Below are 72089 nucleotides of genomic sequence, written 5' to 3'. Positions count from 1 at the left end.
TACATCCATGTGCTATACCGTTACGCAGCCATTATAAATCATGAGTATGAACATCATTTAGACAAATGGAAAACGCTTATGATAAGGTGGCCAATGCAGGATACAAAATTTATAAACATCCTGACTATATGTAAAAGGCCAAAGTCAATAAAAAAAAAAAAAAGACATCAAATACAAAAAACTTACCAACTTAAAATCTCCCAGGTTATTTGGTAAGCCCACCTATATCAGACTCAGGAAATCAACATAGTTGTACTAGAGTGGCACTACTTTTTTCTTCTGTGTCAAGATTCCTATGACATTAAGTATAAAGTGAATAATTTTAAAATATATATAAAAATAAGGTGTTGGTGGGGCGCTTGGCTGACTCAGTCAGTAGAGCATACAACATTTAATCTCAGGGTCGTGAGTTCAAGCCCCACATGGGCATGGAGCCTATTTTTTAAAAATTAAAAAATAATAACATTGGTGATGGTTGCACAACTATGAATTTACTAAAAACATTTAACTGTATACCTTAAAAGGGGAATTTTATAGTATGAGAGTTATATCTGAAAAAGCTGTTGTTAAATTAAAAATATAATTTCTAAAGTGAATATTATTTTTAAAAGGTTTTATTTTTAAGTAATCTCTACACCAAACATGGGGCTTGAACTCACAATCCCAAGATCAAGAGTCACATGCTCTACCGACTGAGCCAGGCAGGTGCCCCTAAAGTGTGTATTACTTATGAAATATCCCAGTGTTTGCTTTTTTCGAAGTAAAAAAAAAATCTTAATAAGTGACATACATGAAGAGTCGTGTGGGACAACCAAAGTCTTAGTGTATTCATATTCAAGATACAATGGTGGAAAGCATGGGAATGACAGACTGGACAATGTGACAATATGTGGTATGCATTATGAGGGGAAGGTAGTTGTGCCAGACCTTAGTAGTTGTAGAAAAATTAGCTAAGGTACCTTGCACCTGCTTTAATAACAAAGATTCGTAACTAAAGCAATATATTTTGTTATATAAGAAGGGAGAAAGAAAATGTATAAATATTCAAAATATAGCTAAAACTAAAGAACACTCCAAAACTCAAGCCATCAAGACGTGTGGATTCCTTTGCTTGTAAAGAGACTTCTTGGGAGTTATTTTCTGAATACTTTTATGAGTACTTAGGTAACACCTGGATTTCACAGACAGCTCTAGTTCCTTAACTCAGTTTGTTAAAACACGATTTTGACAAGGCCAGTGTCTTGAGTGTCACAGGTCAGTTAAATGCCTTGTTTCAGAGCTACAGCGTGCACTCCCAACCTCAGTCAATGGGGAAGAGCCTTTATACTATTGTCTTTCTTATCTGAATTTACACTAGGCTGTGGGCTACTTAAGAACAGAAAATATTTCTTTCATCTCTGTATCCCCTGAACCTTGCATAGCTACGGTGGAGGCACTTGATAAATGAGTAAGGAAAAGGCAGTCATGCAACCACCACTTGATAAGGAGCACAAGTTGAGAGATTTTTTCATGTATTTTTCAGCTGAAACCTATGTATGAATATTCTTCACTCAGTACCTGTGCTACATTCTTCCATATGCCAAGGTTGGAGAAAAATATGGCTAATTCATCTGATAGTTGTGGGCATATAGGAAGGGCTATAACAAAAACAATGATGCTGAATATTGCTTTTGAGGGGTGTTGGATTTATCAGAAAAATTAAAAAATGATACAAAAATTGAGGTAAGTTCTCCACCCCTACCGGTTCTCCTTTAGAAGAGAAATAAATTTCAGAAGTTTGCAAACAGATTGGATTTAAAACCATCCATGACCATTTGAAAGGAAAATTTGTTTACCTCATGGAAGATTCTATACCAGTGGATTTACTATTTCCCAAAGCTTTTAAAAGTACAGGTCTTCCTTGACTTATGGGGTTATATACTAATAACCCCCTCATAACTTGAAAGTATCTTAAGTCAAAAATTCATTTAACACACCTAACCTACAGAACATCATAACTTAGCCTAGCCCACCTTGAACCTAACACTTAATTTGCCTACACTTGGACAAAACCATGTAACACAAAGCCTACTTTGTAATAAAGTGCTGAATATCTCAAGTAATGTAAGTGAAAAACAGAATGGTTGTACGGATGTGGAATGTTTGTGTCGACTGTTTACCCTCGTGACTGCGTGGTGACAGGGAGCTGTGGCTCACTGACACCACCCAGCATCACAGGAGAGGATGGTACCACATACATATAGCTGGGGAAAAGATCAAAATTACAAATTCAAAGTATGGTTTCTACCAAATGTATATTGCTTTCACACCATTGTGAAGTCAAAATAACAAAAGTTTAACCATCATTTTATGCTCACATTTTTTTAAATTTTTTAATGTTTATTTATTTTTGAGACAGAGCACGAGCAGGGGAGGGGCAGAGAAAGAGGGAGACAAAGAATCTGAAGCAGGCTCCAGGCTCTGAGCTGTCAGTACAGAACCCGACACAGGGCTCGAACCCACGAGCCGGGACATTAGACATGGGCTGAAGTCAGACGCTCAACCACCTGAGCCACCCAGGTGCCTCTAAACCATCATTTTAAAATTCAACCTTAGGGGATATGCCTGGCTGGCTCAGTCAGTGAAGCATGCAACTCTTGGTCTCGGGGCTGTGGGTTTGAGATCCACAATGGGTGTGGAGATTACTTAAAAATAGTATCTTTTTTAAAAAAATTCAACCTTAAGTTTTCTAATTTCTTTAAATGATTACATCTTTCTATGCTCTTGAGCTTATATGGGTTTATCCACCCTTTTGACTTGTGAGTTTTTTTTTTTTAATTTCATTTCTCCTTTCACAAAAAAAAAAATATTCACCCTCTCAGCTACATGCAAAATAAACTGGACAATCTTGTTACACCATCCACAAAAGTAAACTCAAAATGAACTGAAGACCTAATGGTGAGACCTGAAACCATAAAACTCCTGGATAAAAACACAGGCAATAATCTCTTTGACATCAGCCATAGCAACATTTTTCTGGATGTGTCCCCCCAGGAAAGGAAAACAAAAGCAAAATGTGAACTCTTGGGACTACACCAAAATAAAAAGCCTTTGCACTGCAAAGGAACCATCAAAAAGGCAACACTACTGAATGGGAGAAGATGTTTGCAAATGATATAACCAGTAAGGGGCCAACACCCAAAATATATAAAGAGCTTATACAACTCAATACCAAAAAAAAACCTAAACAATTCGATTTAAAAAATGGGCAGAGGATCTGAACATTGTCCAAAGAAGACATACAGATAGCCAATGGACATATGAAAAGATGCTCAATGACACTACTCATTAGGAAAACGCAAATCAAAGCCACAATGGGATATCACCTTACACCTGTCAAAATGCCTAGTATCAGAAAGACAAGAAATTATAAGTATTGTCAAAAATGTGCAAAAAGGGGGCTCTGGGCGGTGGCTCAGTTGGTTAAGCATCCGACTCCGGCTCAGGTCACGATCTCATGGTTCATGAGTTCAAGCCCCGCACTGGGTTCTCTGCTGTCAGTGCAGAGCCAGCTTCACATCCTCTGTCCCACTCTCCCTGCCCCTGTCCCCCCGCACACATGGTCATTCTCTCAATGTAGCTCTCTCAAAAATAAATAAAACAGTTTTTTTAATGTGGAAAAAAGGGAATCTTAATGTCGGTGGGAATGTAAATTAATGCAACCAGTGTAGAAAATAGCACAGAAGTTCTTCAAAAAATTAAAAATAGGGGTGCCTGAGTGGCTCAGTTGGTTTAGCGTCCAACTTCAGCTCAGGTCATGACCTCACGGTTTGTGAGTTTGAGCCCCGCATAAGGGTCTATGGTGACAGCTCAGAACCTGAAGCCTGTTTCGGATTCTATGTCTCCATCTCTCTCTGCCCCTCACACATTCCCTTCCTCTCTCTCTCTCTCTCTCTCTCTCTCTCTCTCTCTCTCTCTCTCTCAAAAATAAACAAACATTTAAAAATTTTTTATTAGGGGCGCCTGGGTGGCGCAGTCGGTTAAGCGTCCGACTTCAGCCAGGTCACGATCTCGCGGTCCGTGAGTTCGAGCCCCGCGTCGGGCTCTGGGCTGATGGCTCAGAGCCTGGAGCCTGTTTCTGATTCTGTGTCTCCCTCTCTCTCTGCCCCTCCCCCATTCATGCTCTGTCTCTCTCTGTCCCAAAAATAAATAAAAACGTTGAAAAAAAATTTTTTTTTAATTTTTAATTAAAAATAGAAATACCATATGACCCAGTCATTCCACTACTGGGTATTACCCAAAGAAAATGAACACATTAGTTCAAAAAGATATATGCACCTCTATGTTTACTGCAGCATTATTTACAATAGCCAAGATATAGAAGCAACCTAAGCATCCATCGACAAATTAATGGATAAAGATACGGTACACACACACGCACACACACAAGAGTATTACTAACTCATATAAAACAATGAGATCTTGCCAACACAGATGGATCTAGACAATATTATTCTAAGTAAGTCACAGAGAAAGACAAATAGCATGATTTCATTTATACATGGGATCTAAAAAGCAAAAAAAAAATAAAAAATAAAAATCAACAACAACAACAAAAAAGAAAACAAGCTCTTAATTACAGAGAACAAACTGGTGGTTGCCAGAGGGGAGGTGGGTGAAGGCATGAGCCAAATAGATAAAGAGGATTAAGAAGTACAAATTTCCAATTATATTATAAATAAGTCAGGTAGATGAGTGGTACAGCATAGGGAATATAGTGATATTTTAATAACATCGCATAGTGACAGACAGTAACTACACCTATTATGGTGAGCATGAGTACTGTATAGAACTATTGAATCACTATGATATACACGTGAAACTGATATAACATTGTATGCCAATTTATTTCAATAATAAAAAATTAAAAATAATATTTATCCTCATAACATGTTCTAATAACAAGTTCTGTCATTGCAGTTCTAATTCATGTGAGCTAGGGTCCTGCCCTTCTTAGACAACAGTGGTTTAAATGTGACTATCTTAGCATGCGTTTTAAACCCTTCCCAAAATCTGGGATGAGTTCCTTTTCAGCACTGGGCTTACCTTGAAATTTGTTAAACAATAAGTTGGAAATTTCAGGACACCAATCAAAGATCTCAGTCCACTCATTTTGAAGGCGACACTAAACAATATTTAAATATTACATCACAGTTGCCAACCTCCAGCCACAGTGTGATACCTTCACCCCACCCCCACACTAAGCCAGAAACTAACTTGGTACCAAGGGTTAGAAAACCAAGTTCTGTGGACACAACAGAACAAGAGTTCTAACTCCTTTTGCTCATCCTCCGGGAGAGAAATAAACAGTCCCTGGTGAATCTAATCCTAACTCTAGAATACCATTTGAGGCAAGTTCAATGGACAGAGTCTCTGTGTGCTAACTAAACATTAAAACAGCAAGCAAGCATAATTTCTAGAGAGAGACTTCTCAAGGGAATCTAGAAAATGTTATCTATTCTCTAGCCTTATTCTAATAAATATCATTTATTTTCCTGAAAAAGAGCATACTATTAAGGAATCTAAAATTAAAACGTCACAATTCGATGAACCTTTTTCTAGTTCATTATGGCGAGCAGAGAGGGAGAGAGAGAGCAGTGGGCGTCAGGCCCATTAAGGATGTTTAATAAATATCTCCTAGAACATTAAGGTGAATACTTTGACCACTGGGTAACTGGATTCATTAGATCTTTTTCAGTTGTTATTGACAAAAGTCCATCTCCAACCAGGTTGAGGGAGAAGGGGTATTATCCGTAAATACAGGGATTCAAAATGACAGCTGGACCCACCACTCACATGGTGTCACTGGAGCGCTTCTCTCCCCATCTCTCAACTTCTGGTCATGAGCCGGCTTCCCACCTCAAAGAAGCCCTCATCGTGCAGCGTGAAAAGTGGCTGCCCACACACCCACATTCACATTCTTCCAGCTGAGCAACCACAATAGGAAAAAGAGATTCTCCTCCCCTAACATCCATGTATCTATCCCAGGAACGAACCTATGGGCCATGTGCCCATCCTTAAACCAATCATTTGGCCTAGGGGATAGGGTCATGTGTCCACAACCATATAGTAGAAAGGCAGGGCACAGGACATGGCAGGTTAACAGCCTGACAGATTGATAGGTGGAATAAGGGGGGACTGATTCCCTGAGAGGGATAGATTTGGTGGCTATATGGCTGCTATAGTCAAACATTTGAAAGTGACAAATACTATTTTTTTCCAAACAAATAAAAAAAACCTCTATAAAAATACTGTATGAGCTCACTTACATGTGGAATCTTAACAAAAACAAAAGCAAAAACGTGCTCATAAATACAGAGAACAAAGTGGTGGCTGCCAGAGGTGGGTGGTGCAAAGTCGGCAGATGGAGGAAGGGAGTCAAAAGGTACAAAGTCACAGTTATAAATAAGTCCTGGGAATGTCAAGTACAGTATGGTGACTACAGTTAGTAATACTGTGTTGCACATCTGAAAGGTGCTAAGAGAGCAGATCTTAAAAGTTCTCAGCAAGAGAAAAAAATTTATAACTGTATATGCAGATGAGGGCTAACTAAACTTATTGTGAACAATTCACAGTATTCACAAATGTCAAATCATTATATTGTCCACTGACACGAATATAATGTCAAATGTCAAACAGAACCTCAATTTTAAGAATGAATTAAGGAAGGAAGGAAGGAAGGAAGGAAGGAAGGAAGGAAGGAAGGAAGAAAGGAAGGGAGGGAGGAAGGGAGGGAGGGGGAGGGAGGGGGAGAAAGAGAGAGAGAGAGAGAGAGAGAAAGAAAAAAGAAAGAAAGAAAGAAAGAAAGAAAGAAAGAAAGAAAGAAAGAAAGAAAGAAAGAAAGAAAGAAAGAAAGAAAAGGAAAGGAAAATTCCACTTCTCTGGTCCCACTCCAGACATCAGGGTTGGGGTACAGCAATCCATACTTAACAAAACCCACGTGGGATTCTATTTTTTTTTATGCTTACTTTTGAGAGAGAACATGAGAGAGCGAGCGAGCACGAGTGGCAGAGGAACAGAGAGAGAGGGGGACAGAAGATCTGAAGCAGGCTCTGTGCTGACAGCAGACAGCCCAATGCTGGGCTTGAACTCAGGAACAATAAGAACATAACCTGAGCAGAAATCAAGAGTTGGACGCTCAACTTACTGAGCCACCCAGATGCCCTCTACAGGGGATTCTAACCCGTACTAAAGTTTGAGAACCACTGGCCTATCTGTTCCCATTCAAGTGAACAGATTTCTTACCAGCCTCACGTAGTTAAGGAATAATACTCAAGGAGCAGGGACTGCCCAGTGTTTCCATAAAATACTAAATAGTAAACATCTTAGGCTTTGTGTCCAAGAGGCAAAATCAAGGTTATATAAATACATAATACCTGAAAATGCCACCATTTACAAATGTAAAACCATTCACGGCTGGTGGGCTGTACAAAAGCAGATGGCAGGCCACATTTGCCGACCCCTGGTCAATAGCCAAGAGTTAGGCAGACTTCTTTTAAAAAGAAAGAAAAAGGGGGGAAAAGAGATGCACTTCTAGATGCAGAAAAAACATTCACTTTCAGTGGAAAAGATGTGGATTCCATTTAACTCTGAAGCATTTCTCAGTGAAAGGTAACTATATCACCCAAGAAACTGACCCAGGAGCAGCAAACATCACAGTCACTGCCATCACCCTAGGCCAGCACTTCAGACCCTTTCCTACCAATGTTTTCATTCACAGGATCAAAGAGCCATCGAATGTCTGCCCCTGAGAAGTCTGGACACCAAAGCGAGATGGAAAACATTAACAACGCGCATATGGAAGGAGAGGGGTTGAGTGATTTTTGTAGCTCTATTAACTCACTTATCCTCAAGGGGATGTTTTAAGATCTCAGTGTAAGTGTGATTGATGCCAGGGATAAAACCATTGCACACGGCACTAAGAATATCCACCCTTCAGATCCTGTGAATAGAAATGTTGTTAACCTGACGTGGCCCAATTACAAATACAGAAAACCACCAGGGGCCACTCTGCAGAGTTATCCACATGGATAGCACACTGTCCCACTTTTCTGCCCATCTCTTTAGCCATCCCCTTTCAACATCTACTGCCGACTCCTCTCCCTCTTGCCACCAAAATATATCCTGACACTGCTCAAGCTTTGTGCTAGACCTTCGTCCCTTCTCACCTATAGAGAGCCTTTCTTTGTGGGGTCCATTCCCATTCAACTACTATCTCTCAAATCCACATCTCCGCCATACACCATTGCAGAGCTACTGAGCTTCAAAGTACCGCATCTCATTGCCTACTAAACATTTCCGTGACTGTCTCTGTGTCCATAAATTAACTCCACATTCCTACCCCTCAACCCCAGTATGCTCTCCCTCCAGTGTTTAGTATCTCAGGAAATGATACCACCATCCAGCCCACTACTCACATTTAAAACCTAGGAGGCATCCGTGATACGTCCTTCTCCTTCAGCATCTTTCACACTGAAAAAATCCAAATCCTATTTTACCTCCTATCTCAAAACCATCCACTTCTCCATATGCCTACTAGTCCAAACTACCATCATTCTGTCCTTAAATACTACAGTAGCCACCTAACTACCCTATAACCATTCTTGTTCCCTCCCTCCATCAATCCATTTAAATCTAAGTGTAATCATTCACGGGCACCTGGGTGGCTCAGTCCATTAAGCATCTGAGTCTTGATTTCAGCTCGAGTCATGATCTCACAGTTTGGGAGTTCGAGCCCCACGTCGGACTATGCGCTGACAGTGTGGAGCCTGCTTGAGATTCTCTCCCTCTCTTTCCTCCCCTCCTCCACCCATAATCTCTGTCTCTCTCTCTCTCAAAAATAAACATTAAAAAAATTTTTCTCAAATGCTATAAAGCCCAGACTATCTCAAACGGATGCATTGGGACTAACTACACCAGAGTCCTATAGTGGAGCTTATTAAAACGTTGCCTCTTAAGTTACATCAAACCCAAAGAATCAAAATCTCTAGGGTTAGGTCCAAGATACTGATGTTTCCTCCCAAATCATTACTACGGTTTACAGGACCTTCACAATCTGACCAAGCGGTTCCAGGCTAGGTTAGCGTGTCTTATTCATGATTCTGTTCCAAAGCACCCCAAACTTCTCCAGTAGAGGCACTCATGGCACAGGTTACTATATGTTAAATGTCTGACTTCCTGCCAGAGGGTAAGCTCCAGGACCAGAAGATACCATGCCTGCCATGTTTACCGTATATCCCTAGGGCCCAGGACAGTGGGGCGCAGTATCTGTATAATATTCCTCACCATTCGGAATCAAAGAGAATTTAATACAGATTTTCTTCACAGCATGGTTGGTTAAACATGACTGAAAATGTCTTCATTTGTTGATGGAGTGTACAGACCAAGAAAAGAAAGGGCTCAGATAACAATGATTGGAGTAATTAATTAGTGGCCTGAAGGAGGAAGGTTTAATCTTCGAAATCAAAGCAATTATTTGGAGGTTGATAATAAGCTCTCCTCCAGTCTCCAGTGAGATCAAATGAATAGAAATAAGCTCTGGATTACATTCAAAGGGTTTCTGATCGTAGGTACCATATGGGTAAATACAAATCTCAAAAAAATAAAAAAAAAAAAAAGTTGAATTTTCTCTGGTATAAGTAAAGAGGGGGTTACCCAGCTGGCTCACTGGGCCAATTGGTAGAGCACACAACTCGATCTCAGGATGTAGAGATTACTTAAAAATAAAATCTTAAAAAGAAAAGAAAGAAAAGAAAGAGACCTCTCCCCTCGCTTCACTTTTCTTAGAGCGCTTTCCTTTGGAAAAGTTGTAATCACACATTCTTTCTCTGCCCTTTTAAAGTATACGTAGATCTTTTTAAAAGCTAAATAAGCCTTTTGACGGTTTTACGACCCAAGAATGTCTTTCTCAAGGACCTAGAAGTCATCTCTTTAAAATGTAAACATAAGGGAAGATAGCCCCTCTATCTCAGGCTCCAGGAGGCTTTAACTTGGACATCTGGCCTCAAATTATAACTACCTACCTGTCACAGAGATTTGAGAAGTTCTATTCTTCTTCTGGATAAAGATAATTAGCAAACACCTATGGTCAGCCCAATTACCAAGCGAATCTAGGATGAACTACGTATGACAAATGGTGTGTCATGTCCTCTTACCTGAGGAACAGCTGTCATTTATCTTGAGAACATGGGTGTGATAGGTTGTACCTGCATGGCTAAATGAAAGGGGGAGATTCCTGTCTTTATCTTCTCTTTAGCTGATTGGCTGCGACACAGGTCGCATTTTGATGAATGCTTACGCAATAATAAAACTGTCCTCTACCTTTGTGGAGAGGTCTTCTGGGTTGGCAGGAGATTCTGTTTTCAATTTTATTTCCCCAACAGGACCAATCACGAGCCACACTGACCAAGCGAAAGGTGGTGAATTTGTATCTGGAAAACATTTAGCAATGGTGACAGCAAGCTGAAGCAGCTGTGCATTTCATCAGGGCCCTTACAAGTGGAGGGACTACCTGCCCTGAAAAACAGTCTCTTCCCCTTTTTTTTTTAATGTTTATTTATTTTTGAGAGACATGGAGCACGAGTGGGGGGGTGGGGGGGCAGGGGGCAGAGAGAGAGGGAGACACAGAATCCGAAGCAGGCTCCAGGCTCTGAGCTGTCAGCACAGAACCCGACGCAGGGCTCGAACCCATGAACTCTGAGATCATGAATTGAGCTGAAGTTGGACATTCAACCATCTGGGCCACCCAGGCGTCCCTCCCCTTGTAGGTTACTTCTGCCCATCACACTCCTGTCTCCCCTGACTCCTCCATTTAAACACACACACACACACACACACACACACACACACACACACAGAGAGAGAGAGAGAGAAAACAAACCTCTGGCATATTAGCAATGGAAAGCTGAGTAAGGAAAGACACATACCCAGCCTCATACTCATGCCACAGAGGGGCATGTATGCAGCCCAAACAACTTAGTGAAGGCAGTTTTATAAACAGAAACGAGGAAGTGGTTAGGATGAAAAAAGAATGAGATGTCCCAGAGGGAGTGACCCTGGCAAAAACTTCACATTAGATGAACTCTCTGGTGCTATGCTGCACGCTGAAAGAGGAAAGGATAAAATGTTGGAAACTGGTCTAAACATAGAAAGGAGTACAACAAAGAGAAAAGATGCTTTCTCTGTACCCTAAGTTTATGAGGAGAGGGCCAGCACTGTTCAAACTAGTGTTTGTAAGTTTTTTTACGATGAAATAAAACACTTCGTATTATTTTGAAGACTAGCAGAACAAACCTCACAATGAAATAGCACACTTTCATTTCCAAGGTTTCTAACGTTTTCAGTTACAGTTTACTCCAAGCAAATATTATTTTTACTTTTTTTTTTTCACTTCCCAGCACATTAATAACAAACAGTAAGAGCTGGTTAAAATGTTGGATGTTGCCACAAGCCATTTTAAAGTTCAAAGAACACTTGTAATCTTTCCTACTGATGCTCAAGATTGCTTTGCATATGGTTTTAAGCTTGCGTGGTCTTCCACTAACCACGCAAAGCAAGGACTATGTTCCTCATTAAACAAGTGAACAGAAGTGTCTAAAACAGTGTCTGTCACATAATAAATGCTCAATAAATGTCACCTATTATTTCAAAGACATTACTGTTTTTCAGCTTTAATGTAAAAGATTTTTTTTAGGTTTGTTTTTTTGTTTTGTTGTGTCATCTTTTTTTGTTGTTTTTTTGTTTTGTTTTTGGGGGGTTTTTTAGGGGTTTTTTTTTTGCTTTTTTTATTTTTTTATTTTTTATTTTATTATTATTTTTTTTTTTTGCTTTTTAATGTCTATACTTGCTGCTCCTATTTCTCTCCTTCCATTCTCTCTTAAAACAATTCCCATCAGGATTCTGTCCACACCACTCACCACAACTGCTCTTCTCAAAGTCACCCATCGCTTCTAAGTGGCTAAATCCAATGGTAGCTGTACATCTTAATATTCTTGACAGCAGCATTTAATTCAACTCATTAGAAAAGATCTTGGCTTCCAAACACCACAAACATTTTCCTGGTTTCCACCTGCCCTATAAATGGATCCCTTTCAATTTCCTTTACCAGTTACTCTTCTCTCTCTGACATCCAAACGTCAGAGACATCCTCTCTCTCCTCTCGCACCTCACTGTTCTCACACACACATACCCCCACATCAAAGCCATTGGCATTATTCTCTCAACCTAGTACCTTCAGGTCATTAGAATTATCCCCATTTTAGAGATGAGAAAACTGAGCCACAGAAAAAGCTATGTACTTGTCCAGGTCACACAAATGATTTGTGACAGAATTGGGATCCATGCCTGCCTAGGTAGGCTAACTTTAGAGTTTTGAAATGGCAAATCTTCTCAATTCTTGTCCTAGCTAACAAAAAAAATTATGTATAATTTCAAGAATACTTTTGATAAAGACAACAAATAAAGAATTTCTAAGTTTCTTCCAATTAGATCATTAAGTGAACTTACACCTAATAGAAAACATAACTTTGTAAACCAAAACATAGCTTTAACAGCCCGTAAGAAAATTTCCCACTCAACTTTATAATCTATGTTTCTGTACATAATTTTTAAAACGGATTTTTTTAAACATGTATCACAACACTTTAGCCATCATAATAGAGTACCCTTACTATAATAAACGTCAATTTTTTTGGAAACCTTGAGGAATGGAAGGAAATTTGTAATTTTAAAACATCAAGCAGTTATTCTATTTCTCTAGAAACAGAGGGTTAATTCACTATAGGGAAAGAAAGAAAATTTTCCTCTACCTTTCTAGATTCTTGGCAGAGATCCCCTATTGGCCACACAATAAAAAGGTAGAGTAACAGGAGAAAAAAACTATTTTAATTATGTATGTATGTATGTATGTATGTATGTATGTATGTATGTATGGGAGCTCCACAAAGATAAGAGGCTCAAAAGGCAACCAGGCAAATGTGGCTAATACACCATCCTGAACAAAAGAAAGGGATAAGCCTCTGGGACTTCAAAGGAGGAAATGCAGGGTAAACAAAACCAGCCCTACCTGGCAGGTAATCTCTCAGATGAAAGAGTGATCTCTGGCAGTTGCCCACTTCCTGCCACAGGCCCCCTTTCTCGTGTAAATTTCCCTTACAAAAGGGTAACTTCTCAGTTTCCAGAGCTTCTCCAGTGTGTGCAGCTTCTCAAAATCTCAAAATACTCCTTATGCCACAGACAAACGTTTTAGGACGTCACATTCTGCTAACCATCACGCAATGATTGGGCAAACACACTCTTTGGTTTTGCAAAAAGACAAAGGTCCTATTCTGAAAAAAAGACAGAAAAAATGGAAAACTATAAAATTGCTCAGGCGGGAGGCAAGAAAACTGAACATACTTGACCTAATCTAATTCAACCACCATCCCCAGACTGACCTGAGGAAACCAGTATTTTGAGAAACCGTATTCTTATTTCTTTTCTAAAAGAAAAAGATAAAATTAGCAGATTACTGTCCATTGTTCTTCAGTTGTAGCAATGCTTGTGTGCCTCTTTCCCAAATGATATTCTACACTTAAACATGAGAAAAATAGCACCTCAAAATCACTTGGTCAATAATTTCTTTGAAGAGTGTACTCAAGTTTTTGTTAGAAAAGCTTTTGTTTGGGGCTCCTGTGTGGCTCAGTTGGTTAAGTGACCGACCTCAGCTCAGGTGTTGGTCTCAAGGCTCAAGAGTTTGAGCCCTGCATGGAGCTCTGTGCTAACAGCTCAGAGCCTGGAGCCTGCTTTGGATTATGTGTCTCCCTATCTCTCTGTCCCTCCCCTGCTTGCCCAATCTCTCTCTCTCTCTCTCTCTCTCTCTCTCTCTCTCTCTCAAAAATAAATATTAAAAAAGAAAAGAAAAACTTTTGTCTGTTTTTTCAGTTTCTCATTTCCCAAGAAAGGAAAATCAATTATAAGATGACACTGGACCCATTATGTCTGTCATGAGACTACAAAAAGTTTTTATGTGCTTTACTTGCAAGAGTGGACTGACCCTAGAAATTTGCTGCTAGCCAATTCCTCTGTAACAAGTGTCACCACTATTTAGAAGGCCCAGAACAATTAAGACGTTCTAAAGAGTTCCAAAAATGAAGGGATAAAAAAAGATATTCCATGCAAATGGAAGGGGGGGAAAAAGCCAGGATAGTAATACTTATATTGGAAAAAATAGACTTTAAAACACAGATTATAAAAAGAGACAAAGAAGGGCATTACATAATGATGAAATCAACAAGAGAATAAAACAGTTGTAAATATCTATGCACCCAAAATTGGAGCACTTAAATACATAAAGCAAATATTAACAGACATAAAGGAAGAAATTGACAGTAATACAAAACCAGTAGATAACTTTATTTTTTGTAATGTTTATTCATTTTTGAGAGAGATAGCATGAGCAGGGGAGGGGCAGAGAGAGGGGCAGACAGAGAATACAGATCAGGCTCTGCACTGACAGGAGCGAGCCCAGTAGGGGGCTCCAACTCATGAACCATAAGATGCTCAACCAAATGATCCACCCAGGTGCCCCACTAGGAGATAAGTTTAACACCTCACTTACATCATATCATCCAGGCAGACAATCAATAAAAAAACAGTGTCAGGGCGCCTAAGTGACTCACTTAGTTAAGCGTCTGACTCGGTTTTGGCTCAGGTCATGATCTCCCAGTTCATGAGATCGAGCCCCACCATCAGGATCTAAGCTGACAGCATGGAACCTGCTTGAGATTGTCTCTCTGCCCCTCCCTAACTTACACACTCACTTGCGCACTCTCTCTCTCAAAATAAATAAATAAAACTTAGAAAAAAAAAAAAAACAGCATCTTTGAAGGACAAATTAGAGGAGGTGGACCTAACCAGAGATATACAGAACATTCCATCCAAAACAGCAGAATCCATATTCGTTTCAGGTGCACGTGGAACATTCCCCACGATAGATCATATTAGGCCACAAAAAAAGTTTCAATAAATTGAAGACTGAAATCATATCAAGCATTTTCACAACCAACCTGATATGAAACTAGAAATCAATTATAAACACACACACACACACACAGAAAAACAAACAGCATGGAAGCTAAACAACATGGTACTAAACAACCAAAGAGCTAATGAAGAAATCAAAGAGAAAATCAAAAAATACCTGGAGACAAATGAAAATGAAGATACAATGGTCCAAAATCTTTGGGATGCAGCAAAAGCAGTTCTAAGAGGTGTTACAGCAATACCTGCCTACCTCAAGAAACAAGAAAAGTCTTGGGGCACTCAGGTGGCTCAGTCAGTTAAGTGTCTGATTCTTGCTTTTGGTTCAGGTCATGATCTCACGGTCCGTGAGATCTAGCACCATGTTGGGCCCTGTGCTGACAGTGCACAGTCTGCTTGGGATTCTCTCACTCTGCCCCTCCTTCGCTCTCTCTCTCAAAATAAAAAAAATTAAAAAATAAAAAAATAAAAAAAAAAAAGAGGGACCCTTGGGTAGCTCAGTCAGTTAAGCATCCAACTCTTGAGGTCAGCTCAGGTCATGATCCCAGGGTCGTGGTCTGTGATGAGCTCCACACTGAGCGTGGAGCCTTCATGAGATTCTATCACTCTCTCTGCCCTTCACCTGCTCACACTCTCTCTCAGAAAGAAAGAGAGAGAGAGAGAGAGAGAGAGAGAGAAAGAGCAAGGAAAAGAAAGAAAGGCAGAGTGGGGAAGAGGAAGGAAGAGGAAGGAAGGAAGGAAAGAAGGAAGGAAGGAAGAGGGAGGGAGGAAGAAAAAAAAGAAAGAAGTCCCAAATAATCTAACTTTACACCTAAATAAACAAGAAAAAGAACAGTCCCCAAAGTTAGTAAAAGGAAGGAAATAACAAAGATCAGAGTGGAAAAAAAAAGAAAGACTAAAGAAAAGTAACAGAAAGACCAATAAAATCAAGAATTGGTTCTTTTAAAAGAGAAACAAAATTGAAAACCTTTAGCCAGATATATCAAGAAAAAAATAAGAGAAGATCTAAATAAATAAAATCAGAGAGGAAAGAGGAGAAATGACAACCAATACCACAGAAATGCAAATACAAGGATTATAAAAGACTACTACAAAAAATTATATGCCAACAAATTAGACAACATAGAGGAAGTGGACTAATTTCTAGAAACATAAAGTCATCCAAAATTGAACCAGAAAGAAATAGAAAATCTGGACAGGCCAATTAATTAGTATGAAATTAAATGGGTAATCACAAACTTCCAACAAACAAAAGCCCAGGACAAGATTAATTCACAGGTAAATACTACCAAACACTTAAAGAAGTGTTAATACCTATTCTCCACAAATTATTCCAAAAATAAATTTTAACAGGAAGAGGAGCTTCCAAATACATTCTACAAGGCCAGCATCATCCTAATACCAAAACCAAAGACACTACAAAAAGAAAGAAAGAAAACTACAAGTCAATATCCCTGATGAACATAGATGCAAAACCCCTCAATAAAATATCAGCAAACCATATTCAACAATACATGAAAAGGATCATTCACCACAATAAAGACAGATTTATTCCAGAGATGCAGGATGGCTCAGAAGCTGCAAATCAATCAATGCGATACACCACACTAACACAATGCATGATAAAAATCATATGGTCATCTCAATAGATGCAGAAAAAGCATTTGACAAAATTTAACATCCAATCATAATAAAAACTCTCAAAAAAGTGGGATTAGAGAGAACATATCTCAACATTAACAAGGCCATACATGACAAACCCACAGCTAATATCACACTCAATGGTGAAAAACTGAAATCTTTTCCTCTAAAATCAGGAACGCGACAAGGATGCTTACCTTTATCACTTTTATTCAGCAGAGTACTGGAAGTCCTAACCACAGCAATCAGTATTGGCCTTAGCTACATATTTATGGATACGTCTTGCCAGGCAAGGGAAACAGAAGCATAAATAAACTACTGGGACTAGATCAAAATTAACAGCTTTTGAAGAAAAACATCAACAACACAAAAAGGCAACCTCCCAAACGGAAGAAGATATTTCCAAATGTCATATCCAACAACGAGTTAATATCTAAAATATATAAGGAACTCCGACAATGCTACACCAAAAAAAGTCCAAGTAATCCAATTTTTTAAATGGGCAGAGAATCTGAATAAACATTTTTCCAAAGAAGACATACAGATGGCCAACAGACACATAAAACGTGCTCAATATCATTAATCACCAGGGAAATCAAAATCAGTATCGCAATGATCTATCACCCTATACCTGTTCGAATGGGTGGTGTGAAAAAGAAGCAAGGGTTGGCTAGGATACAGAAAAAAGAGAATCTTCGTGCAATGTTGGGGGGAATGCAAATTGGTGCAGCCACTTTGGAAAGCAGTATAGAAGTTCCTCAAAAATTAAAAACAGAAATACCATGCAATCCAGTAATTCCACTACTGGGTATTTACCCACCCCCCAAAAAATGAAAATACTAATTTGGAAAGATATACATACCCCAATGTTTATTGAGACATTATTTATGAGAGTGAAGATATGGATGTAACCAAGTGTCCATGGATAGATAAATGGATAAAGAAGATATGGTGTGTGTATATATATGTTTATATTTACACTTATTTTTATATATAATACACACACACAGAAACAGGAATATAGCTGAGCCTTAAAAAAGAATGAGATCTTGCCATTTGCAACAACATGGATGAACCTAGAGGATATTATGCTAAATGAAATAAGTCATGCAAATACCAGATAATTTTACTTATATGTGAAGTTAAAAAAAAAAAAAAAGAAGCAGAAATTGACAGATAAATACAGAGAACTGGTTGTTACCAGAGGAGAAGGGGTTGGGGGACAGGCAAAATGGGTGAAGGGGAGTGAGAGGTACAGGATTCCAGATAATGGAATAAGTCATGGGGGATAAAAGGTACAGCACAGGGAATATAGTCAATGGTATCATATACATTATATGGCGACAAATGGCGGCTACACTTGTGAGCATAATATAATAGATAAATTTGTCCTATTACTATGTTGTACACCTGAAACTAATGTGGCATTATATGTCAACTATGCTTCAATCTAAAAAAAAAAAAAAATAAAGAATCCCTTCTTTGGGAGTGGACCACATACAACTCCAAAGTTTGTTAAATACCAGTAGTTCAGTAGCTGATTCTTACAAGGGCTCACTTTCTGTCCCACAGCCTGCCCTCACCTCTAGCTCACTCCTCAAAACTAAGGGCTATTCGTAGGGCTTCCCTATAATTTTCTTTGCTCATTCTTTGTGATTCTGATGAGTTTTTTTAAAGAGCAGTATTGCAGGCTTCTTTCAACAGATCTCCTATATTACAGTTAGTAAATGATCTCTAGGATTGTGGCATGTGGATGGCTTTCTTCCCTATTTCCAGGGCCCATTTAAGATTTGTGCTATCATGGAGTCATTTTAAATCAGTTCAGGGAATGTGGGAAAGCCTGTACTAAAGCTTACATATTTCCTAAACCTTTCTTCTATATAGATATCCTTAAAAATAGATGTGTTTTTTCTAAAAAGAAAACATTTAGCTTTTTTCAGTCAAAAATGTGGAACAGATTGGATTTTAGTACAAAAACAATGTGCTTAGAAACTCTTGGTAGGAACTACAACATGTGTTTAAAAAAAAAAAATCTTGCGATTTTTACTACCACAATATAAAAATACTAGCAGTTCACAGATTAAATTGCCGAAGCCCTGACCTTTGACAAATGTCAATGTTATGCTTTCACTATAGACAGAAGAGATACCATGGATTGCTTGATAAAGTGTGCACAGTGTATTTATGAAGTCACTTAAGATAAAATTTTGTCAAGGAGTCAGAAGGTTATATTTTCTTGACATGCATAACGGTGGGGTCACTCTATTGTAAACTTATCTATTATGTAGAAGCTGTCTGAATAGATGTGATAGTCATTGACTTACGGAACTGTCAAAAATCAGAGCTCACATACTTCAACTTCCAACTTGATTCTGCAACCTGGGCTACATTATCTGCCAAGCGACCATCTTCTCCCCACAATAAAAGACTAAACTACTGTAGGTGAAATAAGAAGGAAAAGGTGAGGACATTTGCTTCTAAAGAAGATGAAGAAAAGGAAGAAAGAGTACGTTCAAATTAAAATGTGAAATTTAGAGGGAAATTTTCAACAAGGGATGATATCATCCTCAATATAAAAAATAGGTTCTAAAAGTTAATTTTAGGAGCTCCTGGGTGGCTCACTCAGTTAAGCATCCAACTTCAGCTCAGGTCATGATCTCACATTCCAGGAGTTCGAGCCCCGCGTTGGGCTCTGTGCTGACAGCTCCGAGCCTGGAGCCTGCTTCAGATTCTGTGTCTCCCTCTCTCTCTGCCCCTCCCCTGCTCATGCTCTGTTTCTCTCTGTCTCAAAAATAAACGTAAAAAATAAAAATAAAAAAAATTTTTTTAACATTTACTTATTATTGAGAGACAGAGAGACACAGAGCATGAGCAGGGGAGGGGCAGAGAGAGAGGGAGACACAGAATCTGAAACGGGCTCCAGGCTCTAAGCTGTCAGCACAGAGCCCGATGTGGGGCTCGAACTCATGGACCGTGAGATCATGACCTGAGCCGAAGTCGGACACTTAACCGACTGAGCCACCCAGGCACCCCCCAAAAAAATTTAATTAAGTTAATTTTAAAAGACACATTGTTTCCACAATACAAAATTAGTAGAGAGCATAAACAACTCACATAGAATGATAATTGAATACAGGATAAAAAATTAAACTTTACTCATGTAACTACACACACATACACACACACACACACAAAACAAGGAATGGGTGTGGCTGAGGGTATTCGAACACTAAACAATATGTATAAACAGAGAAAATCAGATGTAAACTAAAAAATAAAAATTAAAAAAAAAACAGAGAAAATGATGGTCTACTCTGTAATATCATTATAGTTACAGTACTAAGAAGACTCTGATTATCAAAAACAAAAGGCCATAATGGGCAAAGGGGGAATGATGTAGAGAATTTCAGAATTGCAATACCAAGATTATTTTCATCGCAGGAATTTCAATAAAGGTATTTTTTTTAATGTTTGTTTATTTTTGAGAGAGAGAGAAAGAGCGTGAGGTGGGGAGGGATAGAGAGAGGGAGACAGAGACAGAGCCTGAGCAGGGAGGGGCAGAGAGAGGGAAACACAGAATCTGAAGCAGGCTTCAGGCTCCAAGCTGTCAGCACAGAACCCGACGAGGGGCTTGAACTCATGAACCTTGAGATCATGACCTGAGCCAAAGATGGACACTTAACTGACTGAGCCACCCAGGCATCTCTCAGTAAAGTTATTTTTATTCATCTGAGTACATTTTGTTATTTCAAGCTACAAATAAACCTATTCAGTAAGTGCCAAAAAAAACCAAAAAACAAAAAACCCTCAAGCTGGTGCAGCCACTCTGGAAAACAGTATGGAGGTTCCTCAAAAAACTAAAAATAGTACTACCCTATGACCCAGCAACTGCACTACGAGGCATTTATCCAAGGGATACAGGTGTGCTGTTTCAAAGGGACACATGCACCCCAATGTTTATAGCAGTACTATCGACAATAGCCAAAGTATGGAAAGAGCCAAAAATGTCCATCAACGGATGAATGGATAAAGTACACAAGTACACACACACACACACACACACACACACACACACACACCCTAGAGTATTACTCGGCAATCAAAAAGAATGAAATCTTGCCATTTGCAACTACATGGATGGAAGTGGAGGGTATTATGCTAAGTGAAATTAGTCAGAGAAAGACAAATATCATATGACTTCACTCATATGAGGACTTTAAGACACAGAACAGATGAACCTAAGGGAAGGGTCAGAGAAAGATAAATATCATATGACTTCACTCATATGAGGACTTTAAGACACAGAACAGATGAATCTAAGGGAAGGGAAGCAAAAATAATATAAAAACAGGGAGGGGGACAAAACTTAAGAGACTCATAAATATGGAGAACAAACAGAGGGTTACTGGAGGGGTTGTAGGAGGGGGGATGGGTTAAATGGGTCAGGGCCATTAAGGAATCTACTCCTGAAATCATTGTTGCACTACATGCTAACTAATTTGGATGTAAATTTAAAAAATAAAATTTAAAAAAAGAGGACAAAAATAAATGCCAAAAAAAACACAAAAAACAAAAAAAAAACCTATCTCCACAGAGACCATGTTTCCTGAATACAAGGCAGCACTATTATGAAAAAGGAGGGTGACTGAACAATCTTATGTCCCTAAACTATAATACAGTCTACTAAATAATATTTTTAAGGACAAAATTATAAGGGAATTTTAAAGACTTCAAGCTACATAAAAGCACTACATGAAAAATTTGTGAGATGTAGCTACAACTATATTTAGAAGGAAACATTTTGATATTAATAAATAATAAAATGTAGAATACTTTATATACACCATGTATATTATAGTTTTCACATATTATCACATTTAAACTTTTTAATTGTATTTTTTAAACATTTTTATTCATCTTTTGAGAGAGTTAGAGAGAGATAGCATGAACAAGGAAGAGGCAGAGAGAGAGGAAGACACAGAATCTGAAGCAGGCTCCAGGCTCTGAGCTGTTAGCACAGGGCCTGATGTGGGGCTCAAACCCACAAACCATGAGATCATGACCTGAGCTGAAGTTGGACGCTTAACTGACGGAGCCACCCAGACACCCCTTAATTGCATTTTTATTGTAAAATATTAACAAAAATCCAACTGAGTAAATTTGAAGACCTAACTGCCTTTAAGGGATGCATGAATCTGAGAGCACCCAAGCCAGCAAGTAGAGGGGAGCGCAGGGAAGCTGTATAAAATAGAGGCTTTTATAGAAAGGGAGGTGGGACAAGAAAGTTTTAGCAGTGGAAAGGATTGTTTTAGGGAAAAGTCACTTTCCCTCAGAGGGAAGAGCAGGAAGTCTTTATAGGTAGATTCCTTTATCTTGCTTTGGGGGACAGAGAGAGGACAGATTACCTGATCGGTGTGGACCAGAACATTCCTGGCTGACAAGTCAAAACTCCATTCAGGAGGAGGTTGAAACTACAATTAAGTTAGGTATTTAAGCCCTGGCTTGGTGACTGGGCCTGACAGCATTTGGGGCCTGTGGTTCTTTTTAATATATCTTTGTGAAAATAAAACATATATTTTTCAAAGAATAATCACTTCTGAAAAGCAAACACCTAGGTGAACGCCACACTTTTTTTATAAAGAAAATATTGCCAAAATCTCAAAGACTTCCTGGGTGTTCCTTTCCCAATGATATCCTCTCCCTCCCTGCAAAAGCAACCCACTGTCCTGATTCCCTGACTTCATCATTGTTCCAACTGTGTACACATTTTTTAAAAAAACACACTGCTTAATTTGGGCCACTCCTTAAGTGGCTATTCCACTTAAGTGAAATCATATTACACTTATCTTTTTGTAGCCTGATTATTTTAACATTGTCTTTTAGTTCACTGGCTGCGCCCGGATGTATGTAGATTGTTACTGTTTCATCCAGACATACCACAATTATACATTCTACTGATGATGAATACATGGGTCATTTTCATTTTAGGGCTGCTATGAACATACTTACACTTGTCTTCTGGTGCATATGTGCCAGATTTTCTCTGGGTTAAATATCTGGAAGTAGAACCACTGGATCTTAGGATAGGCACATATTTAAGTTTATTAAGTAGTTGACACCAATTTACCAATTTACCAATTCAACTCCAAAGTAGTTGAACCAATTTACAACCTCATCAGTAGTGCTTTGAGAGTTCCTATGGTGCCAAATTCTTAATCCCAGGAATTATCAGACTTTACAATATCGCCAGTCTGGTAGGAATGTTTTTTATTATAGGTTTAAATTTAATTTTCCTAACAATGAAATTGACCACTTTCACGTTTACTGATATTCAGGTTTCCTCTTTTGTGTTTTCCACTTTTCAGTAAGATTCTGTCTCTTTATTCTGGAGATACACACACACACGCGCGCGCGCGCGCGCGCACACACACACACACACACACACACACACACATACTGGATATCGGTTTTTGTCAATTATATGATTTGCAATTATCTTCACTCAGTTTGTGACTTGCATCTTTACTGTCTTGATGGTAGCTTTTAAGAAAGGAAATTCAGTTGCAGGTAACTGAACGTAACAATCTTTTCCGTTATGCTATGCATATGTGTGTCTTTGGGCACGCATGCACTTTATTTTGCTTTTGGTCTGCATGTGTGAGTGTAGTCTCCTTTAGAAAATTCTTCCCTACCTGGAAAATATAGACATAGTTCCCTGGAATTTATTTGTATATGGTGTGAAGTAGGGGTCCCATTTCATTTTTTAAAACATGGGCACCCAATTGTCCCATTTGTGAATAATATGTATTTTAATGTTATAATTATTTATTGGGGGGAAAAAAGCTACCCATTCTCCAATTTGAAGACCATCTAGTTATACACCAAAAGTCCTGAAATATGAGGTTCTCTTCCTTGATCCTCTATTCTGTTCTATTGCTCTATTTGTCTACTCCAGCAACAGTAACACACTCACCTCAATTCTTCAGATTTATAAGTCATTATATTTAAGAGGGCCCACCTTACATTCTTCTTCTCGAGTAAGCCAATAGGTAGGGCTTTGAAACTCCATATAAATTTGAGAATCATTTCATCAAAGGTCCACAAAATAATAAGGTCGGAATTCTTACTAGGATTACTGGGATTCTATAAATAACATTTGGGAAACTGACATTCACAGTATGAGTCTTTTTTGTGCCTCTCTCCACTTATTTAAATATCCCTTAATTTCTTTCAATATAGTTTTATCATTTTCTCCCTTAGTTTCTTATAAACCTTTTGTTAAATTTATACCTATTTGTTTCATATTTGTCTATACTGTTATAAATGACATGTTTTTAAATTTTCCTTTTCTAACTGATATTTGCTGATATAAAAATGCAAATTGTTTTAGGATAGTCTCTTCTGAATCTGGTCAACTTGTTAAATTCTATTAATCCTGAAAATGTTTTGTACATTCCTTTGGGCCTCCATATAAACTTACTCAAGTCATTATAGAGAGTAAGTTTCATTACTTACTTCCCAACACCCTAACATGATTTTATTTTTTACTATGTGGGGTAGCTCCAGTATGATGATCAACAGAACTGGCAGTGAGCATGCCTGACAAGCTGCCATTCTCAACAGGAAATCTTTGAACTTTCAGCTAATATTAAGCATGATGTTTTGGAAGCAACCAAAATGTCCTTTACTGTGTGAATGGCTAAATAAATTAGTACGTCCAGACAATGAAAAGTTACTCTGTGCTAAAAACAAATGAGCTATTAAGCTATGAAAAGATATGAAGGAAACTTAAATGCATATTACTAACTGAAAGAAGGAAACCTGAAGAAGCGTACTGTATCATTCCACTACCTGACATTCCAAAAAAGGCAACATTATGGAGACAGTACAAAGATCAGTGGCTGCCACAGGCTCCGGAAAGTGTGGGAGGAAAGCATGAACAGGTGGAATGCAGATTTTTAACACAGTGTAACTATTTGGTAGGATACTGTAACGGTGGATATATGTCACTATACATTTGCCAGTAACAAAGAATGTACAACATGAAGAGTGAACCCTAATGTAAACTATAGACTTTGGTCAATAGTAATATTATCAATATTGCCTCAACAATTATAACAAGTGTACTGCATTAATGCAAGGTAATAATAACAAGGAGTGTAGTCAGGGTTGGGGGGCGGGGAGATGATGTCTGGTGTTTATGATAGTATTTTCTATGCATACCATATGCCAGATTAAGTAAATTCTATGGTTTTTCCAAACACTACATATATCCCTACTCCCTACATCACAATTCCTTCACTGCATTCTGAGATAGGTTTTTCTTGGATAATCTATGCCGAAGCACATTTATCCAACAAGAAATATTTTGTTCATGCAGGGGGGCCTGTCTCCTAAAGACCGCCTGGGTTTTTCTTACTCCCCACCTCTATGAATTCATACTTTCTGCCTGCTGTTTGTTCCAAATGTCCTGCAGCTCAATCCAGACTTCCTCCAAGTGCATCCCAGGATGGCCACTTTGCTGTTGTGTTAATCTTTACGTACTGAAAAGTGTATCAATCATCAATATTTATGGAATTAATTATTCATGTAAAAGAAAGAAGCAAATGGCACTGGTGACATCAAGGTGCCATGTAGAATATTCTAATAATTTATGTATCCCATGCGACGTATTAAAACGTACAAAGTTACTGTGTTTACACTAAAAACAAGCAAATTCTCTTGAATGCCCAGTTTTATTCACAAATAGATTTTGACTCTAACAAATGATTGTGATCGTCTACCAAGATGATCATACGATTTTTCTCCCTCAGTACATCAACATGCTAAATTATTGGCTATTTGAATGTTCGCTGAGCTCAGAACCCTTGCTTCGCAACATTCAGGCCAGTGGTTTATAAGCCATCTTTTATCTTACTAATATAGTAAATACCTGTGAATTCTACAAAGAAACTAGGAAACAGGCACAAATTTTTATACAGCTTTGTGATCTTCCTCCATTCCATAACCCCAACCCAGAGTATTTCCTGAAACTTACAACATATATATATGCATTACAGATATATACACACACACATATGTACATACACACACACGTACGTATATATACACACACACACATATATTTACACACATACGCGCACACACACAAATACAGTGGACTCAACAATGTGGGATTACGAGCATCTGCCCCACCCCAAGTAGTTGAAAATCCTTATACAACACTTGACTCCCCCAAAACTTAACTACTAATAGCCTACTGTGGACCAGAAGACTTAATCAATAACATAAACCGTTAACATATGCTTTGTATGCATGTTATATGCTATATTCTTACAATAAAGTAACCTAGAGAAAAAAGCAAATTAAGAAAAAAAAAATTTACAGTACCACTGTGTCAAAAGCTTATATCACCGGGGTGCCTGGGTGGCTCAGTCGGTTAAGCATCCGACCTCGGCTCATGTCATGATCTCACGGTTCGTGGGTTTGAGCCCCCACGTTGGGCTCTGTGCTGACAGCTCAGAGCTGGAGCCTGCTTGGGATTCTGTGTGTGTGTGTGTGTGTGTGGTGTGTCTGCCCCTCCCCTGCTTGTGCTCTGGCTCTGTCTCTCAAAAATAAATAAATGTTTAAAAAAAAAAAACCTTCTATCACCTTTTTACAAGATGAACCGTTTGCCAGTATCTACATCAATACTGTCTTATACTGTAGAAGTTACACATATCACTAACAGCAGATATCAAAATTGAAAAGATAACGTGAAAAAGAAATGTATAGTTATTTACAAGTATAATGATTTCATGCACTGATAACAAAGCAGCAGCAAGATGACTGCTTTAGGGTAGACCAACAGTACTCCATGGCAGCCTAGTCTATCCACTAATGAATGACTCCTTAGACAACGTTTACGGAATAGAGTATTCCAGCCATATTCCTGATACAGAATTGGAAATAGCTGCATTAAAAAAACAAAAACAAAACAAAACAAAAAAAACGCACTTACCGGTGATGACAGGCTAAAACAGTTTCTCCAATTACGAGAGAGGCATACTGTATGGAGATGTAACTCTCTGACAGGAAAGTTATAAAACACTGAGAAAACTAACACATTAGTAATTTTATATTAAATATCACTCACCTGATGCCTATGTAGAGACAAGGCGTCCGTGTCTTGCACACGATGTTCTACACAATGAAAACTTAGATGATGATGATGGGCGAACAAAAACACCTACAGTTCTTACTGTATGGTTATTGGATAGATGTTCACACAAAGACACACACACACACACACAGATAGGTTTATTAGGATAGATGTACGAACAGCTGATTTACTATTCATTAAATGGAAGTGGATCATCATAAAAGTCTTCCCCCCCCCCCCCCATCTTCACATTGAGTAGGCAGAAGAGGAGGAGTGGCTGATGGTCTTGGTGTCTCTGGGGTGGCAGAGGGGGACCAGGTGGAGAAGGTAAGAGGGGAGGGAGGCACACTGATGGAAATTTACATGAATACATCACAGTTTCTGAGGTTTTTTGGGGTTTTTTTTAATTTATTTAAAAACGTTTCTATCGGCACCAATCTCTCTTTGACCATTTGCTTTAGCTTCAGTGCCCATGTCATAAAAGAAGTCAAAAGCAATCTTGGCCAGACTGTGTCACGTCAATCTTGTCTCTGGCACGGTTTCTTCTCCATCTTCTTCCTCACTGTCTGGCATGAGAAACACTCATCTTCATCCAATCGCCTTCTGTCCATTCCTCTGGTGCGCTATTAGCTCTTAAATGACTCCAAGATGCACTATCTTGAAACCTTTCACACTCACGCATTTTTTTTTTCTTTTTGCCATATCCACAATCTCTTTTATGACTCCCTTGAGCGGCTCTGTCTTAAATCCTGTGCCATGCAACAACATCTAGATAGTTTTCTCCAGCCAGAATGTATCGTTTTGGGCTTGAGGGCTTTCACGGGTTTCTAAGAATGACGGCATCTTCAATGGTGTAACGCTTCCAGACTTTCATAATGCTCTTCCATTCTTAACCATCCTTTCCACAAAGTACCATGTGTAATGAGCCTTAAATGTCCTTATAAACTCCTGATCTAGAGGCTGAATTAGACATTGTGTTTGCAGGCAAGTAGACCACTTCAACGCCTCCACTGTTAAACTCATGGGGCTCTGGGTGGCCAGAGGCATTGTCCAATATTGAAAGGATTTTAAAGTCAGTCTCTCACTGGCAAGGTTATTTCCTGACTTCAGGGACCGTGCACTGAAGGAACCAATCCAGAATAAATGCTGATGTTGCTGTTGCCCAGGCCTTTTGAACAAGCTGGTGTTCATCTTTTTCCCATTAAGGCTGGAGGGTTAGCAGCTTTATAGTTAAGGGCAATCCTGATCACAAACCCAACTTCATTTGCACAAAACAGTAAAATTAACCTATCCCTTCCTGCCTTAAATCCTGGGGCTCAACGCTCTTCCCTACACATAAATGTCCTTTGTGGCATTTTCCACCCAGAACAGGGCACTTTCATTTGCATTAAAAACCTGTTAAGGGGGCACCTGGGTGGCTCAGTCGGTTAAGCGTCCGACTTCGGCTCAGGTCACGATCTCACGGTCCGTGAGTTCAAGCCCCGCGTCGGGCTCTGTGCTGACTGCTCAGAGCCTGGAGCCTGCTTCAGATTCTGTGTCTCCCTCTCTCTCTGACCCTCCCCCGTTCATGCTCTGTCTCTCCCTGTCTCAAAAATAAATAAATGTTTTTAAAAAATTTTGTTTTAAAAAGGTATCTTTTCTCCTCAGTGATTTTCTTAACAAAGTCTGGAAATCCATCTGCTGCCCTTTGGTCGGATGAAGCTTCTTCTCCAGTTAGCCTGACATTTTTTTTTTTTTTAAGTTTATTTATTTATTTTGAGAGAGAGAAAGAGAAAGTGCTGGCAGGACAGGGCGGGGGAGGGAGGGAGGGAGAATGAATGAATCCCAAGCAGGCTCCACACTGTCAGTGCAGAGCGCAAGGTGGGGTTGGAACTCAAGAACCATGAGATCATGACCTAAGCCAAAGTCAGACAGTTAACAAACTGAGCCACCCAGGCACCCCAGAGAGAGAGAGAGAGAGCGCGCGACAGCGAGTGAACGAGAGAGACAGTGAGTGAGAGAGAGAGAGAGAGGGAGAGAGAGCACAAATGGGGAAGGAGGAGAGAGAGAGGGAGAGAGAATGTCCCAAGTAGGCTCTATGCTGTCTGTACAGAGCCCGATGCGGGCTCAATCTCACAACCACAAGATCGTGACCTGAGCCAAAATCAAGAGTTGGACGCTTAACCGACTGAGATTCCCAGGAGCCCCCGTTGGGGTTTTTTAAGCCAAACCTGTAATCTTACTAAATCATCCTTTGCCGCCATTAAATTCTTCAGCTTTACATCCTTCACGTTCAAGTTGCATACGACTTGCCTTTTTCTCAAATCATATTAGGACCCATAGGTATGCTTTTCTTCCAGCAGTCCCGCCTCCACATAGAAGCTCCTTTTTCAGTACGACACACAAAAAAGTATTTCACAAAAAGCGCAGTGTTGTTGTGCCTTCTGGTGTGGCTGCACGAAGCCTTCACAAATTCCCTCGTCTTTTTCTTTCTTTTCTTTTTTCTTTTTACAGTGGTCCTTATGGTAGATTCATTTGTCCTGAAATGGCAGGAAACCACAGCTGCAAACCTCAGTCTATGGTACATATCAAGCAATTCAACCTTTCCTTCTAACGTCATGACTATTCTCTGCTTCTTGGGAGCACTTCCGGCATCGCTAGAATCGCTCATACAGAGTCCCATGAGTCCCATGGCGTTAGTCAAGGTTTACGATACTGTGCGAAACATGAAGAAAAATAAACGAGAACCAAGATCCGTTTTTACCGTGATATGCAATTTACTGCAGACTGCTTACAGAGCGGTGGTTAGCGTCACGTGGCCTTTTAAGCAGATCCTGGCAATCCTTGAGCTTACCAAAATAGCAACAGGAGGTGGCTACAAAGTTACTACAGTAATATGGTATTTACTATACAGGTAATGTTATAATTTAATGCTCAGCTTTTCATTTAACATTGGTCAACTATGAACGGCACCACGAATGGTCTCCAAGCGTATGCACTGATCTTAATAAATTGTAACTTTTTATAATAGATCTGTGTATATTTTATGGTACTAAATGTTAGAAGAGGCTAATAGCGACCTATGTTTTATGCATTCATGACACAACTTTTTCTCAAATTTTTTCTGTATTTCTAGGCTACATGTTTCCTCTGTAGGTTTTTTTTCAAACTGTTGCAAATCTCCAAAATAATTTCCAATATATTTACTGGAAAAAAAAATCCATGTAAAGTGAACCTGTGCAGTTCAAACCCATGTTGTGCACAGATGCTGTAAGACAGAGCATCTTTTGTTATATCCAACAAAATTTCGTGAGGAATAATCCCTATTGCACAAGGCAGAGCCATAGATGGATGAGGCATCTCATCCAAAGTGGAATATGTGTATATGTATGTACATTCTTAGAGACTGTGTTTTTTGTTTACTTTACACTGAGCATCATAGTACATTTAATCTTTCGGGAACTTATTTATTCACTCAATTTTATGTAGAAATTTTGCATACTCATTTAGCTTACTCCTTTCGATAGCTATATTGTCATTGGGAATATACCTGACTTATCCATACCCCTGGTTTGTGGGCATTTGGATTGTTCCCATGTTTTTGCTTTAACAAACAAAGCTGATAGGAACTACTGTATGTGTACATATTTTGCAAGTTTCTTCACCCAGGCATGGGAGTGCTGGTAAAGTATGTAAATGTTTAACTGTTGAGATAATGCCAAACGGCTTCATGAAATGGCTATACTAACATTCCCACCACAAAGTGTTAAGTGATGCTGCTGATCGAGATCCTCTCCGATACTTAGTGCCAAAATACCTTTGATTTTTCCATTTGAATGGGTATAAAATGATGCTCGGACTGTAGCCTTTCTATGTAGTTCACAATATTTTCTTATATTTTCAAGCCTTCCCGCATCCTTAGTTATATCCTTTCCCCCCCCAACTTTGGTTTATAGGTGACTTTTTTCCTTCTGGCACAGAGTTAATACACATTTGTCAGTGTTACATTTCTTTGAGCTCACTTGACATTCAGTACTCAATATTCGTTTCTATTCCATTAACTTTTGTTCATAATTTTATTATTCCATTTGCCTAGCACCTTTTTTAAAATAAGGACCTTATAGCAGCCCTCTCAACAATCGCCAAATTATGGAAAGAGCCTAAAGGTCCATCAACTGATGAATGGATAAAGAAATTGTGGTTTATATACACAATGGAGTACTACGTGGCAATGAGAAAGAATGAAATATGGCCTTTTGTAGCAACGTGGATGGAACTGGAGAGGGTGATGCTAAGTGAAATAAGTCATACAGAGAAAGACAGATACCCTATGTTTTCACTCTTATGTGGATCCTGAGAAACTTAACAGAAACCCATGGGTGAGAGGAAGGAAAAAAAAAAAAAAAAAAGGTTAGAGAGGGAGGGAGCCAAAACATAAGAGACTCTTAAAAACTGAGAACAAACTGAGGGTTGATGGGGGGTGGGAGGGAGGGGAGGGTGGGGGATGGGTATTGAGGAGGGCACCTTTTGGGATGAGCACTGGGTGTCGTATGGAAACCAACTGGACAATAAATTTCATATATTGAAAAATAAATAAAATAAAATAAAATAAAATAAAATAAAATAAAATAAAATAAAATAAAATAAAATAAGGACCTGCAGGGGCGCATGGGTGACTCAGTCGGTTAAGCATCCAACTTGGGCGCAGGTCATGATCTAACCACTTAGGAGTTCAAGCCCTGCATGGGCTGAACAGCTCAGAGCCTGGAGCCTGCTTCGGATTCTGTGTGTGTGTCTCTCTCCGCTTTATCTCTCCTTCAAAAATAAATAAACATTAAAAAAATAATAATAAGGATCTGCAGCTATACTTTTTCCTCAAAGTACTATGTAGCTAAAAGTTTTCATCTGTAGTGTTTCCATGAACCTTCAGTTCCAAATGTTTCCTAATTCCTACTTAAAATTTTCTGTGATCTGAGTTGTTTGGAATTATATTAGATTTTTCTAGTTACCCTATAGTTATGGACTTATAGCTTAGTTGCATTGTTATCAAATAACACTCTTTGAAGCATTTCAACCCTTTAATACTTGTTTAAAGTATCAAGCGCTTGCAAAGAAAGTTTATTGTGAAGTTGTTAGGGGCAATGTGCTACATAGGATCTAAGAGAAGTTAGAAGAAAATTCATGGCTCTGAATACAAATAAGTGAAGTTGAAAAATAAACATAACTGAAAATGTAAGCAAGAAAATACATGCAAAGACACCAAAAGAGAAAAAATAATAAAGGGTAGGGCCCTTTATTATAAAACAACAAACAATAAAATTGCATAGAAAAAAAAAAGATTAATAGCACCAGAAGCTCCTTCTTTAAGAAGACAATTATAGACAACCTCAGGAAAGTCTGTTCAACAATAATAAAATTCAACTAAACAGAACATACTTAACTCCAGGGACAAACTATAGCTATCGTAAAGATTTAAAAAGTCAAGTTCTACTGTAAGAAAAACTATACACAAATATACTCAAATTGAAAACCTACAATATAGATTAGCCAAAATATATTCATGGCGAAGTTAGTACTATATGAAACAGAAACCTGCAGATGCCAATAATGTAAAAGAAATTGAAACGGTAATCTAAAATAAAGTATCTCTTGAAGAAACTTTTCCCAAATGGTTTTACAGAATTCTGTTGCACTAAAATAAGTCTCTGACTGATCCAAAATCAGAAAAACTGTGAAAGATGCCCATTTTTCAGGGTTGTACAACCTTAAAAAAGGAAACTGATAAAGACAATATAGAAAAATATGGGCCGGGGCACCTGGGTGGCTCAATCAGTTGGGCAACCGACTTCGGCTCAGGTCATGATCTCGCACTCGGTGAGTTCGAGCCCCAGGTGCGGCTCTGTGCTGACAGCTCAGAGCCTGGAGCCTACTTTGGATTCTGTGTCTCCCCCCTCTCGCTACCCCCCCCCCCCCGGTTCACACTCTGTGTCTGTCTCTCAATAATAAATAAACATTAAAAAAAATTAAAAAAAAAAAAAAAAAAAGAGTACGGGCGAATTTTACTAACAAAGATAGAAGCAAACTCACTAAATAAAATATCAGCTAACAGAATCCAACTGGGAGTTTGAAAAATAACTCCAATAATACTTTTTTATTAAGTATTTTTTATTAAGAGTTTATTCTATAAGTATAAAGACAATATAATATCGGAAAACCTATAGATGGACTTTGCCAGAGCAATGGAATCACGAAGAAAACACATGATTATCTCTGAAGGCATAGGAAAGACAGTTCAACATGTAATTATCATTTTTCCCTTAAAAAAAAAAAAATAGGGACAGAACAGAATTTCTTTAACTCTTGGAAGGCTATATATTAATGCCCTAGAGCAAACATCATTATTAATGGAAAAACTTTTGATGTATTTCTTTTAAGGTCATTAACAAGATAAAAATGCCACTACCACAGGTACAGTTCAACATAGTACAGAATATTCTGACAATGTAATAAGAAAAAGAAATAAAGGCAAGGGGGCGCCTGGGTGGCTCAGTCGGTTGAGCATCCGACTTCAGCTCAGGTCATGATCTCACGGCTCGTGAGTTCGAACCCCAGGTCAGGCTCTGTGCTGACAGCTCAGAGCCTGGAGTCTCCTTCGGATTCTGTGTCCCTCTCTTGCTGTGCCCCTCCCTCACTCATGTTCTGTCTCTCTTTTCTCTCAAGAATAAATAAAACATTAAAAAAAAAATTTTTTTAAGAAACAAAGGCAAAAGCAATTAAAAGGGAAGGTAATGTTATTATTTGAAGCTGACTGTATAGTCCACACAGAAAACCCAGGATGATCACCATCCCATCGAAAGACCTTATAAGAAATCAAGACATAGTATAAAACTGCAGTAAAAACAAACGAAAACAGCAACACAGAATCAAAGACCAATGTAAGAGAATAAAAGGCCCAGAAATAAATCCATCTGCATAGGAAACTTGGTGTTCAGAAGTGTTATCACAAGTCAGTGAGATACGATGGATTACTGAACACATAATGACAGGGAAGTAGTGGGGTCTATGGAAAAGTAAGGTCGAATCCTTACCTCACTTAATCTTCAGAGGCGGACTCCAAATTTATTAGAAACCAAAACATCAAGAGCAAAACTGAGGTATAAAGTTAATGAAAGGAAACGTAGGAGAGTTTATCTTCGTGGTGTTGAAGTAGACAACTATTTATTATACAATAGTCTCCAAGAACAAACCTTGAAGAAGAAAAGTGACAGACATTACGGTAACAAAATCAAAGGTCTCTGCTTAAAGAAAGTCAACACATGGATAGCAAATGGGCAAGAAATAAGTGAAATGAAAATCATGGAGAAAAAGACAGTAAGTTTCATAGAAAAATGTACACCGGATACGACTAGACGACTTACAAAAGGAGAAAATACCGCAACGCACACGAAGACATGCTCAAGCACATATTCGGAGAAATGCGAATTTAATAAGGAAATACTATTATGCACATGAAATGGCAAAAATTATAAAGTCGTATAAACCCAAGGACTGACAAAGATCTCAGAAGATGGTAAGACTGTATTTCTGGTCATAACTAAAACTGTTGCGGCCATTATAAGAAAATGTTACCAGTACTTAAAAAAATTGAATATAGGAATAGCCAGTGACCTGGAAATCCACTCCTGAATACACACTTTAGAGAAAACTCTAAAGAAAGTCACCAAAGTCCAAATACCATTTATACCAAGTTAAAACACACACATGCAGCACATACACATTAAGAATTGAAAACGTAGAATGGAAAAACATATATTCAACATAACAGGGATTAAGGAATTCAATATGGTAGCTTAGAGATAGGGACCGCATTAACACAAAACAAAAAAGCATTTTGCATTAATCAATAATAATGTGCCACGAATGGACTGAGGGGTAAAATTAATTCAATTCAGTAAATGTGGAAAGTGAAGAGAAAAATACTTTAATAAAAACCTGAGAAAAATCAAACCTCATAAGCCTTTGAATGCAGACACTTATGAATTTAATAAAATTCTATTATTCTTGGCCTTGAGCTAGCAATTTTGGTAGCAGTTCACTGCTGCTAAAAGTAAACAAAATAACAATAAAAAATTTAATTTAAAAAACCTAAGTGGCAGGCCATTCAAATAAAGAGTTCTGTGTTTTCCCATGTTTGTGAATTTGAAGAACAAATATTGTTACAATGTCTATACTACCTAAAGCGATCTACATATTTAATGCAATCCCTATCAAAATACCAACAGCATTTTTCACAGAGCTAGAAAAAACAATCCTAAAATTTGTATGGAACCACAAAAGACCCCAAGTAACCAAAGCCACCTTGAAAAAGAAAAGCAAAGCTGGAGATATTACAATTCCAGACTTCAAGTTATATTACAAAGCTGTAGTGATCAACACAGGACGGTAGTGACACAAAGATCAAACACAAAGATCAATGGAACAGAACAGAAAACAGACACAAAGATCAATGGAACAGAATAGAAAACCCAGAAATAAACCCACAGCTATATGATCAATTAATCTTTGACAGAGCAGGAAAGAATATTCAATGAGAAAAGGACAGTCGCTTTAACAAATGTATTGGAGAAACTGGATAGCCACATGCAAAAGAATGAAACAACACCACTTTCTTACACCACACACAAAAATAAATTAAAAATGGACTGAAGACCTAAATGTGAGACATGAAACCATCAAAATACAAGAGGAGAACACAGGCAGTAACCTCTCTGACACTGGCTATAGCAGTTTCTTACTAGATATGTCTCCCGAGGCAAAGAAAGCAAAAGCAAAAATAAACCATTGGGACTTCATCAAAATAAAAAGTTTCCGCGCAGGGAAGGAAATAATCAACTAAACTAAAAGGCAACCTAGGGAATGAGAGAAGATATTTGCAAAAGACGTATCTGATGAAGGATTAGTATCCAAAATATATAAACAACTTATAAAACTCAACACCCAAAAAACAAATAATCCAACTAAAAAATGAGAAGACATGAGCAGATGTTTCTCCAAGGACCTACAGATGGCCAACACATAACATGCTCAGTATCACCCATCATCAGGGAAATGCAAATCGCAACTACAATGAGATACCACCTCACATTTGTCAGAAGGCTAAAATCAACAACACAAGAGACAACAGGTGTTGCCAAGGATGTGGAGAAAAAGCAATACTCATCCGCTGTTGGGGGAATGCAAACTGGGTGCAGGCACTGTGGAAAACAGTATGGAGGCTCCTCAAAATTTTTAAATAGAACTACCTTTAAAATAGATCCAGCAATCACGCTGCTTAGTATTCACCCAAAGGGTAAAAAAACACAAATTCAAAGAGATACATGTGGCTCTATGGGGTTTGTTTGCTTGGTTTTGGGTTTTTTTTGTTTGTTTTGTGAGAGAGCATAAGTGGGTTAGGGGCCGAGAGAGAGCGAGACACAGAAATCGAAGCAGGCTCCAGGCTCTGAGCTGCCCGCACAAAGCCCAACACGGGGCTTAAAATCAAGAACCGGGAGATCATGACCGGAGACAAAGTTGGATGCTTCACAGACTGAGCCACCCAGGCCTATGTGCCCCTATGTTTATAGTAGTATTTACAATAGCCAAATTATGGAAGCAGCCCAACTGTCCATCAAATGATGAATGGATAAGAAAGAGGTAGTATACATATACAGCGGAATAATATTTAGCCACAAAAAAGAATGAAAGCTTGCCATCTGCACCAACACGGATGGTGCTAGAGAGTATAGTGCTAAGTGAATAAGTCAGTCAGAGGAAGATAAGCACCATACGGAATTTAAGAAACAAATCAGCCAAGCCAAACAAAACAAAACAAAAACAACCGAGAAAGAGGGAGTCAAAACAAGAAACAGCCTCTTAATTATAGAGAACAGATTGGTGGTTACCAGAAAGGAGGTGGGCAGGGGAATGGGTTAAAATAGGTGATGGGGATTAAGGAGTATACCTGTGATGAGCAATGGATGATGTATGGAATTGGTGAATCCCTATATTGTATACCTAAAATCAATATAACACTGTATATTAACTAAAATTAAAATCACACTTAAAAAACATAAAAAAAAAAAGTTGTGTTCCTATTTTCCTATTTGGGTGTATGTTGTATTAAAAACAATGATACTTTATAGCAAGTGGAAGCCTATGTAGTAAGTTTGTTTCACACCATAATCCCTAACTGACCCACTGGTTTATGAAACCTTGTGTGCATCACAAGTAACCCCAGAACTCTTGCTTTCTGGAATTGTCCTCTTCCGTAAGATCTAATGAAAAGAAGTCAAACCTCTCCTTTTACTACAGGAAATTCAAGTCCCTCCTGAATGTCTGAGGATTCCTGCGAGGGGCCTGGATGTCTGGGTTGTCACTTGTCACCGATGACTGCTGTTCTACGGCTGCTGAGAGCCACTGGTTCAGTTTATCACTGCAACTTACAAGCTCTGCTTCCCTCAAGTTTGCCTGGCTACCTGCTGATGCTGGATAGGAGACACAGGACAAGCGTCACTGAACTTATGAATTGTAACCCACGAAAACAAGACCCAAAATTGAAGTCATTACACTTTACCAGCCTGGAATACTTAGTCAGCTCTGAGTTCTTCTTCCTTCCAACTTCCACTCTTTACCAGCCCGAAGGAGACAACCAGGAAAAAAAGAAAAAATTGCCTGACATCACATTACTCTCTGGATTCTCTCCCCTTCGCCAGAAGGAAGGGTTTTACATCTCCTGTCCTCTAATGCGGGATCACTTAGTTACTGGCTCCAGTGACCTTTGAAGTATGGAAAAGGAAATATGGTGAAAATCAAACCGAAATTTCATTCAATCTACCAGATACAACTGCAAATTATACATGGGAAATACAGAAGAGGTATTTACTATATGATATTAGGAAGACATTGTCAATTTTGGGGGGGGGGGGAATAAAAATCCTATCACGGTTAGTGTTTCTATTTTCTTAGACTCTTTATCTTAGAGAGATACATACTGAAATATTTACAGGAAAAATAATGATATGCTGCTTGGGGTTAGCTGCAAAATAATGGGGGAGATTACTTGGGGGTATAAATGACACTAGGGTAGACCTAACTGTTCAAGCTGGCTGAAGGTCTTTGGGGGCTCATTATTCTAGTCTCAACTTTTGCAGATGTCTTAAACACTCTATTAAACATTTTTTAAAATAAATTTCTGCTGAGACATACTTTCCCCCAAGAGAATCAATTATTATTATTAAACAGATTACTTGGTATCTCCATCTCACTTTTTGTATTCTGATTGTTTATTCACATTGAAAAAAAAAAATACAAGAGTATTTGGTTATAATCATAACCCAAGAGGTATTTTGACGGCCTCACTAAAGCAAAAAGTCTGTTCAAAGATGCTTTGGTGTCACCTCTGACACAATCTGCTTTAAATATTTATGGTGGGAGAACTACATTTTTAAACCGGCCTGAGCAGCCTGCTATATACATGGATTCACAAAGAAAAAAGACAGCTATCATAGAAAGAAACTAACATACAAAACACAAAAATACATACAAAACAAAGAAAGACGGGGGCGCCTGGGTGGCTCAGCCCATTAAGTGTCCGACTTCGGCTCAGGTCACGATCTCACGGTCTGTGAGTTTGAGCCCCGCGTCGGGCTCTGTGTTGACAGCTCAGAGCCTGGAGCCTGCTTCAGATTCTGTGTCACCCTCTCTCTCTGCTCCTCTCCCGCTTGCACTCTCTGTCTCTGTCTCTCTCTCAAAAATAAATAAATTTTAAACACAAAATTAAAACAAAAAAAGACTGTCAAAAGATAACGAAAAAAGGAGCCCAGTAAAATCAAGCCAGTGATCGGGAAGTACACACGAATCCAGTCCTTTCCTAAAACCTAAAAAGATAATAAATGCAGAAAACACTTGTCACATTACAGTTTTCTTCTCTCTAAATTTACTTAGGGGGACTTCCAATTACAAACCCATTTTCCCAATGCCCTGATGCTGGAAAAAGGGATGCCTCAGCACACATTAACAGGGTTATCTTGCTTATTAGAAAAAGAGATCCCAATGTAAACTGACCAGCGTTCAGAATTACACATTAGTCCCTTGGGTGTGTGACCACAACACTTTCCTTCTTAAGGGACTAGTGGTGCACTGATGAAATCAGATTTCTGGGCCTATAACCCTCAGGAGCCCAGATCTGTGTACCAACTGAGTCACTACTCAAGAGTCTCTGAGTTGACCAGTTGACCATCATCCCCAGTGACACCCATCTCACTCATGACCACCTTCTTTCACCCTGCAATAAGGGATTTGGTATGCAGTAATGATTTGCCAGAATCGAGGCTATGAAGACCTTATGCTCATTCATTCATTCATTCATTAAGCAAATACTTACAAAAAGAACCTGGAGTATTCCCCTCTCTTTCACCTCACTGAGTTCCATCCAAGCTGACTTTCTGACAGTTTCAGAATACACTACACCCCTTACTACCCTCAAGGCGATAGTCTCTGTGCCTCCCACAGCCTCCCCCTCAACTTTCTGGACCAGACTAAAATGTTGTGCAATCAAGACAATCTTGCACTAGCCGCCTTATTTAAAGGAGCCCAGGGGCACCTGGGTGGCTGACTCGGTTAAGCATCTGACTTCCGCTCAGGTCATGATCTCACAGCTCATGAGTTCGAGCCCTGCGTCAGACTCTGTGCTGAGACTTCTGAGCCTGGAGCCTGCTTCAGATTTTGTCTCTCTCTCTCTCTCTCTCTGCCCCTCCCCTCCATGCTCTGTCTCTCTCAAAAATAAAAATAAACATTAAAAAAAAAAAAAATAGGGGCGCCTGGGTGGCTCAGTCGGTTGGGCGGCCGACTTCGGCTCAGGTCACGATCTCGCGGTCCATGAGTTCGAGCCCCGCGTCGGGCTCTGTGCTGACCGCTCAGAGCCTGGAGCCTGTTTCAGAGTCTGTGTCTCCCTCTCTCTCTGACCCTCCCCTGTTCATGCTCTGTCTCTCTCTGTCTCAAAAATAAATAAACGTTAAAAAAATAATAATAAAGTAAAATAAAAGAGCCCTTCCTCCCCCTTAATCCCCACTATGCTTTGTCCTCACCACAATACCTTTTTATTTAACAGCACAATTATTTATTTATCTAATGTCTGTCTTGCTCACTAGAACATAAACTCCATGAAGGGAGGGAAATGTAAGTTTTGGCTAGATCCCCAGTTTTTAAATTTTTTTTTTCAACGTTTATTTATTTTTGGGACAGACAGAGACAGAGCATGAACGGGGGAGGGGCAGAGAGAGAGGGAGACACAGACTCCGAAACAGGCTCCAGGCTCTGAGCCATCAGCCCAGAGCCCGACGCGGGGCTCGGACTCACGGACCGCGAGATCGTGACCTGGCTGAAGTCGGACGCTTAACCGACTGCGCCACCCAGGCGCCCCATAGATCCCCAATTTTTAAAAGATGCTCAGTACTGAGGCGGCTGGGGTAAGATGGTGGAGTGAGGGGACCAGACTCCTCTTATCCCACAGACACAACTACATCCACAGCAACTAACTCTGAAAGTGACTTGAGGACTAGCAGAACAGATCTTCCACAGCTGGTCGTAGAGAGGCCACATAGAAGAGGGTAGAAGGGCTGAAGACACAGTTAGGAACCAAATCCCTGGTGCACTCAGAGGGGACAGACTATACACAGGGCACCTCCAGCCCTGGGGACCCACACTGAGAAGTGAAGTCTCCCTTACATCCGGCTGTGAAAACCAGCAGGGCTTACCTCCAGGAGACCCAGCAGGTGGGAGGAAACTGAGTCCCCACGCTTAAAGGGCCAGCATACTAAATAGCTTAGCCCTGGACACAGCAGATACAGCACTTTGAAAAGCGTCTGGGGTATACGTGAAGATTTATTAACCTAGCTTAGAACGTGTGCCAGAGGGACAGAGATCTGCAGGGGCTCTCTCTGGGAACAAAAGTGCCAGTGGGTGCCATTTTTCTTGCCTTCACCCAGCCTGTTCCCCTGCAGACCTGCCCCTCCCAACCCACCCACCCCAGCAGGTGCCCCTCCAAAGCAGCTCCTGCCCCACCACACTTCAGGCAGCCCTGGCCAGGATGAGCACCACTCCAAAGAGACTCCTGGGGTGGTGGTGGGGAGGGGTAAATCAACCTGCCAGCATGCCCACAGTTCCTGTGGGTGAGCCCTTCCGTTGGCTGTGCAGGGGGTGAGGCCTGCCATTTGTGGGCCTGAACTGTGGCAGAGGTTAACTACAGGCGGCTAGGCCCAGCAACCAATAAGCCCACAGCAGCTACAGCTGGGCCTTCCCACAGCCTGCAGAGCAAACTCCCGCACAGTGTGGCCCACAGCTGGTGAAGTGTGTCATTGCAGTCAACTGGGCTAAAAGCCAGCCCACTGACAAACATGCCCACACAATAGTGTCTCAGCCAAAACAGAACTTGCAACCCACTGAGGACACTGTGGAGCGCCCAGTCTTGGTGGCCACCAGGGGGCACTGTGCTACAGAGCAACGCAGGACCTCTGCACAAGGCCCCCACTTTCAAAGGCAGGGAACAGAGCTGACCCACCTAATACACAGAAACAGAGTTAGACAAAATGAGGAGACAGAGGAGTATGTCCCAAATGAAACAAACAGGACAAAATCACAGAGATAAGCACTATGCCAGATAAACAGCTCAAAGTAATGGTCATAAAAATAAGAGATTTGAGAAAGGAGTGAGCTCAGTAAGAAGTTCAACAAAGAGAAAATATAAAAAAATAACCAGTCAGACCCCAAAGAATACAGTAGCTAAAAAGAAAAATGCCCTAGAGGGAATCAAAAGCTGATTAGAGGATGCAGAAAAACAGATCAGAATCTGGAGGACAAAGTAAAGAAGCAGCAGCCAAGCTGAACAACAGCAACAAAAAAGGATTTAAAGCATCACTATCAGGGCACCTGGGTGACTCAGTCGGTTGAGCATCCAACTTCAGCTCAGGTCATGATCTCATGGTCCATGAGTTCGAGCCCCGTGTAGGGCTCTGTGCTGACAGTTTAGAGCCTGAGGCCTGCTTCAGATTCTGTGTCTCCCTCCCTCTCTCTGCCCCTCCCACACTCATACTCTGTCTCTGTCAAAAATAAACACTAAAAAAAATTTTTTTATAGCAGCACTATCAACAATAGCAAAAGTACAGAAAGGGCCCACATGTCCATCAACAGATGAATGGATAAAGATGTGGTTTATATATACAATGCAGTATTACTTGGCAATCAAAAAGAATGAAATCTTGCCATTTGCAAGGACATGGAGGGAACTGGAGAGTATTATGCTAAGCGAAATTAGTCAGAGAAAGACAGATATCGCATGTTCTCATTCATATGTGGAATTTGAGAAATTTAACAGAAGACCATGGCAGAAGGGAAGGGGAAAAAAGTTACAAACTGAGAGGGAGGCAAATCATAAAAGACTCTCAAATACAGAGAACAAACTAAGGGTTGCTGGAGGGGAGGTGGGTGGGCTAAATGGGTGATGGGCATTAAGGAGGGCACTTGTTGGGAGGAGCACTGGGTGTCATATGTAAGAGATGAATCACTGGGCTCTACTCCTGAAACCAATACTACACTGTAGGTTAGCCAACTTGAATTTAAATAGTTTTTTAAATAATCAAAAAATAAAATAAATAAAAAAATTTTTAAAAAGAATGATTTATAAAACTGAGAACATGTTAAAGAACCTCTGTGAAACCACCAAGCATACTAATATTCACATGATAGGGATCCCAGAAAGAGGAGAGAGAAGGGGGCAGACAACTTATTTGAAGAGATAATAGCTTAAAACTTTCCTATTCTGCGGAAAGAAACAGACATCCAAACCCAGGAAGCACAGAGATCCCCAACAAGATGAAGCTGAGGAGGTCTGCAGTAAGATACATAATAAATAAAATGGTAAAAATTAAAAAACAGAGAATCTTAAGAGCAGCAAAAGGGGCAAAACAGCTACATACAAGGGAATTCCCCTAAGTTTATCAGCTAATCTTACAGCAAAAACTTTGCAGGCCAAGTGGGAGTGGCATGAAATATTTGAAGTGCTGAGAGAAATAAAAAACCTACAACCAAGAATACTCAATATGGCAAGATTATCATGCAGAAATGAGAGAGAAATCAAGAGTTTCCCAGACAAAACCTAAAGGAGTTCATCACCACTAACCCAGCTTTACAAGTAAAGTCAAAGGGAATTTTTTAAATGAGAAAAAAAGGGGGGGGGGGGGCATGGGAGGACATAAGTATAAGAAATTATGAAGAAAAAAATTTCACGGGTAATGGCAAACATGTAGTAAAGAGAGTTTCTTAACCACTAACAAAACAAAGCCAGTGTGGAGGTTAAAAAACAAAAGTAGGAAAAGCAATTATATATACAAAAATCAATCAAAATAAATACACAAAATAAAGATATATAAAATATAACATCATACACAAAAAACTTGGAGGGGGAGTATAAATTCAGTGTTTTTACAATGTGTTTGAACTTAAGCAACCATGAAACTAATATGGGACGTCATATATGAATCCAGTGGTAACCACAAAACAAAAACCTATAAATAGATATGCAAAAATACATTCAAACAAATCCAAGCACAACACTAAAGACAGGCATCAAACGACAAAGGAAGAGAATAAAAGAAGAAAGGAACAGAGAAGAACTACAAAAACAACCAAAAAACAATTAACAAAATGAGAAGAAGTTCATAACTATCAATAATTACTTTAAATGTAAATGGACTTAATGCTACAATCAAAAGACACAGAATAACTGAATGGATTTTTAATTTTTTTTTAACGTTTATTTATTTTTGGGACAGAGAGAGACAGAGCATGAACGGGGGAGGGGCAGAGAGAGAGGGAGACACAGAATCAGAAACAGGCTCCAGGCTCCGAGCCATCAGCCCAGAGCCTGACGCGGGGCTCGAACTCACGGACCGCGAGATCGTGACCTGGCTGAAGTCGGACGCTTAACCGACTGCGCCACCCAGGCGCCCCATGGATTTTTAAAATAACCCATTCATATGCTGCACAAAAAAGACTAATTGAAGTCCTACAGACACATAGACTCTGAAAGTGAATGGATGGGAAAAGATATCCCATGCAAATAGAAGGGGGCGGGGGAGGGAGGGGGGGGAACCAGGTAGCAATACTTACATCAGACAAAATAGACTGTAACAAGATACAAAGAAAGAAGGGCAGAACATAGTGATAAAAGGGTCAATCAAACAAGAGAAATTAACAATTATAAATATCTATGCACCCAACACAGAAGCACCTAAATATATAAAGCAAAAATTAACAGACATAAAGGGAGAAACTGACAGTAAAACAACTATAAGATGGAATTTTAACATCCCACTTGTATCAGTGTATAGATCATCCAGGCAGAAAATCAACAAGACAACAGTGGCTTTGAATAACTTATCAGACTAGATGGACTTAGAAGAGCTACATAGAGAACATTCCAATCAAAACAGAATACACACTCCTTTCAAGGCCACATGAAACATTCTCCAGGGCTTATCATATGGTAGACCACAAAACAAGTCTCAATAAATTTAAGATTGAAATCACATCAAGCATCTTTCCCAACCAAAATAATAGGAAATTAGAAATCAATTACAAAGAAAAAAACTAGAAAAAAACACAGACGTGGAGGTTAAACAACAAGATACTACACAACCAATGGGTATGAAGCAATTTAAAAAAAAAAATGAAAAAATACATGAAGACAAATAAAATAGAAACACAATGGTCCAAAATCTTTGGGACAGTGAGAGCAGTTCTAAGAGGCATATATATCGTGATACAAGCCTACCTCAAGCAACAAGAAAAAGCTCAAATAACAAGCTAACCTCACACCTAGGGACCAGAAAAAGGGGAAATAAAACCAATAGAAGGAAAGAAATAATATGGATTAGAGCAGAAACAAATGAAATAAAGACAATAAAATTAGAAAAAAATCAGTGAAGCCATGAGCTAGTTTTTTGAAAAGAGAAACAAATCGGATAAACCTGTAGCCAGTCCCATCGAGAAAAGGAGAGGATTCAAAATCAGAAAGGAAGAAAAAAAAAATGTGGATACAAATACAGAATCACAAAGAATTCTAAGAGAGTACTACAAAAAATTAAATATCAACAAATTGGACAAATCAATTTCTAGAAATATATACTCTTCCAGAACTGAATCAAGAAGGGATATAGAAAATCTGCACAGACTGACTGCTAGTAACAAGATGGAATTGGTGATCAATAACTCCCAACAAACCACAGTACAGGTCTATATGGTTTCACAGCTGAGTTCTAAAAACATTTAAAGAAGAGTTAATGCCTATTCTTCTCAAACTATTCCAAAAAATAGAAGAGGAATAAAAACTTCGCAATTCATCCTCGTGAGGCCAGCACTACTCTAATAACCAAAACCAGACAAAAAAAAAAAAAAAAAGAAAACTGTGGGCCAATATCCCTGATGAACATGGATACAAAAATCTTCAACAAGTTATCAGCAAACCACATTCAACAATGTATTAAAGGGGTCATTCACCACAACCAACCTGGATTTTTTCCAGGATGTAAGAGTGGTTTCAATTTTGCAAATCCATGTAATACATCATATTAACAAGAAGAAGGATAGAAACCACATGACCATTTCAACAGATGCAGAAAAAGCTTGTGACAAAATATAACATGTGTTCATGATTAAAAAAAAAAAAAACAACTCTCAACAAAGTGGGCTTAGAGAAAATATAACTCAACAAAGACCACATATGAAAAATCCACATCTAATATCATACTCAATGGTGAAAAACTAAAAGTTTTTCCTCTAAGATCAGGAACAAGACAAGGATGTCCGCTCTCCCCACTTTCAATCAACACTGCATTCAACCTAGCTGCAGCAATTAGACAAGAAAAAATAAAAGGCATCCAAACTGGTAATGAAGAAGTAAAATTGTCACTGAGGGCAGATGGCATGATTACACACAGAAAACCCTAAAGACCCCAACAACAACAACAACAACAACAACAACAACAAAACCCTATCAAAACAAATTCAGTAAAGTTGCCAAATACAAAATTAATATACAGAAATCTCTTGCATTTCTATATACTAGTAACGAACTAACAGAAAGAGAAATTAAGAAAACAATCCCATTTACAATTGCACGCACACACACACACACACACACACACACACACACACCCCCTAGGAGTAAATTTAACCAAGAAGGTCAAAGACTTGTACTCTGAAAATGCCAAGACATGGATGTAAGGAATTGAAGACAACAAATAAATGGGAAGATATACCATGCTCATGGATTGAAACAAATATCATTAAAATGTCCACACTACCCAAAGCAATCTACAGATTCAGTGAAATCCCTATCAAAATACCAATACCATTTTTCACAGAACTAGAATAATCCCAAAATTTGTATGAAACCACAAAAGATCTTGAACAGCCAGAGCCATCTTGAAAGAGAAGAAAGCTGGAGGAAGCGCAATCCCAGATTTAAAGATATACTGCAAAGTTACAATAATCAATATAGTTTAGTACTGCACAAAAACAAACAAACAAACAAACAAAAAACACCACCAACAACAGATGAACAGAACAGGACAGAACGTAGAAATAAACCCACAATCTTATGGTCATAAGCAGCAAAAAGATACAAGAGGGAAAAGACAGTCCTTTCAAAAACTGGTATTGGGAAAACTGGGGCAGTTTACACGCAAAAGAATGAAAGTCGAGCACTTTCTTCCATAATTCACAAAAGTAAAACTTAAAAGGAGTTAAAGACCTAAATGGGAGACCTGAAACCATAACACTAAAAGAAAACAAGGGCAATAATCTCTTGGACATTAGCCTTAGCACCATATTTATGGATCTGTCTCCTCAGCCAAGTGAAATAAAAGCAAAAATATTAGGACTACACCAAAATAAAAAGCTTTTGCACAGCAAAGGAAACCAACAAAATAAAAAGGCAAACTACTGAATGGGAGAAGATATTTGCAAATGATATATCCACTAATGGGTTAATATCCAAAATACATCAAGAATTTATACAACTCAACACCAAAAAAAGAAACAATCCAATTAAAACATGAACAGAGCACCTCAACATACATATTTCCAAAGAAGACATACAGATGGCCAAGAGACACACGAAAAGATGATCAACATCACTAATCATCAGGGAAATGCGAACCAAAATCATAGAGACATCACCTTACACCTGTCAGAATGGCTATCAAACAAAAGACAAGAAATAACAAGTGTTGGTGAGAATGTAGAGAAAAGGGAACAGTTGCGCAGGGTTGGTGAGAATGCAAATTGGTACAACCACCGTGGAAAACAGTTCAGAGGTTCCTCAAAAAATTAAAAGGAAAAATAATACAGGATGCAGTAATTCTACCGGATCCCAAAGAAAACATCCCCCCTTCAAAAAAAAAAGAAAACACTAATTTTAAAAGATATATGCACCCTTATGTTTACTGCAGCACTGTTTGCAATAGCCAAGATATGGAAGCAGCCCACGTGTCCACTGATAGATGTGTGGATAAAGAAGATGTGGTATATACATCCACAACGGAATTATTACTTAGCCATAAAAAAAGAGATCTTGCCATTTGCAACAACATGGATGGAACTAGAGTGTGTTAGGCTCAGTGAAACAGGTTAGAGAAAAACAAACACCATATGATTTCACTTACGTGTGGAATCTAAGACAAATACAGAGAACAAACAGACGGCTGTCAGAGGGGAGTTGGGTAGGAGAATGGGCAAAACAGATAAAGGGGATTAGGAGGTACAAACTTCCGGTTATATAGTAAATAAGGCAGGAGGATGAAAAGTACAGCATAGGGAATATAGTGGAAAGTACTGTAATGACATTATGTGGGGGCGGAGGGTGGCTGTACTTAGAGGGAGCACCAAGTAATGTGTTGTGAAGTCACTGTGTTGTATACCTGACTCTGTAGCCTAACGCTTTGTGTGCAAGTATACCTCATAAGGAAACAAACAGCACAATCGGAATCTTCAACACATGTATTGAAACACGTAAGGGGCGCCTGGGTGGCGCAGTCGGTTAAGCGTCTGACTTCAGCCAGGTCACGATCTCGCGGTCCGTGAGTTCGAGCCCCGCGTCAGGCTCTGGGCTGATGGCTCAGAGCCTGGAGCCTGTTTCTGATTCTGTGTCTCCCTCTCTCTCTGCCCCTCCCCCGTTCATGCTCTGTCTCTCTCTGTCCCAAAAATAAATAAACGTTGAAAAAAAAATTAAAAAAAAAAAAACACGTAAAAAATTTTTATTCATAAAATTGTCATTTTCTCACTATCAACTAAATAAGAGCTAATTTAATTCTCTAGAACTATGGAGGTATGCTATCACATTTAGGCAGTGGAAGCTGTGTATTTCCAGAGAAGAAAACCCCTCCCAAAGCATGGACCATTCTCCCACCTAATTTTAGAACTATTTTTATCAATGATCTGTAACACTGCATATCCAAGGGTCTTTCAGAAGCTCAGTATTTAAAAGTAGTTGTCACGCTTTTCTCAAAAACCAGTGTTAAACACAGGAAACACTTACCTATATTCTTCAAACTTTAGAAACTAGATTTGGGATTTACTTCGAGTGAAATTATTTTTTTAACTTTTGAGGCTTTGTCTGAAACTCAAATAACTTTAAAACTCGTACCTGTCCCCACCCGTCTGCAGAAAGTCAGTGTCTGAACATCAAAGACTTTGTAGCTAAAGGTCACACAAAAACAATTTCAGAATGTCAAAGCTGGAAAAAACAAAGTTTCCAATAACAAAGGAATTCACAGCATTCCGAGAATCACCTGGAAAGACTGTACAAGATCAAGAATAGAATAAAACACATGGACAAAGCCCTTGCTTTGATGTTCTGATCATTAACCCATCCCACAACTTCACCTCAATATAGACCACGGCAAGTCTTTTTGCCCATCTTTCAATCCCTTTCACTTAATAGCTGTCAAAAAAAAAAAAAAAGAATTATTTGGGTAGTATAGAATGTACCTTCTTTCTCTCTTCTCTCTTCCAGGAGTGCTTTGGACAGATGTCCCATGCATAAATACACCAGTGATTCCCAAACTCCAATCTGGGAACTGATACAGGCCAAGGATGAAAATGGTGTGTTTTTTAATCAATCTAAAGTACAATGAAAACAAGGACACAATTGGATTTTTCACAAAGCTAAATGTATTCCACTTAAAGTACCTGTCCCTTATCCTGAAAGTACGTACCTTTGTTAGGTTTTAAAATGACTTTTCTTTTATGAAATGATGGATAGAAGGTGGTATTTTTAACATCTTCATCTGGCAAAATAAAAGTTGGCGATCTCTAGAGAGAGTTAAGAATAACTTAACATTTTTACTGTTTATAAAACCAAAACCGTGTAAAACAAACACTGACCGTCTGAGGGGAAAAAAACAAGGTTTTCTAGCATGAGCAGGCCCTGGAACACGTAATGCCAACCAGACATTTCTGGAAGCTTCTATTTAACACATAGTTCTAACAGGCACTCCCTTTGCCCCTATTCCCTTCTAGGGATGGCTAGGAATTCCCTTCACCATGTCTCCCAACATTTGTCCTACTTTTCTTCCGAAATTGCTTTCTGCTAGTTGTTAAATGCGAACATAAAATGATGGGGCTACCCTATCGACCTATCTCACGAAGCACGCTAAGGACAGAATAAGGTAGAAGGTAGAATAAAGTGGTTTAGAACCCCTAGAATAGTACACAAGTGTGTAAGAAAAATAAATGAATGACCTGGGCAGACAAAGTACAACCAAGGGAGAATCAAAGTATTTACTGGATACAGTCCCTAATTTAACAGTGAATCCTATTGCCCAGGGCAGAGAGCTGGTGAGGCAGAATGAAAAGTGGAAAAGGTTTCCCTCAGAAGCAAAACAGGCCTGGACGCCAGGGCAGCCTCCGTGAATGCACAGGACGTCCAGCTGACTCAGGAAGCAGAAGCATCTCTCTGCCACCTCACGTGGCGGGAAGAGGGCCGGATGCTCCTAAAGAGTATTTGTCAAATTTCCTTTGTCCGTAAATTATAACAGCCATCCCTTATGGCACCTGGATGCACACCTGAGAGAACGCAGCTCCCTAAACTGTCCACTTCCTGCCATTCCAAACCAGAAAAGAAGTTCTTCTTCCCAAGGGGCAACTTCGTCCCCAAGCTCAGCTCCTCCTGGCCGGCTTTCATCCACACATTCGTCCTCAGACAGGATCATTCTGAAAATGGGTTGTGTCAAGTGTGTGTGTGTGTGTGTGTGTGTGTGTGTGTGTGTGGTAAAATATACCTAAAATTTACCATTTTTGCCGTAAGTGTAGAGAGTTCAGTGACATTAAGTACAGTTGACTCTTGAACAACACATGTCCGCTTATACTGAAATAAATATGTTGGACAATTTTTCGAGATTTGCGACAATTTGAAATAACTCACAAGTGAACTGCATAGCCTACAAACATGAAAAAAATTAAGAAAAAGTTATGTCCCAAATGCGTAAAATATACGTAGTTTTCATCCTTTACTACCACAAAATGTATACAAATCTATTATAAAAAGTTAAAATTGTCAACACCTACACACTTACAGGTTGTACACAGCACCATCCATAGTTGTATGAAGGTATTAAATCATAATCGCATAAAACTGTACTACTGTGGTAATTCCGCAGCTATCTTGGCTATCGTGGTGAGCTCCAGCATTGCGAGTATCCACGTAGAATGTTGTGTGGCACTCAACATCCCTGCATGAGTTCTGCAACAAAAAGTGACCTCTAGAGATTCTATTAGTAAAGTTGTGGGGCAGTAAAGAGTTATATGCAGATTTTGGCTGGGCAGGGGTTGGCGCCCCCAAGCGCCGTGTTGTTCGAGGGTCAACTGCACATTCATATTGTTATGCAGCCCAAATTGTGCAACTTATCGTGGGTCCCCAAAGATTCCACAGGCTGCCGGTGGCAGGATTTCATTTGCACAGGAACATGTTTTTGGTCCACACTCCCCAACCTTCCCATTTCCAAGGGCTTATTTCTAAATGACGGACTCTTGTTTTCTGTATCATAGAATACCAGTGGTATTACAACTCATGAGCAAAACTAAACGGATTAAATTATCCTGGAGGCCAAGTCAAGTCTCAGGTCAGATGCACTCAACGTGACAAGTCAGTTATGAAAGCAACTCTTCTGTCTGTCTGCATTCTGGCGGAATGGAGATTTATAAATCCCTTCTTTTTGGCAGCCTTTTAAACATATACCTATCAGCAACTTTATTAAGATCTCTGACACACAGTAATGATATATTGAAGGGGTACATCTTTGTATTTTTATATATATGTATACATTGTGAAAAACCACTGTCAAGCTAAATATCCATACACAGTAACCCTTCTGTGTGTGTCGAGTAGACTGAAGATCTGTCCTCCTAGAAAATTTCAAGTATTCCTCTACTCAGTACAAAATACTCAACTAGGGAGAAACTCTTCATTTACATTACCACCACGGCTGTGGAATAAATCAGGAGCCACATAAAATTAAAAGGCTTTGTTCACATAACCAAAACTCAATACTCACAACAGACATACAGCACATATCAAAGTATACAGCATTAGTTTTTGCCTCATCAAAAGACATACATTAACAGCTTTTGCTTCCATCAATCTGCTACAAATGGCTTATCCTAAAAATCAATTCTCCACTGTCCCTGCTGCTTATTAATTTTTCAAGATGTAAACACCCGAGTGTACCTAACTCTCATGCACTATCACAAGGCAATCAATATGTCAAAATTTATTGAACGACAAAATTGCACATGAACATTACAGCTAGCTATTCTTTACTTTTTTTTTCTTTTAGGCTTACGTATCTGAGAACACCACTTCTCCCAAAGGAAACTATCAATTTCCCCTACGAATTTGTTAACTGGTTTATTGATAAAGAGATCTACTGTTTTGTAAATGAGGAAGCACAGGTGTCTCAGGCTGCATTCTTATCTCCTATGGCTAAGCCACTGGAAAAAAAGGTGTCTTTCCTGCCCATACACTCACTCTAAGGGCAAGATTACCATGAGCACTCAAGGAATGCTGACTGGAGACTATCACCACTGTACTAATTCATTCACCTCAGGAGTTTAATGCAGGGGATATATACCTGAATAATCCTAAGAATATAGCTTGCAGGGTAATTATAGCACAGCCCGAAGAACCACCAAATGAAAAGCCCTCAGGAGCACTGGAGCAGCAAACTCTGCTCAACAAACATACTGATCATTCTTAAGGCTGTAGATATATTTAAACCAATTTGCATGGCAGTTCATTTCACAGAAATTACTTCATAGCTTCAGGAATCCCCTGTGAAATCAGTTACCAGCACTACAAATTTAAATTTCTTCTTCTTCTTTTTTTTTTTAAAGCCGACTAATAAATAATGAACAAATCACTGAACCATCATGCCTTCATACAGACCTGCAGCAGACCAGATTTGCTCCTCTCCCAGGCTGCCAATTATTTTGCTAAAACTTAACATGTGCTCGCTCCATTAGGAGGAGACACTGCGACATTATGGAGATAAAGAACAGAGGATTAAATCGGTGAGCAGGGTCACTTACGTGATGGAAGGTTTAAAATGAACACCAGGAGTTAAGATTCTTAAGAAAGCCAAACAGTAGGGCTCAAACCATTAACCTGCTTCCTATGAACGTTGCTCAAGCCCAGTGTTTACATACCCATCCTTGCACTAGAATCTGTAACGTTCCTGAGAGCTGAGTAAGGACAAAGACTCTCTTGCCAAATTTCAGCTGGAAGCCCGAAGACGAGGCAAGGTCACACTGGTAGTGAAACGATCTTCAGCAGCATATAGTCAGTCATAGGTCATTTGAGTGAATACCGATTTACAGTAATGCCCCCAACCACCATAGCTCATCAATCACAGCACCTTCACTCGGCATTAGCTATCACGCGTGCTCGCTGCACGCCAAGCACTGAGCCCAGAACGATAAGAGAAGTATTTCATTCTAACATTATTCTTTGAGTTGGGTACCATCATTCTCATTTTATAAATAAAAAAAAATTAAGGCTTAGAGAAATGAACCTGGCAGAGCCACTCAGTAAGTCTCAGAGCTCGGGTTTGAAGCCAGAGTTTGATTCAAGAACCCTGTCTTCAACTATCACACAATCCTGTCGTCCAAACCACTGAAGTCGGCACATAGGCTGAAACCCATGCTACTCCAGACCGCAGAAAGAACACTGGTCAGAAAAGTCAGCAGACTTATGTTTTCATCAGCTTACACTTAACTGCACTTATGAATTTGAGATTTAACTTATTCATTTGGAAAAAGTTACACTAAAGGCTTTCGCCACTCATAAGGTTGTTGCAAAGCTCAAACAACTTGGTAAATAAAGTTATGATAATTCTGTTCTACATTCTAGTGACTTCTTTACCTGCAACTTTCACACATTAGGATCACACTGCTACCTATGTTCACATAATGACCATAATGGACTTAGAAATGCAATTTGAGTCTGCCATGGAAAGTCGTTCAAGTACAGTGGTTCTCTAGGTCAGGCAGAAATCACCTGTAGGCCTTTCCCAATTCTGATTTCTTGCCTTAAGAGGAGTTTGTCAGAATGAGTTGTGTTCTACAGACAGATGATTCTGATATAGCCTCTGGCTAAGGATTCACCTTAGCATCGTGCTGTAAAATAGGCAAATCCAGAGTTAGCATATTCAGACTGAAATCCTTTCTCAAATACTTACTGACCATGAAACCTAGGGCAGCCGACGTTCCACAAAACTAGCAGTGATTGCCTTACACACAGTATCTGTTCAATAAACCTTAGTTATTACTTACAGAATCCCTGTGGGACGACTGACTTGAATTTCTCGGACGCCGTTACAAGTAGCTACTGCAGAGCTCTGTTAGTTTGGTAACTGTAACAATGAAATTTGCTTCTCTGGGTCTATCTCCAGTTATTCTAGTCTTGATGTATGAAGCAAGATAGAACAAGTTCACTTCCTGTTTAACATAAGAGAGTTAATCCATCCCTAATGTCATTACGAGAATTGAAACATTAGCCATACCACTTAGAAAACGCCACCACTTTCCAGTAATCAAACTATGAAAGAATAGATGGTACAAAAAGGTTTGCATTTCAATAGAACTAGCTTTATTATTCTTCTTCTTATTATTATTATTTTAAACAAAAGAAATGGTCTAAAAGCAAATGCAGGTATGTACCAAGGGATGGACATGACCCGGTACTTACAAAGGAGCTGCTGTGTCATAAATGAAAACAGAGTGTTAGGGGAAAAGTAAGATTTCAGGTGCTGTCTGTTTGGATAATCTGGAGACGCAAGGTAACTGAAAGAAGGCGCTGTACCAAGCAATCAGCAGGAACAGAAAACAAAATGAAACAAAACCGCCAGCAGCTGCTTTTCCAGAGAACTACGTGCTGGCAGTGTGAGAACTGGCATCAACTCACGGTCTTCTCATTTTCCCCATTTTCTATAATTTTCCTCTTCTTCTCATCTGTTTTCTTCTTGAAGATGTTATTGCGGTAAAACTGAAGCTCTTTGATGCTTTCGCTAATGTCATCCAGTGCCCTACAAGCAAACACATCACGCTGAACTGCAATGTCCACGGAGGTTACGAGCAATGGACTAAAGAACTTAAGAACAGGTATGACTGTAAATGCCACTATCTGATATCATTAAGAAGAGGAACATTTCAATAAAGCAAATTTAAGGGCTTCATCTAATAAAAAATAAGTTTGCTTAAAAATATTTTTCTAAAATATATCAGATGATAAAGTCTCCCCAACTGTCCTAGAAAATGGTGGGGGGTTCCATGGGGAAAAAAGAACTCTGGGGTCAAGTAAGTTTAGTTGAAAATCTAGGTCAAATATTCCTTGTCTGAAGTTCTTTGCAAAGCATTGCATGTACCCATGTGTACCGCGAATTTTCAAAGGGAGGCTGTACTACATACACGGTGTTTCTAAAACTGAATCGGCCACATTTGTGGAACACTCCTTAACAGCTCATGGAACAAAGTCTGGGAAACACTGTGCAATACTTAATGACATCCCTACACCAAATATATACTGGCATGCTCAAACATAACTCGTGACTCAGTCATAATGCACATCGATCACCAGACAGCACCTAACCATAAAAGATCTACTTCTCTCTCTGGTGGAGATTTGTGTTATAACCAGTGGCACCCTGACTCCATCTAACAGCCTCTCTTCTCCAACATGCTGTTTCTCGTCTGCCATAGCTTGAGAAATCGGGTAACCGAGATTATTAGAACAGTGTGCAAGTCAATCAGTAAGCCCTGAATGATAAGCCAAGGGCCTCTTCTAGAGAATAAACTGCACAAACATTAGAGCAGGAGTTTCACGGCGGTTATTGTGGCTAACCTAACAGTTCTGCTTTCTTCCCAGGTCTTGGATATCCAGTGGACAGCTGAAACCATCAAAAATAAAGCCTCTGACTAAATCAAGGTATACAACATCTTATCCACAACACTGCAGTCCATAAAAGATCTTAAAACCCAAAGTACTTTTATGACTCACTATGTGGCAAAACCTGATTAATCTTGATACAAGGCTATTCATACTCAGTAGTTAGGCTATTTGGTGTGAATATCCCTATGTTTCACTGCAGAAATATCAATGTGTTTGATCAGGGGATGCTTCCTCTGACCTTGTTAGGCATGTTATATAATCATAACCACTACAGATACACTATTACCTTTCTAAAGCTTGAAAAATTCTGAAATCTGAAAGACATCAAACCCTGTTTCAGATAAGGTATTCTAAACCTGTATTATTGTGCTGTAGCCCATTTAATCCCTACCCCCCAAAAAACACTAGAACGCCACACTCTCTAGAGCAGGGATTTGGTCTGTTTGCCTAAAACTGGGCGTGGCACATGGTGGGGACTCCATAAAGGAATGAACCAAATGCTGCACTTAGAAGCTGCCTGCTAAATCCCCCGTCAAAATTTTATGTTCCTCCTGAATGATGACAAAATTTAAAAAAACAAACAAAAAAACAAACTTTTTTAAAGAGCCAATAAGTACAGGACACTAGACAAACAAGATCTTCAAATTTCTTTGGTTCCGGGGCCTAAGTCTATAGACATAAAAGAAAGGATCTGAAAAACTAAAAAGTATCAAAGTTAGGCTATGTTAATACAACTGTCCACAAAGTGTTGTAATTAATTTCAAATGGCTACAAGTTCATGCTCTTGCTGGGAGGAATATTAATATTGCTCATTACTAGAAAGATTATAGACTGTTTCATCATACCTACACACTAAGCTATCTGAAAGTTTTAAAACTGCAAAAAAGACATACGATGCTACATATCTCAGAATGGAACAACAGAATCCTGAACAGAGCTCCAGATCATCTTAGCAAAAGAAAGTTGTCTTTATGCTGGTGGACCTTTATTTTTCCCCCAAGAAAACAAGAGCAGAGAACAGACATTATTGTAGGCAGTCAGGAGTTCAAGAGTTATTATGTGCTTGTCAGATAGCCAAGCTCTTGGAAGGACCCAAACTTACCTGTGAGAAGCAGCCTTCTTTGGTGCAAATTCATATTCTTCTGGATACCAGCGTCTATACACAGCAAAAACGGAACTCTCAAAGGAAACTGTCTCAAATATACTGGATAATTACCTCCTTCAAGCAATTTATCAACATGGAAAAAGGCATTTGGGTCAACTATCAAGTTGCCTCCTTGCCCGGGACGCTCTCTTCCACCCACGCTTCACCCTAGATATTCTCTTTAGGCAAGCTCGTCAATGTGTAAGATTCCTAGATTCACGCCATCTCAGCCCTCCCCCAGTTGGTCATGGATAGCCAACCACCTGCTGGACATCACACTTCTAATCGACATATATAAAACCACGCTTATCCTCAAGGCCTCCCTTCTCCCATCCACCAAATCGGCTTTCCCTATCTTCCCCTTTATCTTTGAACAGTTCCACCAACTGCCTAACTGCCCAAACCAGAAACACTAGAATTGCTTTACCGCTCTTCCTTCCCCCACTCCTTCGTTCATTCGATACCGTGCCAAGGGATGTTCTCAGGTATGTTATCTCCGTACCCTTCTCTGCCGCCCAAATGCCATTTCCCTTGCTCATTCTCCTCTCTCCAGGATGAGGGAAAAGCCTCCTTTCTGATCTCCCTCTTTTCTTGCCACCTTCTAATCAGAATGATCTAACTGTTATCACTCATTTCTCTACTTGAACTTTTTTAAAGGAAACCATCCCTTACAATGTTAACCATCTCAGCAAGGCATACAAGCCCTTTGCAAATGGCCTCACCTCCCACCTTTGCCAAACATCATGCTTTGCCCTCCAGCATCAGTGAAGTGTTTGTAAGGCCTCAACTATATTTTGCCCGTATCTTCCTGTGCCTCTATTTCTTCATACTTGTGCCCATTCTAAAGAATCTTCCCACCTCACCTAGATGCCTAGAAAACGTCCACTCTTCTTTAAGTATCAACTTAAAACTTATTTCCTATGCAAAGCTTTCCCCGACTTCCCATTCCTCAATCCGGTACATTTCAGGGCTCCTTCCCCCTTGTGCCCTCGATATTCTCTATGCACATTTCCACGACAGGAGTCATCATAGAGTATATTTGGAGGGTGTGTGCTTTACACATCTGTCACCCCACTAGATTCTAAGCTATTTAAAGGCTTTTCATCTGTATGTTCCCAGCACACAGGCCAACGCGTGGCACAGGATGGGTGCTCAACACGTTTTCTCAACTAACGAAATTTATACAGAAGATTTCTGGCATCATTCCTCGCAATTCTTACCAGTCCAGAATCAATTAAGGAACTGTCCCAGCGAGCGAGGGACAATGTTGCACACCCACCTGGCACCCTCAAGTTCTAGAGTTCTCTTCAATTACTTTCCACAAATTCTCAATTAAAACATGCTAAATGGGGCAATTCAATGGATCCTAAATATAGCCCTTACCTGCACAGTTCTTTAACAGTGCTCACATCAATTATTCTATAATGAAGATGTTTCATGAACTGGGGCATGTATTTGTCAAGAAACTTCTTATCTGCATGAACTGAATTTCCTAGAAAGACACCAAGCATACCGCATCTGTGTATTTCTAGCAATATACAACAGGATATAAAAACTCATTAACTATTTTTGAAATGGAAAGGATTTTTTTTTTTTTTTAATTTAAACAATTCCTAAAAGCATCTCAAAATCTCTAAATCAGGTTTGAGGGCATGTGATTAGGTTACAAGTGCAGATTTCTGAGTACTTAGTCAGGCTCAAGGTAAATTTATTAATGGCCTCTCTCCGGAAAAAAAGGATAAATCTACCACTCCACATACTTAACACACACATCTATTCGTTACTTTTTCGGATCATACCAGATGTGCAAATATTTCTCCCGTGTCATGAAATCCACACTACTAACACTAAAAACTTAACTGAATCACATTAAGTAAATAAACCTTTATTCACATTCCAATTTTAACAAATCATATCCATATTCGTGTTTCCATACAGTAATTTATATTAAAAACACTAAATTTTAAATACGTACTTTAAAATAGACACCAACGACACTAGCTAGAGGGAGATTACATATACAACATATGCTCTAGTACTTAATGTCAGAACTTTTTAATGAAATTCAAGGAAAGCATAAGCTATCACAACAATTCACATATACAAATACAAACGCATCTCCACAGACCATTAACTGTCCTCTGACAATGGCAGTGCTTTCAAAACCTAGAACTGGCCTGGTCTCTTTAAAAAGTCAATGTCACACGGGGTGGAGCATGAGGGGGGAAGGGTGGGCGGGGAGAAACAGGTAAACTTGTGCATGAGTCTTGATTGAGTCCTGGTTCAAAAACAATTAGACATTTCCACGTGGACTAGATATCAAATGATGTTACTGAATTATTTTTAATTACCTTAAATGTGATAATGACATTGTGGCTACCGAAGAAAACATCCCTATTCTTAGGAAATACTTAACTGAGAATAAACTGAGAGTTGATGGGGGATGGGAGGGAGGGGAAAGTGGGTGATGGGCATTGAGGAGGGCACCTGTTGGGATGAGCACTGGGTGTTGTACGGAAACCAATGTGACAATCAATTTCATATTTAAAAAAAAAAAGGAAATGCTTAATGAAGTATTGAGAAATGAGGTTTCAGAATGCCTGCAATTTACTTTCAAATGTCCAAAACATACATGGCACAAGGTTAACCATTATAAATCCCACTTTTCTGCACATATGAAATTTCCCATAGTAAAAATAGGAGGGAAAATTTTATTAAGTCCGTGTGCCCTCAATCTCACACTGGGTTTCAGGGTATTTTTCCAATACTCATGTTATAACGTACACAAGGAAAACAGAACACAAAATTAAGATGTGTACTCTAAATCAGGGTAAGTAGAAGGCATGATGGTCTTAGTGGATCTTTCTGGAACTGCGGTCTCTTGAACTACCACAATGGAAGACTATCTACGAGATATACATAGGATCGGATTTTACCTGCAAGCGGACAGAGCCCCGGAGGAGTCTGCTGTCGTACAAAGGACAGAAATTCATACTCTGCCTGTTGCAATGTCATTGTACTCTCCTTCACTGCCTTGGTTAGACCAGACTGCAAGAGAGAATCCCCAGCCCCCACCAGAAACACATCAAGTCAGTTTTCAAAGGCATCCAGAAATGAAACTTCACTTCTAAAATGGGCAAATATAACCACAGATGGACTATTCGTAAAGCTCAAGTTCAAAGTGAAACTGCATCCTTGCACTGATTTTTTTTTTTTTTCTTAAAGAATCCAGGCCCAAAAGGCTATGTTCCTGATTGTTAATAGCATTTCCACACAGTCAGAAAAGACGGTGCTCAGAGTCCGAGGATATAAGCTCTGGGAAGAAACAACTATGAACAGGAGAGCAGCATTCCCCCTTTTCTGAGAGTTGACGTCTAACCTTATCCAAAAGACTGACTTGAGCAATACTTGACAATCCGCAATGCGTTCGCGACAGACTGAATGCAGGAGAGGAAAAGAGAGAACATTCAGGAGAAGATGATCTCGACAGGTCCCAAAGATGACAGGTAAACAAGCAAGTGGTCTCCCAGGCTTGCCAAGCAATCTTCCTCTAACCCTTTTTAAAATCCCATCCAACAATGGTATAGGATTCAGATGTGGGAGCAACACGCTTGTTACTGATCCCCAAAGCAGCACTCCTGTTATTTGGTAATGTTACCTTCCCATGATGCTCCTTACACCAATCTGACATGCTGTCCAGTAACTCATCTGGCTGTTTTATAATCAGGTTAGGACCCTGTGGATGGGAAAAGCCATTAGTCATCCAGAATCAACAGGGACAACCTTGGTGTCTGAGGTAAAGTCTAACCTCACTTTGTGAGGATTAAACCCACAGCTAGCAGAGAAAGAGATGAGGGCCCTTTGTTATCTCTGTTAAGTGGTCCTCATTCATGCCAGTACTGTGTACGATGGCGAAAAGGAATGCACACACGCGTGCGCACGCACACACAAACGCACATACACACACACGCATGCCTCAGATGAGTGAAATGCCTAATAAGAAGACAGTAGTTGCCTATCAAAGGTCAGCAAACCCAGCCCTGACCTTTGGCTTTTTTCTTTTCTTTCTTTTTTTTTTTTTTTTTTTTTTTAAACCAGTGAGCTAAGAATGATTTTTACATCGCGAAGAGTTGTACAACAAACAAACATGTGACAGGTATGTGGCACTCTGAGCCTAAAATATTTACTATTCAGTCTTTTTTAGCAAAGCTTGCCAACCTTTAATTAGGAGTTCAATTTGGAAAGTGTCTATATTGCCAAGTGAAAGAAGCAAATTGCACAACAGCAAGTATGTGCATGTGATTTCATTTATGCTGGATAAAAACAAATAAATAAAAATACACACATTTGTATATGCATACAAAGTATCAAGAAAGTACACAGAGTTTGGGAAGTAGGAGGCAGCAGCAGAAAGGGGCAAAAAACTAACAGCTGACTAGACACACACTTTAGACAAAGTTACACTGTAGAATTTTAATGATTTTTTATATCAAAAAGTTAAAAGGGTAACTGGTAACATCTGGGGGGAAAAAAAAACACGTGGCCCTCTAATTCTCCTCTCCATTTAACAGAACATTCAACTTCTGAGTGTCTCAGACACAGTCCCAGCAGAAACAGAAGCCTCACTTGTGGCATTAAAACAGGTCATTTTGGGCGTCGTTTCTCTGTACAATGGAGATAACAAACCGCCCCCCTTCCCTCAAAGGGCTGCTTAACAGGATAAAAGAAATTACAGATATCAAAGTTTCTGAAGCTTTTTGGAAGAAAAGTACTCTATGAATCCAAGGTATTATTACAATTAAAGTGGTAAAAATAGTTTGTAATCACTGAGAGAAAAGGCTGGAATTTGACTATTAAACATCTTACAACTAACAAGGACTTTCAGCCAAACAAGAAAACTGGTAAAGGCAATCTCCAAGAAGCAAAAAATTCACTGATTACATATATTAAAACACATACACACAACACACACACACACACACACACGCACACACACAAAACCCTCCTATTGTTAAAAAAAAAAAAAAACAAGCATTAAACAAACAAAAAAGCAATTCTAACAAACTCTGATGGGAAAAGCAAACTATTAATCTAAGGCTCTATAACTTATTCTAGGTCCCGGCTCAGAACCCTGCACTATCTACAGAAAAATTTTCAGGGTAGGATGTTTTTTCCTCTACCAGCATAAAACTTTTTCCTCAGACTCATATACAAAAATAAAACATATTTTCCACAGAAATGACACTTAAGTGCCAATAGTCCATAAGCATTTTTTTTTTTTTTTTAACATTCTTATCCTCATCTGACTGAGTCTATTTACAAATGCCACGGTCATCTGCAGCTGTGTGAATACAGACCCAAAATTCCTCCAGGGTACATATTAACTAACTGGTCCATTAAACTGTCAGTATTTCACATTATATCAACAGACTAAGGGAAAAACTCTTCTTCAGCCAAGAGTAAGGAGGGCTGACAAAATAAAGACACTTCGCTTCACTATTCATTTGCAGTAAATTCCAAGTGACAAAAAAAAAAAAAAACCCAAAACACAGAACTGTATTTATATAAAGTTAAAAAAAAAAAAAAAAAAAAGAGCTAGTTGTTATGATGAGAAACACAAAGTCTCATGATTCTCCTCTAGCTGATGTATCAAGAGGTACTCGAGGATGTGTGCCTGGTACTCCACTAAAGTAGTAATTCATCTATAAATGCCTTCTCCCGTCTCTTACCTACCAAGATAAGTAGAGGTCTTACTGGAGATTTATGAAATGTATCCAATGTCAGTAGCACATCACTACCACCCTCCGGGAACTGACTTTAACAGAACCGCCTTTTCCACAAGCATCCCTACTGTGTTCCTGGAGTTTCTTACTACCTCTGAAACTGCTGACAGTATGAGACCAAGGACCAATTCAAGAGCAGGATTTCACCGTCTACCAATCAGAAGCTCTCTCCCACACTTCTCAAATGCTTCACAAGGGGCCAAAGGGCAACAGGTGTGTTGTTTTGCTTAATGTTTCGGTTAAAAGCAGCATGTGAATCATGCCCAATATATCAAGAGGAGAATATGCCGATTCTGCATCACCAAATTCTAAAATCTGAATATAGATCTAGGTAACCACACATCCTAGTGGAGAAGGCCGAAAGTGGACATACAGACTCAAGTTAAAATTAAGGTGATGATACAAAGATGACAGTTTGGCATGAGGCACTAATCCTGATGAGACAACAGCTGGTTGTCTGGTTGGTTACAAGTTCTTTACTTCAAATGCCTGGGTGAAACTCCTGGCTCCCCCCAATAACAAGCCAGGTGGCCTTGGGCAAATTACCCAAGATCCCTGTCAAAACGTCCTCCTCTAGAGAATGAGGGTAATCTCCTACCTCGCAGTCGCTATGAGGACTGAGAGTACGTACACGTAAAGCAGTTAGAAATGTGCGTGGTGCACAGTAGGGTCGAGAGCAATTCCCTTTGCCATTTGGTGCATGGAATATTGAAAACTAAATAGGTTGTGAGAGACTACTTCGGTTCTACAACCAACCCTACCATGACCTAGCATATAACTTTGGAACTTAACCTATATATGGGCCTCAGGTTTCCTATTTTTCACATAAAGAGATGGGGAAACAACGATTTAGATTTCCAATACACTCCAAATAGTATGACTGTATTACACGGCATCACCTACTTCAGCCAAAATGTTGAGATCAGAGTCAGTTATCAGACACGCCATCTCAATAATCTGGTCCTTCTCAATGTCCAATCCTGTCATCTGCAATCAAAAGTAAATATGTAACACACACAGAACCAACTCTCTATTTCACCCAATTTTGTTTAACTGGAATCCCCCCAAACATAGTCCATTCATCTCCCATAGCCAGGATAAAAGAGACAATGATGCTTCCCGGGCAAGCCCTCCAAGCACTAAACATGAGTCATTTATTCAATAAATATTTACCAAGGGCCTACTTTATGTGAGGCACCCCAGTTCTACTGTAGGACAGATGCAAAGTCAGCAAAATTGAGGGCTGACACCATTCAATTTGGTCAAGAGTTAGGCAACTCACATCGCTACATCTCTGCAGCTTACAAAGTTTTCACATTAATTACACCACTTGATCTTGACCACAATCTAATGGAGAAAGCACGGTTATTAAACACCACTCCCCCCCCCCCCATTTCATATATAAGAAAACTCAGATTCAGCGGAGGGGGGAGTCCTCGGCATGGGTTTGGAAAACCTAAAGGGATCAAAAGTAGGTTCTAGTCCCAAGTGAGACCCTAACAGCATGACCTTGAATGGGACGAACTCTCTCTCTCGGCCTCAGTTTTCTCCTTTATGGCATGAGAGGTAAGGCTGAGTCATCTCCGGAGTCCCGTCCAGCTCGAACAACCTAGGGTCCCATAAGGCTGCGGAAGGGGAGTGTGGAGGCTGGCACAGCCGCTGCCCCAACCCCCCACCCCGGTGACCCTAAGCCCAGAAGGACCAAAGCGTTAGGGAGGTCACACCCGAGCGGAGTTCGGGGGTTGGGGCGGGGGGAGGGACCGGGATGCAGCCATATGGATGACTCTTCCCTTTTGAAAAGACACCCCACAAGTCCACCACGGTCCCCAACACCCGCAGGAGTCCAGCCTGCCGACCTGCCCCGCGCAGCCCGCAGCCCGGCGGCGCTCACCTGCCACACCTGAGACCCAGAGACCCGCCGCCGTCCGCGGACAGGCTCAGCTACTCGGTCTCCGCGCCGAACCCCACTCGCCTCCCCTCACCCCCCCCCTCCCCCGCCCCGCCGACCGCACTCACCTCCAGGTCCACCCAAACCATCCGCTGAGCCATGCTCTCCCCTGCCGCCATGGCTGCGCCACCTTCGCTGACACCCCGCGCCCCGAACTGCCCGCGACTCCCACCCACACCTCGCAACAGCCTGGAGCCCAGGGAGCCGCCTAGCATCACCCGGCACGAGCCGCCACGGCCCCAACCTCTCAGCCGGCGCTGGCGCAGGCGCGATGGTCGCTAAACGTCGCAAACCCGCGGGGAGGCGCAGGAGCGAAAACCACAAGTCCCAGCATCCAGTGCGCCGGCTCGCCGTGAGCAGCCCGGCTTAGCTGCCGAAAGGGATGATGGTATTTGGAGTCTCGCCTGGTGTTCCGACCGCTTTCCCCACCCCCGCCACGTGTTTTCGGATGTTACTGGACGCGCATGTTTTTCAGAACTAAGTTTATTCGTTTCACAGAGTTATTTCCTGAGTTTGGATTAGTTGCGAACCGCCTGGTTGAGAAAGAAGTCTCTTACTTTGTTTGGTCAAGGGAGATAAGGTTATCTATTTATACATGTATACATATACTTTTTCAAACAGATCTTTCCTCTTTTTGCCTCTCCCCCTCCCACCCCCAACCTTGTTACTTACCTGCCCCTCCACGCAGGGTATTTTTCTCGTTGACGTCATGCAGCAGGGCGGTGTGCTATTTTTAGGCCAGAAGGCCAATTCCACTGTCAAATCCTTTAGAAATCCTTGAGATCTTGTATCAGTGATCACTTAGCATGTATTAGGTGTTCAATAAGACTTCCTTGGCAAAGGGTCGCTCCTTATTCCTTGTGAAGGGAGGCGGTCCGTGTTTCAGTTCAGCTGTGGTGTATCAGTGCTAATGAAGACGTCCTGCTCCACTCTTACAAGTCCCTCCAAGTTTAAATCTTGTCCTTTTATAACGAATCTGCAGCAAATTAAAATGAACTAAAAACGGCTCTGCCTGGTCTGAAATCTGCTTTGGTTTTGATCAAAGTATCTGCTATCTCCTCTGGGCATAGCTACAGTTTCCATCATTTCCAGGAGCAAAGATGGTCACCAACAGGACCTTTCCACCTTGTAGTGTCAAATTGCAGGAATCCCTTAAAGTTTTGCTATACAGTAGCAAATTCGTTGTGCAGAGTGCAATGTTGTCGCAAACATTGATCTCAGCCTGGAATTATAGCCTCTACATTTTTTTTTTTTTTTTCTGAAAGCCATATTGACACTAATTACGGAGCTTGTGGTCCATCGCATAGTAATTCGTACCCGGTGAGCTGGTTTTGTGAGAGAGAAACTTTGTTGCCTCATCAGAGCTGTAAGGATACTGTAGCGTGCTGGATGCCACGTTCAGCCAACCCCCCACCTGCTCGGGCATATGGAAACAAAATTGTGTGCACAGATTGTATACTTATAAAGATTTTTATTGTGCACAATGTGTATATATTATAAATGCATTGCATGATGAGTCACATTGTTTCGCTGTAGCTTTTTATTCATTTGTAGCCTACCTTATAAGAGATAGGCTACATTTCTTCCTCCCCCCCCCCCCTCAGTTTTACCTTGATTCATAGAAAGTAGAATCCGTTGAAGTACAGAAACTTTTACCAATTGGGCTTTTTATCATCATTCTAAAGTATTATTATTTCTTTAAACTTTCACAGAACACTTGTGTTTTCAAAGTTCCCCGGAACACTGTTCAGTTTTCTTAGAAATTTCAAATTAGAAAATGCTATTTAGATTTAAGAACTTATATTCTGAAAATTTATGACCTTAATTTTAAAACGATGTGTAGTTAAAATTATGTGTGGACATTTTTGAAACTTAAGTTTTCGTAGCAATTTACTTTATAACAAGAAAGACCCATTTTAGGTGATTGGCGCTATAATGTAAGGAGACTTAATAGCTTATTGGGTTTTGTGTACAATATCATTACACTGGTGGTCTTAAAGATTAGCATCCCAAAAGCAAACGCTCCAAAATCACAAATCCACACCATGTAAATAAGGAGGACAGACATAAGAACATGGGACCCTAATATTTGAAGGCAGCCTCATCCCATAGTGGACTCAATAATTTATTTCTCTTTTCCACACTATTTTGCTCAGAGACTTTGCTTTCTCAGTTCTATTTGGATCCTATAAAAACTGCTTTTGTTAACTAACAGCAAGGTTATAGCGCTAAGAAATCTTGTTCTCTGATATCACAGACTATGATAAGCGTTGCTGTGTGAAGTCATTTTAGTGACAATAGACCATGTCTTCTCACTTTAAAGAATCTGAGCCATGTGAGTCAGTGACACAGAAAAGCTGCCTCAATTTCCAACCCAGGGGCAGAGATTCAGATAAAAGGTTGTCAGACACAGCATTCCACATTCATCTTGACTTTTTAGTTTCTAAATGAATAGGGCTCTGAGTCAGCTTCTCAAACACTGCTGGTAGTCAGACGATGATGTTTCTAACAGAATCAATGACGATGTTTCTAACGGAACACGGCCAAGGCCACACAAACACTCCCCTCACTGAGAGATCACTACTTCTTTTTTACATGTTTTTTTACTTTTATTTTCTTCTTGGGATAAAATATGCCAAACATAAAATTTCCCATGTTAACCATTTTTAAGTATGCAGTTCAGTGCATTAGAAACAACCACATCGGGGCGCCTGGGTGGCGCAGTCGGTTAAGCGTCCGACTTCAGCCAGGTCACGATCTCGCGGTCCGTGAGTTTGAGCCCCGCGTCGGGCTCTGGGCTGATGGCTCGGAGCCTGGATCCTGTTTCCGATTCTGTGTCTCCCTCTCTCTCTGCCCCTCCCCCGTTCATGCTCTGTCTCTCTCTGTCCCAAAATAAATAAAAAACGTTGAAAAAAAAAAAAAAAAAAAAAGAAACAACCACATCATTATGCAGCCATTACTGCCATCCATCTCCAGAACTTATTCATCTTCCCAAACTGAAACTACATATCCCTTAAACACTAACTCCCCATTCCCAACCTCCCCGGCCCCCTCCCCCAGCCCTCAGCAGCCACCATTCTACTTTCTGCCTCTCTGAATCTGACTACGCTAAGTACCTCATATAAGTAGAATCCTACAGTATTTGTCCTTTTGGGTTTGGCTTATTTCACTTAGCATAATGTCCTCAAATTTCATCCATGTCATATAGCATGCATCAGAATTTTCTTCCTTTCTAAGGCTGAATAATATCGCATTACACACACACACACACATCATCATCATCATCATCATCATCTTGTTTATCCTTGATGGACCCTTAGGTTGTTTCCATCCATTGATTACTGTGAACACTGACATTATTGTTAATATTATTTTTTAGGTTGAGCTTTCTTACCAGGACTTCCCCAGGCCTGCTTTGGTCTCTCACTTTATAAGGAAAGATTACTATGATAATCAATCCAGAGGTGATCCCCACTCCCCCTGGTTCCTCTTTAGAATCATCCCAAATCCTGTCTTTTAAAATGTCCTTTCCTATTACTCCCTCTTAGGAGAGACCCCTGGTTCCTCCTGTTAACTGTAGCAGTGGGTTCATAAAAGTAACATTGTTAAAATTGTGTTCTAGTAAACTTTATCTGCTATGCTCTATCACCATCCTGCTAAAGTAGACTTTCACTTCCAAAATCCATTTATTTTTGTACTTTCATAGGACTAGCATGGAGCCACAGAGTAATGGTGGCCGTACCAATCAGTGGTCCCCAAAGTAATGAAACTAGTTCACACCTGTAAACTGTCCAACAGCTTATAAAATATTTTTAAACAGGCAGAAGGTCCCTCATGAATACTTAACCGTCGATGATAATTTCTCTTCCTTTCCACTGCCTTATGCAACCTTGTCTTGAGAAGTATTGACATCAGGTTCACTGCTGATAACTGCAGATAAGTGCTGTTTACTTCCTGCCAGTGGTCTGGGGAGAACGAAAGGATGATAAATCTTTTGCCTTTACCCTTTATCACTGCAGAATAAAGGGGAAAAAAGGTAAAAACAAGGTAAAAATAAAAGCCAAACATAATCTTCAAAATGCACCTTGCACAAAATGGACACTTTATAAAGGCTTTCATGAAATTTGAATCACACTTTATCTCAATTCAGCTCAAAAAACACAAATACTTGGTGTGTATCAGATACTGTGCTAGAATACCAAAGTAAAAACACGCTTATTAAGATAATATTTACTATACCAGAAACTGTAAGTATGTAAGATATTAAGATAGTCTTAGCTCCAAGAATAAGATGATTCATTTTGAGTTTAGAGTTCTTTATTTTGCAGATAAGGAAACAGCTTTAATTTTTCCGTCTGTAAAATGGGTTGTATGATGATTAAACCAAAGCATATACAATATCTAATATATAATAAGTACTCACTGATTTCTGTAAGCAAATCAGAGAATGCAAAACTTAATACAAGAGCGTTGTGCCAATGCCTTAAAGAATTATGAAGTACTATGGGAATATAGGGGAAAGGGATTCATCTTTCCTGAAGAGATACAGGAGGATGGAAACTGAATTAGATCTTTAAAGAAGGTAACTTTGACAACAAATATTATGGGTAAGCCTATTCCAGATAGAGTATCTTGGACCTAAGCAACTAGAGTCATGGGTCTCTAAGAGAGAAACCCAAAGGAGAGTCCAAGTGCAAGAAGAACAGGTAAGAGTTCTGTTTTAGAAAGGCTGAAATCTCACTTTGAGAGGGACAATACATGGAGGGACCCAGCAGGCAGATAGGAAGAGTGCCGGGATGGAGACATGAACTTGGAAGTTGTCCACACAGAGAGGGTAGATGAAGCAACGGGAGGGAAGAAGGTGGCAGGTTGTCCAAACACTGCACCTATAGGCTCAGGCCAGCCCTAAGGTCTTCAGTTTATGCAAACCTAATTATGTAAACCCGGTTAGCATATAAAGAAGATTCTCAGGGCACCTGGGTGGCTCAGTCGGTTAAGCGTCTGACTCTTGATTTTGGCTCAGGTCATGATCTCACAGTTCATGGGATCAAGCCCCGCATTGGGCTTTGAGCTGACAGTGTGGAACCTACTTCAGATTCTCTCTCTCCATCTCTCTCTGCCCCCCCCCCCCAATCTTGCTCGCTCTCTCTCAAAATAAGCTTTAAATTAAAAAAAAAAAAAAAAAGTTCTCAGCTGGATGTGAACGTGTTGGCATACATTGAACAAACTGGTGAGGCAAGCCTACCAGAAGACCATTTCTTGGAAAAGTAAGGAGTATCCCGGGAGAGAAATCAACTAAAGGAAGAAGTTGCCAGAAACAAAGAGCACAGTGCAGAGAAGAAGCTGACCAAGTTAGAAGGAGGGAAAGGGTAATTCTGACAGCACAGCAGCTATCATGTACTAGATGTGTCTCCTGGCTTAGTCTCTACTGGATGTGTGTGTAAGGTCCACGGAGAATAGAGCGGCTGCACGTATTCTAAAAGAGCTCTTTCAACGAAAAGTACCTATGATAATGGTATGGCACAACACTGCTTGAGTTCTCCACTAGCACAACAAAAAACCAAACAACAACAACAACAAACTGAAGCAAGGTAGGAGCAGGGATGGGGAAGGAAGAGGAGTATTTCTTCTCACTCCTGACTTCCCTTCCATGTGAAGAATGTACCACAGGCCTAACAGTCCTGGCCTCTTGCACCTGGCCTGTCTTATTTCTCATGAAAACATGAAGTAAAATTTCAAGATTTGGAACAGGGCCACCCCTTGCAAAGGCAGTGTCCCAGGGGGTGGGTTTGTTTAGCACGCCTACAGGTACTTGGGGCCTGAGGCTTTGCAGACCTGAGGTCCTGAGTTACTCGGGTAGAGGGCCCCAGGGTGAAGTGTGAGTCCTTCCTGTGGGTTCCTCATTGGCACCCACAGCTTGTTCAGAGTTAACTACCTCCCTGTGCTACCAATGTACGTGGTGGTCTGCAGCTATCTTGATGACAAACTTGAATTGATTAGTAATCGTCATGGCAACCAAATTTAGACAACTCTAGTTCTGAATAGTCCAAGGTACATGCTACTGGAAATTATGACATCCAGTTAGAGCAATCTAATGAATTATTGGACAAAAGAATATGGGCATCAATATTCAGCGTGGGCCATGTATAATGAAAAAGACAATAGGCTTTGGAGACAAACGAGCTGAATTCAAACCCTACCTCAGCTCATTTCTGCCTATATTTCCTTAAAGAAGTTGACTCTAATCTCTCTGAGACTCCCTTTCCTCATCTTCGAAACACTGAGAGCACTACTTCCTTTGAAGAATTATTGTAAGAGTTTGAGATACTAGGCACAAAGGCGGCACAATACCTGGCATGTGGCAAGTGCTTAATAGGATAAATAAGTCATTGTTATTATTATTTAAAAGGCCCACCCCACTCACTACTTATAAATACTGATCACGTCTGGTCACGTAGCCAGCATCTGAGAAAACAGACTGTGGCCGACACTAATCATTAACTATCAAATACATTTCTCTCTTGGGGCACTTGGATGGCTAAGTCAAGTAGGCATTTGACTCTTGATTTCAGCTCAGATCATGCTCTCATGGTCGTGGGATCAAGCCTGGTGTCAGGCCCTGCATGGATTGTGGAGCCTGCTTGGGATTCTCTCTCCCCCTCTATCTCTGCCCCTCCCCTGCATCCATGTGTGCTTGCTCACATTCTCTCTCTCAAAATAAATAAATAAACATTGAAAAAAATACACTTCTTCATGCATAACATATCTCTGAGTTTCAGCAGGCACTTTACCATCCTTGTGGCTAGCTATGGTCATGCGGCTAAGTTCTAGCCAATGATACCATTGGATTTCCACAAGGTTTCTTGATAGGAATTAACTGGGAAGTGTTCTTTACCCTTTCTGATACCTGGAATTTTGGCGCAGTGGTCAAAGCCTTAGCATCTGTCCTGGACCATGATGTGATCTTGAGCAGGAATGGTGATGAAAATGGTAAAGCAGAAAGATAGGAGCAATGTTGGTGTCTCTATGCATGGTGACTTAGGGGAGTTTCCACATTAGCCGGAAACCTGGGTTAGGTGAAAGAAAAATCCTTACTTTGTTACGACACTATTTTTGAGCCTCTGTTCTTGATAACCTAAAACAATCCCTAACCCCTATAGAACATGCTTTGGAGATTGCCTATATTTAAATGTGAGTGAAGAAAGGAAATCAGAGACAGATAACCATTGGTCAAAACGGTAGGAATGGGAAAAGCGTCAAGAAAATGCAGCATTACAGGGGCGCCTGGGTGGGTCAGGTGGTTAAGCGCCAGACTTTGGCTCAGGTCAAGGTCTCACGGTTCGAGGGTTTGAGCCCCATGTTGAGCCCAGAGTGAGCACAGATCCCGCTTCAGATCCTCTATCACCCTCTCTCTCTGCCTCTCCCCTGCTCTCTCTCTCTCTCTCAGAAAAAAGAAAGGAAGGAAGGAAGAAGAAAAATAAAATGCAGCATTACAGAAAATAAAGGAAGAAAAAATATGAAGGAAGGTGTGAAGTCATTGGTATCAAACTCAGGATGAGGTCGAAAAGATGTCATTGTATTTGGCCATTAGAACACACAATTCTGCTGCAGCTTGAGAAACAAATCAGAGAATTGCAAGTTAACAAAGAGTAATAAAGGTTTTTCCTTGGTGTCTCAGAGAGAATGGAAGAGAAGCAGTCTAGGAGCAAACAAGTTTGTTGAGAAGAAGAACCACATTGCCACCAATAGCAGGAAGCTTGGGAAACAAAGGGAAGGAGGTGGGGAAGAATGAAACTGAGAAAAGGGTGTCTGCACGAGGTTCCAGAAGAACAATCAGAAACAGAGTGGCTGGGACAAGT

General features: G+C 39.9%; 1 protein-coding gene across 1 annotated transcript; it reads right to left on the bottom strand.

Annotated features, from left to right (window-relative positions):
• Positions 1 to 54033: 54033 nt before the first annotated feature.
• Positions 54034 to 64522, bottom strand: REXO2 (RNA exonuclease 2). The gene is made up of 7 exons (XM_043579394.1): positions 64299 to 64522; positions 63186 to 63269; positions 60158 to 60235; positions 59436 to 59547; positions 57883 to 57991; positions 56458 to 56511; positions 54034 to 54492 (listed from the first exon to the last, which is right to left on the bottom strand). The coding sequence occupies exons 1-7, from the start codon at positions 64443 to 64445 to the stop codon at positions 54363 to 54365; spliced, it is 714 nt and encodes a 237-aa protein (XP_043435329.1). The 5' UTR covers positions 64446 to 64522; the 3' UTR covers positions 54034 to 54362.
• Between the last annotated feature and the right edge of the window lie 7567 nt (positions 64523 to 72089).

The sequence above is a fragment of the Prionailurus bengalensis genome, chromosome D1 (genome assembly GCF_016509475.1).
Source record: "Prionailurus bengalensis isolate Pbe53 chromosome D1, Fcat_Pben_1.1_paternal_pri, whole genome shotgun sequence".
NCBI lineage: Eukaryota > Metazoa > Chordata > Mammalia > Carnivora > Felidae > Prionailurus > Prionailurus bengalensis.
Note: the sequence above shows the minus strand (reverse complement) of the source record. Positions and strands in the feature narration are given on the sequence as shown.

Coding starts and splice junctions, on each gene's coding strand:
- REXO2 (XM_043579394.1), bottom strand. CDS start 64,445: ATGCTAGGCGGCTCCCTGGGCTCCAGGCTGTTGCGAGGTGTGGGTGGG. Junction 63,270..64,298: donor TGGTTTGGGTGGACCTGGAG/GTGAGTGCGGTC, acceptor TTTTGATTGCAG/ATGACAGGATTGGACATTGA. Junction 57,992..59,435: donor GGGGCTCTGTCCGCTTGCAG/GTAAAATCCGAT, acceptor GTGTCTTTCTAG/GAAATTCAGTTCATGCAGAT.